The sequence below is a fragment of the Marmota flaviventris genome, chromosome 5, assembly GCF_047511675.1.
Source record: "Marmota flaviventris isolate mMarFla1 chromosome 5, mMarFla1.hap1, whole genome shotgun sequence".
NCBI lineage: Eukaryota > Metazoa > Chordata > Mammalia > Rodentia > Sciuridae > Marmota > Marmota flaviventris.
In genome coordinates, this window is record NC_092502.1 from 160,638,571 (window position 1) to 160,709,802 (window position 71,232).

The 71,232-nt window shown below is 49.9% G+C and overlaps 1 protein-coding gene across 1 annotated transcript; it reads right to left on the reverse strand.

Annotated features, from left to right (window-relative positions):
• Positions 1-5,617: 5,617 nt before the first annotated feature.
• Ube2ql1 (ubiquitin conjugating enzyme E2 QL1) lies at positions 5,618-46,278 on the reverse strand. The gene is made up of 2 exons (XM_027943922.2): positions 44,974-46,278; positions 5,618-10,641 (listed from the first exon to the last, which is right to left on the reverse strand). The coding sequence occupies exons 1-2, from the start codon at positions 45,766-45,768 to the stop codon at positions 10,510-10,512; spliced, it is 927 nt and encodes a 308-aa protein (XP_027799723.2). The 5' UTR covers positions 45,769-46,278; the 3' UTR covers positions 5,618-10,509.
• Positions 46,279-71,232: the final 24,954 nt, after the last annotated feature.

A 71,232-nucleotide genomic window follows, 5' to 3' on the forward strand; every position in this document is an offset into this window, starting at 1 on the left:
GAAAGACATCAGGTGAAATCCCATTACCTTTTCCATGTGCTATTGGCCTGCCCCACTCAAGGGGAGAGGGTTCTACCAGAGCATGTCTCACTGGGGTCACCTTCAGGTCACCTGTGGTGTCTGTCTTCCTGGCTCTGGGCAAGCTTTCACTTTCTCTCTAGGCCCCTCCCTCCTTGCCCCGAGCCTAAGAGCATTGCACCACTGGGGTCTTCACTCCCAACAGAAGAAAGTGTCAATGTCACTAGAACCCTGGCACCCAGAGTTTCAAGGATTTAAAGGGTGAAGTTCAAAGAAATGACTTTCAGGTTACCAGTTAATCTGCCTAGCTCCAGGGAGGAGTCCTGTGGAACCTGTGCTCGGCTGGGTTCTGTCACTGTGCTATGGGAGGCAGGGGGGACTTTGGCCCTCTGACTTTTCTCCTCTCCTCCCAGGTGTAGACACCTGTGTCCCCTGCATGTGACACTACTAGTGATCTCATGTGAGAGGTAAAGGGGACAATGGGGGTCCAGTGCCTAACCTAGAGCCTGAGGGTGGCTCTGACGCTCCCCTCCCTCCAGCAGCCACCGTCTCCCATGGCCCAGCCTCTCTTCCTGAGCCTGTCACAGGGACAGGGCCATTTCAGAATGCCATGTGCCAGAGAACATCCAGTAAAAAGACCCAGTGTTTACCTGTGGCCTTCTGTCCCAGAACCCAGGGACTTAGGAGAAGAGGGACACCCTGCTCTGTGCTTCTAAGGTATATTTGAAGTAGGGCAGAAGTGTCCTAAGAGGGTGAAATTTTAAACCCTGTTCTACCAGTAGACAATAACGATAGACGAAAAGTCTTATTAAAAGAACAAGAATGAAAAAAATGTAAGAACCAAATTGATACAGAAGCATAGTATCTAGCAATTTCTATTTTACATTTTTTATTGTTTTTGCCCAAACAGCGATTTTGGCATGACATGAAGCCAAAAGTACACATTTCCATATGCCTGAGATTTTTGAGTTAGCATTACTAGTATCTTTTGAGGTATTAGGTGATTAAGAATGTGACAAATGGGACTGGACACTAAATTCTGGTCTGGACCACCTGGACCCCGAGGGGACACTAAGGCAGAGGCAACTGGAGCTCTTGGTGTGAGCCTTGCCCTGGTACATAGAGGAGCCCGAGGACTGGTGAGCTGGGGCGGTTTCCCACGAGGCCAGAGCGCTCCCGGGTGCCTCTGGACTCGGTGCTCTGGAAGCAGGAGGATCTGCCTGTCTGTCCTTTCCCTGGACCTCACAGCCTAAGAACATAAGGCCCCATGGAAAGATCAATCCTGCTGGAGGTGAGAAGGGGAAAATAGAGGTTGTTTCCACATAAAGCCAGAGGTCAGGCTGAACCAGCCACTCCACCTATATATCCATCGACCATCCACCCTCTCCATCCACCCACTCATTCATCCACCCACCCATCCACCCACCTGCACATCCACTTCATCCATCATTCATCCATCTCCTGCATCCCATGTGGTTTCTGACTTCTTCCACCCAAGCAAGATAAGCAAAATGGTCTTCATTACTATACCAGCTCTATGGCAGAAGACTCTAAAGGCAAGTCCAAACAGACAAAAAAATAAGAAATGATTAACCAAATGAACCAGAAACTCCCAATAAACTGAATCAAAAGAATTATCCCATTTGATCCTTACCCTCAAAGAGTCATGTCACAACAATCGGGCCCCCAAGAGAATCCAAATTTCCCCTTGACCATCATTTCTACTCCTTCCTAGTCGGGGTGGGAACTCCTTTGGAGGTTAATGCTTCCTTTGGACCAAAACAGGAAGTCCATCATCTGAAGAGGTCCTGGTTTGAGTGGCACTTTGAAAGTGGTTCAGTGTGTTTCAGATGCAATTCTCCAGCCATCAACAAAGACCTTTGCTTATTGTTGTGAGCCTGATAGTAAATACTTTTCTGATGTTGTGGTCTCTGATGGACTGAATGTCTGTGTCCCCTTAACATTCAAACATTGCAACCCTGCCTGGCTCTCAGCCCCAGTGATTGTAATGGGAGGCAGGAGCTTTGGGAGGGAATCAGGATTATTCTGAGAGGGAGCCTTTGTGATGGGATTAGTGCCATTTTGGGAGACCCCGGAGTGTTCTGCTTCCATCAGATGAGAATGAGGAAGGGGGTCTCCTCCAGATAGAGAATCTGCAGACTCCTTCATCTTGACCGTGACTTTCTCAGTTTCCAGAACTATTAGAAATAGATGTCAATTGTTTAAGCCACCAATCCTTTATTCTTTGTTATAGCAGCCCAAACAGACAGAGTCTGACAAACTAAGTTATATTTTAAGCAAATTTGTGTCCTCCACAGTCAGACTAAATAATTATATGAGAGAACACGGCTTGAAGTGAGCATGTTCTGCTCACTGGGAGAAGTTATTTCTTCCTTTTATTCTTTTCCCATGAGGTACTTTTTAGCATGGTGGTTTAAAATAACAGAAAATTGCCTGTAGAGTTCTCAGGAACAGAGTGTAACACGGTTGTCTTTAGGGAGGCCCTTGGTGCTCTTGGGGTATGGAGTGTCACAGTGATGTCCACCCATTTCCTGGGACTTCCCAACTTTATCTCTGCTTCTCAAAATTTCCTTTCTCTTGTAAGGACCTGGCATTGATTTAGGGTCCAGACTAAATCCAGGGTGATCTTAGCATTCTGATATCTTTAGTTACATCTGCAAAGACTAATTTTTCAAATAAGTCACATTCACAGACTCTGTGTTTTAGGACATGAATATATCCTCTTGGGCCACTATTCAATACACACACATACACACACATTCCATATTACATGTGCATCATTTATATGTATAATTACATGCATATATACATGATTTTCCTTCACATTCCAAGATCATGCCTACTTCTTCGCTGCATCTCACGTGTGTTTATGTAGATACATTTTGAATTTCCAAAGCAGTGTAACCAGGGGGAACAGGGTTCTCATTTCTGCTCCCAGTATCACAATATATTAGCTAAAGACCCTGGATCTGAATGTAACTTTCTATGCCTTAAAATGTCCTGAGAAGTGAGGCCTCTAGGTTTTGCTATGTCCCTGTCACAGAGAATCCTTAGTGGAAGCCATGGGGATGGGTTAGGTTGCAACCCTCCATGTACTGGGATAGAAGTGTGTTTGAACAGTCTCTGAGCTGAGGCCTGAGCCTGGGACAGACCCAACCAAATCCAATGATGGAGTTCTTCCCAGTGATCTCTGTGGCTCTTTCCAGTTACTTTATTTAATAAATAATGACATGAAGTTGAGAAGTCAGAGCCTTGCTTTATTTCTGACGCTTTAAGCTATTATTTACCAAATGCAGCTTCTATTCCCAGCATTTGAACAGGAGACATCTGATCCCTGGAGGCTGTGAAATCCAGGGCTCCGTACAAGTGACACAGGACTCAAGAGCCCTCACAGGTGTGAGCGAATGTCCTAGAGACCCTCAGCCACAGAGAGGAAGAGAAGGGAAGTTGGAGCTATTCTGGACATTCATGTTTTATGGAAAAACAACACCATCGATTGCAGAAGCCAGAATAAAGCAAGAAGAAAACCGTGGAACAATGAGAATAAGATCACACAAACCAGCAGTGTGTGTGTGTGTGTGTGTGTGTGTGTGTAGAACTTGATGAAAGTATGAAGAACTTTCAATAGCAAATAGTAAATTTCCTGCTATTGAAAAAAGGCAAATTTTGGAGAGTTGCTGCTCAGAATATCCCTCCAAATTAGAGATTTAGATGTTGTTTTAGGATCGACTTAATGTAATGTTTTAGTGACAAGGAAAAGTAATTGACCATGTTTAAGTAAAATCAGATTAGAAAAATCCATTGAATCTAATGTTCACTTCCCGTCTATAGGCTGCAAGCTGCGGTCTGCTAAATCCATCTTGCAGTGTTGCCCACAGAGATGAAAACAGAAGATGGCTCCAAAGGCCTTGGAGCAATTAAAGACTTAGCAAGTGTAGGCAGAGAAGCAAAAAGATTTCCTGGAGGGAAGCTCATTCAAGCTGCTTAGAATCCTGTCACTGGATTTCACCTTTGATATTATTTATTAGACAATAAATTCTTATAAAAGTGCTCTGAGATAAGTTAAAAAGTTGGACTTTCAAACTTACCACATCCTGACCCTGGGGCCTCTGTCCTGGCCAACCACGTCACAGCTGCACCCAATTCCTCCACTGGAAAGCTGAGCAAACACAACTTATCTGAATTCCATTTGGCAAACAGTGTGTGTACATCTACCTCAATATGGCTGTCATTTGCCCCAGCTTAAGTAAAACTAGCTTGCTTCCAGGGACACCTAGCATGTGTTGTGGTGAGGAAACAGAGCACTTTAAGGCACACACCTCAGGGCAGGTGAGGCAGAGCCCGGAGCAAGCTATGCGTCCGGTTCCACCTGCAGCTGTCCTGCTCCCTCGGACACGCCTTCAGGGTCAGTGTCAGTGTCCGGGGTCCATCCTCTTGAGTTTTCCACTTTTGGCCTTATGACACAGTGACCAGGCCACGACCTGTCAGCTCTTAGGCTCCGGGAGAGTGTGAGCGAGCACACCCTGCCTCCTTCACCCCTGGAGCTCAGAGGTGAGGTCCTGCAGCTGGTGCAACTCCCGTGCTTTTGCCAAAGGAAAGGGTGCAATTCTCCTGGGGTGAAGGGAGCAGCCTGAAAGGAGACCCAACAGTCACTCCAGCCGTCACCTGCCTGCACCAAGTCTATCTCCCGACCCCTTCCAAGGTTGTCCACTGAGGCCCAGTTGCACAGGGGGATTGCTTATTGTTGTGACCCTGATAGTAACTACTTTTCTGATGTTGTGGTCTTTGATGAACTGAATGTCTGTGTCCCCTTAACATTCAAACACTGCAACCCTGCCTGGCCCTCAGCCCCAGTGATTGTAGTGGGAAGCAGGAGCTTTAAAACACTTTAAAATTTAAGTCTGGGAAACAGAAATGGGGTGTGTGGACTAAGCCCCTTACCCTTCTCCGCCAAGAGGAGGAGAGTGAATCAAGGCTGTTAGATTCCAAGACTGATGCCCGTTCAATACCGAAATACTGTATTCAGATTTTAAAGGAAAAGTGTGCTCTCCATCCAGAGATTGTCCGGAGTATTGACCAGGTAACTCCTCCAGTAAGCAGTTTAAGATAAAACTGAACCCAGCTTGCACGCCAGTGTGGTAAATGAGCTCAAGTGCCTTTTACATAAATTATGCCGAAGAGTTTTGAAAATTGTTACTTTCTGGAATTGCTCCTCCGTACATTTTCCCAAGAAGTATCTGTAATTCGGGAGTATTTTAGGCTAGAGTTTTGGGCTAAGCACAGTATTTCAGTTATGTTGAGAAACTTTACTGGGAATCTCTGGCAGACACTTTTACAAACCTTTACAGTGCAGGTGGCAGCAGAAGAGACCTCATCACACGGTTCAGTTGCGTTTCATTGATTTTTACGGAGGATCCTGGCTACAAACTTCAAAGTTTTCACTTGGCAAACCACAAGTCAATCAAAGCAGGAACCATCAGAGGGCCCCACATGGCGGAAAGCCACCCACCACGGACTACAGAGACCCAGAGGAGCCCTGACAGCCCCCGGCAGAGACCAGGCGAGCACACGACAAGCGTTCCACAGAAAGACATTTATTGGGTTTCAAGCCTTGCTTTCCAAATCGTTTTTCCAATTGGGGCAGTGCCTCTAGATGGTTTGACTCATGCACTCACCATTCTTCTGGAACCAAACTAAGATCGATGCTAGACATTTCCTTCTTATTTTATGGCACATGCATTTTGATTTCCCTCCTTCTGAGGATTACAGGATAGGATAACTCTAGAAAGAGGACACTCGGCAGTCTCACTGTGAATTGCGCCGATGGCCTGAAAGTGGACATGATATTCAGTTAGCATCCTACCATTGTCAAAGTGTCAACAACATTCATGACATAGAATCACATTCGCGGAGAAGGCAAGCGAGAATGAGACCCAGCCCATCGGCTTATGGCAGTTTCTATCTCAGCTCCATTAATGTCATGACCAGTGATGGCCCAAGATCTAGAGGTACAGAATGCCTGTGTGTCGACAAGTGGCACAGTTCAACTCTGCGAGAGAAACAGGGTGAGTCGGCAGCGGGAAACCACACCGCGCTCTGTACGGCCCCCGGGCCCAGGAGGATGGCCTTGCCCCAGACCCTTCCAGCCACTGCTGCTTGTCTAGCTCCGCTACAACCTCGAGATAGAATCCTGCTTCTATTTGCACCTACGCTCTCTTCAAGTGCTCTGTTTTGATGACGATTATTCGGCCAGCACAGTTTGCTCCCGTTTCTTCTGGAACCAAGCTAAGATCACGTATTGCCTTCCCAAATGTCAACACTCACTGTTGTTTGTCCTTTCCAGTTCACTGGCCATGTTCTCCGGGCCAGATGGGCCCTGGGGATGAGAGACGCTCAACACGTGTGAACTGGAGGCTGCAAAAACTGGAAAAATAAGGCCTACAACTGAGAAGCAGAGCCATGGGCCATTTTAATGTCTTCAACTTGGCGGGGGTCATGCAGGCTGAGCTCAGAGTGCCCCCCTGCAGTTCCCAGGGCCGTTGCAGTCAGGTCCCTGCCTGTGCACCTACTGGCTTTCGGTACAGAATGGATCACCTCAGTGTTCCCCAGACAGTCTGGAATGCCTGTGGCTGTGCTGACCCGAAGGTGGGAGGAAGGTGTGTGCTTGAGTGTGGGCCACAGGAACGGCCTAATGACCTCAGGAGGTGCATCATGAAGGATCAGCCACAGCAAGATGGTGACCTCGCCACTCGCCCCTTCACTATAGAGTGCATGAAGTTTGGCCAAGGGGCCTCCCAGATGCAGTGGCTCTACCTTCCCTGTGGTCAAGACACGGTCTTCTTTCCCCAGAAAGAAAGTTCCATTCAAACCTGCTGTTCAGGGGTCTTGATAAAATGACGACATGCAGTCCCCGCACAGGGAGCCAGTGACCGCCATCTCCGCCCTTCAGGGCTCTAGGGAAACCCCAGCCTGTCCCATTTCTGCAGCCGCCCTCTCCTTCCCTTTGCCCAGCTGTGGCTCACCCCTGACTCCTCCACCACATCTTCCTGCTGAGGAGTCAGGAAGTCTCGGGCCTGTGGTTTCTGCAGGGCAGCTGTGCACGTGTCTCCCTGGCTGCCGTTTCCTGTGTGTCTTGAGACGTGCCTTAACTCCTCTGATTGCCCATCTCTAGGAGGGAAGCGGACTGGGTGGGGAGCCAGTGGCTGAGTGAGAATGTAGAGGTCTGGGGATGAAAAGCAAGAATGTAATTACATGATAATTGCATTTTAACCTCTATAATTATTCACTCTGAGCAGGTCTCCAAGTGTGTTCTAATTAAAGCCTGTTATTGTGATATAAATTTCCTGGTACCGCGAAACTAGGGTGTTAAATTCATACAGCAGTCTTTGGTTTCACGAGCACTTTGCCCCCGTCATTTGAGTGGGTCTAGTGGAGTTTATAGCAGAGAAAGCCAGGTGCAGGTGGGTGATGTGACCCGCCAGAACCTGGGGCAGACTTGGGCTTCAGCCTCTCAATCCCAGGTGTTTTCCCCTGGTCTGTAGGTTTATCTCTCAAAAAATAAAGTTGAATTTTGATAGATGGGATGAACTTGGGAGCTGAAACGGAGGCCTGAAGCCTGGTGTATGTGAGTAATGGATGAGGGAGACTGTGTCCCCTCATGCAGCACTGGGTCATGTAAGGGGTGGGTAACAGGCCCGCTGATAAGTTCCTCAGAGCCTCCCCTCGGCCTTGGAAGGCCTTGGAGAACACGCCCAGGAACCAGGCGGTCACTGTCATGGCCTGGCCCGCGGGGAAGGCTGTGGGAGGGGCAGGGGTTTGGGAGCTGGGGAAGCATCGGAGTTGGTATTTTTCTCTTCCTTTGGATGTGCAGCCTCTGGCTTGATTTGCGTTCCAGCTGATTAATGGAGAATGTGAGATGCGAACATCTCCTTCCAGTGATCACCTTGCCGTCTGTCTGAAGAGGGATCCATTTTTTTGGCTTTGTGGGAACATAACCCCAGGACACAGGGCATAAGTCTCCTCTCCCACTGGGTCCACAGGGGGCATCTCCTGCAGAGGGGAAGAGTGAGGCTCCTGGCCAAGATATGATAGGACCAGAGTGCGGTGGACACAGGGTCCCCTAGTGTCCTGCCATGATGCAGGATGCCAGATAGGGACTCACAGCAATAGGCATGTTTTACGTTGTCACTGCTTTGAAATTTTGGAATTCTTTCTATTTAAATGAAAAATTGCTTTTCTTTCACTGAAGAATTGATTTCTTCTGTAGATTTCCAGCAAACATAATGGAAAGGCTGAGCAAAATAACCCAAATTCCAGGTGCACTGAACGGCTGAGATTGAGCTGCACGTCTCCCTGCCTCGCTGTGGGCAGTAATGGAGCCCACGGAGGTGGTGGCATGTCCCCTGGCAGCACTTTTCTGTCCTGCTTACCTGGACACAATGGCAAATACATTTTCCAATCAGCTGATTAAAAAATAAATTGATCCAGCCTTGGATAAATATTTTTTTCAAAAAAAAAAAAGGAAGTTGCTTTCAATTTCACATTACCTGGAAATTGCTAAACTCAAGTGCTTTCCTGAGCTGAGAAGAGGTCTCTGCCCTAGGTCTTCAATGCCCATGGAGTAATTCCATCCCAACCAACAGTCCCAGGGGCCAAAGACCATCAGCCCCTCACTGGTTCCAGCTTGGAGAATTCCACGTTGGGGATCAGAGAGGTCAGGCTGCAAGGCACTGTCATCGAGTTTCCTGACCACGGCCGCTCTCAGGGAACCTGAGCTCGAGGTCAGGCCTTCTCAAGTGGGTCATTGGAGCCTGGCAGCTGCATTTGTGTATTTGGGGCAAATAAGGAAGGGTAAGGAAATAAGAACAACAATAAAGGATAGATTTGGTTGATCCCCAGTCACTCTGCGAGGAGCAGACCTTGTTGTTTGAGGCGAAGCCTCTCTGGTCTCCAAAACCCTGGAACAAAGAAAACAGCAACCGGAGAGTCAAAACTGCCTGAAGAGTTGTTCGCAACCGTCCAGAAGTGGGCTCTTCCTTCACCGCGGGAGGTTTGGGTTTGACCCAGACGTCCCTGGTGCTTTCAGTTTAGATTCTCCTCATCTCCCTGGCTGCCCCATGGGACTGTTTCCACCTGTTAGATTTTTGCAAAGACTGTGGGTTCCTAAGACTGCATTTCCTGGCTGTGAGCTGTTGCTCCTGAAGTACAAGTTTTGGTGTTTGCAGTCTTTGGAATATTAACATTTTATAAAGCAGATGAAATATTTTAAATGGAAGCCTAGCTCACAATGATTGGATTCTTGAGTCAGTGTGTCAGGTATGCATGATTTTATTTAAAATGTGTCCAATCAGATTTTCCACTTGGAATGAACATTTTTACCTCTTTCCGCAAGTTATTATAAACAGTTATTTCCTCATTTCATGGAGTTTCTTAGAAAGTTCTAAGTAACTTAACAGAAGAGAAAAATGGAACGGCGGGAGATTAAATAACAGGAGGTTTACACCACACGAGGTGCCCGCGTCTCAACCGTGAGGGACACACATGTGACTACTTGGGGAGGAAACAGACCCGGCCATGCAAGTCAGGTGCGATCCCGTGGTCTCCTTTGGCAGCTCCGTCTCCCCGTCACTAGCACGCAGTCCAACGAGTCAGATGATTGCATGAGTGGGAGACTGTCCTGGCTCTGGTGGCAGGAGCACGAACACGCTGCTGCCGCCGGTGGCAGTGTCTCCTCGTCTCTACCAACACCGCTGTCTCTGTCACTGCTCTGAGCCCCAGGGGGTGCACCTGGCATGCGTTTGCAGCATCCCTGTCTCTCATGGAATGGCACTGGTTTATCTGGAACAGCAGCACACCACACAATCAGCATTGAGAGCACAAGGGAACCCAGTGGGCGGTCTTAATCACCAGAACCCGGCAATGTTAAATTGTTTTCATGAGCCGAAGGTCAGGGCATGGATGAGGTCTAAATGATGTCACAGCAGACCAGAGGCCACAGAAAGAAAGACACGTCTTCAGGTTGTGTTGACCTGCCGGGAAGAGAGACACAGACACAGGGCACAGCAAACAGGGGCCGGCCGGCCGCAGTGCGAGGTGCTCCTAGGAAACAGGAATGCGCCCTTTACATGGGGCTGGAGCTGGCGAGCACTGAGGCTCCCGCCTGCTCGCTGGAGCTGCTGTCATGGGAAGAAGCTAAGGGCCAGGTGCCGGGAGGGCGGGGACGGGCAGGCTGGGGAACGTCACCATCTCGACAGGTGTTCTAAAGCGCTTAGAGATGATCATTCATTTATCATGGAAACCTAACCCGAGTGGCATCCGCTCCCTTCTCTCTGTGAATGCACTTGTTCATAAATGACTTCAAGCCTCCTTGGCATTCAGGGTGCAGTTCTGGCTGGAGTAGAAAAGGATGGAGGGTGTGCAGTGTGGGGAGGAGAGGTCAGGGAGTCGGTGCGTGTGGACACGGGCGGGCGGTCAGCCGTCAGACACGGGCGGGGTGACCCAGCCGTATTTTTCGTGAGTCTTCACCAAGCTCTTAAAGGTGGCTTCGGCCTCCTTGCGACTGAAGGACTTTTTTGACTTGCCGGCTTTCCTGCAGATCCGTCCCTGCGTGAGATGAGAAGAGAGAGCAGGTTAGAACTTCAGCTGTCCTTCTGTCTGCCATCAGCTCTGCCTAAAACGCGGGAGGTCGCGGGACTTTCTGAATCAAGGTGACCTCGTGGCCATCAGCACGGGTGGGGCCTCTCGGCCGGGCAGACACAGAGCCAGGGCTGGCAAACCTGTCTTCACAGCCCACAGCCTTGGCCTCCTGAGTGTGCTCGCTCCATGAGGCAGGAAGCCGGCCTCTGCCCTCATCTCCAAGATGGCTGGCAGGACCAGCTGTGTGGGGCGAGCGTCCACTGGGAACCCAACAGTCCCCCTCTAAGGCGAATGAGCGGAAGGCTATGAATTCTGACTTCTGATTCCTCTTTGATAGCGGTGGGGGTAGTCAACTCCTGTCACTCATGCTGTGTGTATTACACAGCTGGGAGGTAGGTGAGGGGCAGGGGACAGGTCACCTCCCTGGCAGTGACCAGTGAGTGCTGGTCTGAGGACGAGAAGCTGGCTCTGCAGTGGGTGAGGGTCTGGACCCTCCCAAGGTGGCACAGAAGGCTCTAGACTGTAAGAGAGGGAGCTGGGACAGAGTCTTGGAGAGTCCCCAGGGCACAGAGCACAGCGAAGGCAAGAACACACAGAAGACAACCAGCAGCCGGGGCAGTGCCTAGACGGACCTGCTGGGGCCCCTCGTATTCCAGCCTCAGTTATTCCTGAAACAGCCTCTTGATGGAGAATCACCTGAATCGCCCCCTCGGCCTCGTGGGTTCCTCTGTCCCCCTGAGCCTGGAGTAGGCTTAGGCTTTCCTGGGGATCCGCTCCTTTCCCCTGGGGATCCATGCAAGCGTTTCACACATGGGGCAGAAACCTCTCCAAAGATCTGGCTGCATTTCAACAACTAACAAGTGCCTTCTGATGATTACTGACTACCTCCTGCTGTTTATGGAGCTTTACTAAAGGCAGAGCTCTCTGAACGGGCCCACTGTGTTCCCCGTTGTAATGCTGTTTGCAGCAGCACAGCTGGCTCGCTGTGGTGCCTTGAGCAGAACCAGGCCTCAGCACCCCCACCTCCTACACCATACTGCAGCCTGCCGCCCTGGACGGCCACCGTGGGCCGAACCGCCCGGGTCCCTGTGGCCGGAGGCAGGAGTGTCTCCCAACCTTAGCTCTCTGACAGTCCACAGTGGGAGAAGCTGGGCTAACCTCCGAATCCTCTGGCAAATGGTGCCCACACCTGAGGCCCGGGGGACAGAAGGCCGTCGTGCACGTCTGACTTAGGGCTGGGGCTCATTTCGTCAGTGGGCACACAGCGCGATCCCTGGCTGGGGGGCGGAAGTCCAGGTGAGCTGCGCTGCCCTGGTTGGGCAGCCCTCTCACTCTGTCCATCTGCCACCGGGAAGGGACACCTTTGGAAAGGGCGGCTGAGTTCCCATCAGCTGCACTGCAGGAAGGAGCAGGGAGAGGAGCGGACAGGCAGTCACTGGCTACTGACTGTCCCCCCAGTACGACTCCTGGTTTTGATTTCCTCACTCTGTCCCTTGCTGTCTGCTGCATCGTAAGTGACAGAGGGGACTGCTGAGAGCTACCACGTTCATAACCGTCACCTCCACATGCTGAGATGGGCCCCAGCTTGTTTCATTTAACACACGAGGCACATCTTTCTAGGGACATTGGTGACAATTCACGTGTCCCACGAGAGCTGGTAGCAAGGGCTGGAGTTTTGGGGTGAAGTGCGTGTTTTCAGCGCCTCTTTCTTCTCTCCAACGCTGAGGTGTGTGGTGTGACTTGGGGGTTGTGAGCAGAAGGCCCCTGGACAAGCTGGTCTGTGTGGCCAGAGGCAGGAGTGTTCCCTAAAAAGCAGAGTGACATCGGGGTTCTCTGTCACGTTTGGCAGCAACGTCCACCTTGCCTGTCCTTTGTGAAAGTCCCAGCTCTTACAAGAAGCAGCAGAGAAACCCCCAAAGGAACAGGCCAGCTCGGTCGCCTTTTCTTCTCGGGGAATCATGAACAGAAAGCCCAGGGCTCGGTCAGTTCCACACGGGAGACAGCCGCTGTCCTGGGCCAGAGGGTTGGGCGCCTCCCTCCTCTAAGCCGTTCCTGGGGAACCCCCAGCTCCAAGTGCTCCCCACACTCCCAGTTCACAGACCCCTCTTCACCGACATCCATCTGACCTCTCTGGAGGGGCCATTCCAACATGGCACACCATGTCCCCACTCTGTAGGGTGGCTGAGCTGTTCCTGTTGAGATGTTCCTCATGCCGCTGCTGGCATTCGGGGACTCTCCTTGCTTTACACTGGCCTCCTGAAACTTGGTCTTTTGGGGATTAAAGTGTGGTCAGTACCCGCTGCAGCATCACCGTGCCCAGGAGAGAGCGGACTTGCAGACCCAGCACGCTGTAGTCTCCTCTCCCACCTTGGGTCTCTTTGAGCTGAGGTCAGGGACCAGCCCGGGACACTTCCCTGCGGGAGCTCCCGCCCTCCCTCTGCCCACCCGCTGTGCTCAATGCTGACAGGAAATTCCTGCCCGGCAGCGGCTGGCCACCACCCAGAGTGGGAAGGGTGCTCTCCAAGCCCTCTCAGGAGCCCTCTCAGCGTGGGACTGTGCCACCGCAGCCTCAGACGTCCTGTCCCGTGCAGAGGCCTCCCGGCTGCATCTGTGCGAGGGACCGTCGGGGACGCTGTACCCTGAGCTCTCGTTTTCTCCCTTTTGGGGTCAGCCGCTTTATTCAGTACGCAGACATTTCCTTCAGCTAATGAGTCTCCGTCCCGGGCTGGTCCACCCATTCCATGCTGGGTGCTGCGAGGCAAAACCAGGCGGCCTTGGGGGCCACGCGGGGACAGGTGGATGGATGTACCATAGCCGCTAGGGCTGACCTCTGGGCTGGGAGACTTTGTGGTGGGTGGTCCTGGGCAGGGCGCCGGGGACCCATGCCTGGTCTCGCTGGCCAGATGCCAGGGCACCCCTGAGCCGTGACAGTGAACTTGTCTTAACCGTGTCACGTGCTCCCACAGGAGGGACCCCCTGGCACGCGGGGCAAAGATGCCGACGAGCCCAGTCCTCAGCCCTCTAGCAGGTGACTGCTGCCCCCCTCAGAAGGGGGCTGGTGGCTGGCACTGCAGGGCTTTCCAGAGAAAGGGTTCTGGTCCTCACGGAACTCAGAGCCCCAGGGTACGAGGGGTTCTAGCTTAGGGCAAAGAGGAGAGGAGGGAGGAGGGCAGCAAGAGGGTCCTGGGGGTCTGTCTGTCAAGGAAGATTTCTGTTTGATGGCACTTAAGCTGAGCCTTGAAATCAACTTCAGTACAGGCTCAAATCGCCTGCTACATTCTGGGGACAATGAGCACATGCCCAGTGGGTTTGGGAATGGAATGTTTAGGCTGTGCGTGGGTGCTAGTTGGGGGAGGAGTGGCAGAATTCAACAGGCCTGGCTTCAAATCTCTTTCTGACTGTGTGACCTCAGGTAACTTACTTAACCTCTCTGAATCTCAATTTCCTCATCTGTAAATTAAGTATATTAATAGTATTATACAACACTGGAGTTTTATAAGGATTTAACATGTTAAAACATGTAAGATGCTTGGCCTGGTGCCAGGATTAGGGTTAAAAACAATAAATGAGGCTTTTTATTTTTTAAACTATCATGGAGGTTGCATCTTTTCATTAAATCTACTTTTATTCTGCCTTCTTGAAAAAGCAAAACATTTCTGTCTTTTAATGTGGATATTGTGATTCTATATATTTGGTCCCCAAAATGTCTTCAGGCAAATCCAACCTAGTGTGTTTACATGTTTAATCTCAGCCTTTTAAATCATGTCCATTCCCAGTGGTCCATATTCATGTATCCAAATCTATATTCTCACTTGATTAGATTTTTCTTTTATTTTCCTTGCAAACATACCCTCTTGGTATTTCTGTGTTTCACCTGTCTGTGAATTACAGGGGTAGGCTCCCTAGAAATAGTCGAAACTTCCAGACTCCTGTGTAAAGCTTTGAGGTCCCCGGGTGTGGTTCCTGAGCTGGATGGCGGAGCTGCGGCTGGTGGTGAAGCCTTGGTAGTTCAGTCCCGCGATGGGCCGTGCTCGTTACAGACTCGCCGTCCCGCGGGACCTGGGGAGCAACCTGGAGCTCCTGGGCTTGAAGACGGCAGCGCACAGTGGTGCTGCAAGGAAGTGCCTTTGGAAGACACTGGGATCCCTTTAAGGGTGTCCGTAAAAGCCCGTGTGTGGACATAGAGGTGACATTCAGACAGCAAGGACGGAAGAAAGTGTGTCTGCAGTGCACTGACCAGGGACCAGAGCCCAGCAGGGGCCTGGAGGCCGCCTCTTGCTGAGTAGAGGGAGCCCTGGGTGCATGTGCCAGGTGGAGGGCGGCAGCCTCCACCTTCAGGCTGGGGGGCTTGGTGCCTGTCATCGGGACTCTGCCCAGCAGCAGCCCACCCTGAGGAAAGGAGCAGGGTCTCGAGGATGGGGCCCATGGGCTGCCTGGAGCAGCACGGCTTCTGTCCACAGTCCAACTCCCAGAGGTCGCAGAGCCCATCTCCTCCGCCGGGTGTCGCTGACCCAGGCTGAGCACATTCGGGTGGGTAAGTTGCCATGGGCAGCTTTGCACACGGCCCAGGGCAGCAGAATTCCAGCCCAGCCTCAGGGCTTGCTGGGAATCTGAGCTTCCATTAGGTGACTTACAACAGGCTACGGCAGAGCTGGGGTTCCCACCTGGGTCCTGGGGCCAAAGCCCGGGTCACCCACAAGACCTCGTCAGAACCAAAAGAGAGAGTCACAGCTGGGTCTGTGGAGCCTGGGGGGACGCACCGGCCTGTGGGCCACCTCCGGGAAGGCCAGCCTTCCTGCTCTCACCCCTCCCCACGGGTTCCTCGGCTGGTGCCTGGCGGAAGCCCCCACCCAGCACAACTCTTGTTTCTTTCATTATTTAGGCGTCCATGTCCCCCACCAACACAATCCTCCAAAAGTTTCAGATTTCAAGGCGTTTCTCAATTTCAGATTTTTGAGTTTGAAATATTCAACCTGTAAAATCTATGCAAGTATTCCAACGTTCAAAAATTTCTGTAATTTGCGGCACTTCTGGTCCCAGGCGTCTTGGATCTCAACCTGCATCTTTTTGGAGGACACAGCTCTACCCAGGACAGGAGGGAGGCTCCCTAGAGAGCTCTGCTCCCCGTCCTGAGGGGTTCAGACCTATCCTGTGGGTGAAAGGGTTTCGGGTCAGGTTTCTTTGGGGATGAGTCATTTGGGAGGTGTTATGGCCAGACGGGTTTGGTGGCTTGTCCAGTTAGGTTATTGTCATGGTCCAGAGAAGGTGGCTGAGGGCCTGGGAGAGGTGGGTGAAGAGAGTCCAACAGAGGCCAAGTAGAACCACGACCCAGCTGTTTCAGGACATCTTCAGGGCAAAGTTAGAAAATAATGTCCAGATGCAAAGCTGCTCCTCTAAAGAGGAAAAGTCCCTTGGGAGAACATTCTAGAACTTTTCATTAAGATCTTAACCACCGATTCTACATTATAATCTCTAAAATATTTTCCTAATTAGTAGCCAACCCATGTATTGTTTCTTAAATTTGTAAAATCTCAGGATGACAAAACCAGCATCGAAGTTTGGGTCAGCAAACCAGTTTTGTCTAAATTTTGATAATGCTTATTAAAAAAAAAAAAAAAAAGTAAAGCCACTTCCCTCAATACTATGACAACAAGTCCTCAAGCCCTGGCAGCACTGAAGGCACGGTTCCCAGATGCTCACAAAACATGAGCGTCTCCCCCTACGCCTGAAAGAAAGTTCTAGCAATTGTCAAATCTGCTTTGAAACAGATGGCATTTCTTGGAGGAAGCCAGCAGAAAAAGGAACTTTTTTCTAAAAATATAAATGACAGCAAATGATTATTTAAAAATTTTGTTTTTGGAGGTTCCATCAATTCTCACAATTTTGCTTAAGCGGCTGGACCCCAGGGGGTTTCTTTAGAATGCACCTCAGTGGGTGGAGTGACAGCAAGGGACCACTGAAGGCCAATGTGGTGCGCAGCATGCCAGGCAGGGTTCTCAGGATGGGATGAGCCCTCCCCCGCAGCTCACCAGGGCAACCCTGGTCCGTCACCAGCCCTAGATGACAGCAGAGGAAACGGGGACACGGATGAGGATTAGATGGCTGAAGTCACATTGCTAGCAATGGCTGAAAGCGGGGTCAGCGCCGGAGTGCCTGGCTTTGGAGGCCATCTGAGCCCAAGGTCAGGCCAGCCCTCAGAAGCAGGAGAAGGGTCGCTGATGGAAGAGAAAGTGACCAGACAGTGACGCTCCACACCCTGCAGCTGCCAGGCTTCTGCCCTGCGCGCAGCACTTTCCCCCACCAGGGAATTCCTTCCGTTCCTCTGTCCCCTCTTTCCAACTTGTGACTCCCACGTGCACCCTGTGATTTACCACAGCTTGCGTACACCTTGAGTCTGTCAGGGCATTGACTCTGCCTTTGTCTCACAGCCTCTGGGCCCCGCCATGGAGCCTGGACCCCCACACGCCCGGACTGATTCTCAGGGCCTGGCAGGCGCACCCTCCCGGGAAGGCTCTGTCCGCTCGGGTCCCCAGGCTGAGATAATGGGCAATCTGTGTCTTTCATTTTCCAAGGCACAGAATGCAAAAGGAAGATGCCCAGCCAAGGACACTGTGTTCCGTTTTCCAGGCTAAAACATCTATTTAGTACAAAACTGCCCCTCCTCCTGTGCTTTCTCCTTCAGAGACAATTCTACCTGATCATGGAGGGTTCTAGAAATGTTCCCTGAGCACACCCCCACTGTCACGGGCGACTTGTGGGAGGACGCAGACAGACACCTCTACATTTCCTTGAACGCTGTGCTCCTGCACACGTTAGTGCCATTAGCCTGCAAGCCCACTCTCCCGGTGTCACCCTGACCCAAGGTGGCGCTGCCCAATCCCACACTCTGTTTGCAAGGAAAGAGGCATTTTCCTGGCTAGCCTGACCTCTTGGCTCAGAATCTGGGCCAACTCTCTCTGTACGCTTGGTCTTCCTCCGGGCACCAGGCTTTTCTTTCCTATTGGATCAGATTTTGAAAGGGAAGAAACCCAGGCTTCCCCACGGAGCCTCCCCACGGAGCCTCCCCACGGAGCCTCCCCCACGGCGCTCACCCGCTTTTGCCCCTGCCTTGTTCTTGGTGCTCCCTTCTCACTGTGCCCTCCTGTTCCAGAGAGTGCGACTCTGCTCCGTCCAAACTGTGGCCACCTGTGGCTGCAAGCCCATGACACCAGGGCTGCCTCCTACTGTCCATGTCACCTTGACTTAGGGATGGGACCCGGGGTCCACTCCGTGCTTTCCTGGAGCTGCATGTCAAAAGGTAGCAGGGTGCGCCAAGGCAGGCGGCTTTGTGGGAGAAGCCAGGCCTTGCTCCTGACCAGGGGGACATGCGTCCGAGAGACAGGGAAGCACAGCCCTGCAGAAGGTGGTCAGGGAGACGAGATGCTCTGAAAGTGAGCCCCTCTCCACGTTCCAGACAGACAGCATCTTGGCTGACAGGGACCACTCTTCCCCATGTATGGGACACACTCCACCTGCAGCCCTGAGCTCCTCTGCCGTGTGCTGTTGATTGGATGGCTGTCCATCATCAGGCAATCAGACACCTCCTTATTTCACGACTCCCATTGTTCAGTTCCCTTAATGCAGGTAACAGTTATGACAATGTCTTTGAAGGGAAACACCCCCCACAATGAAGGAGCCAAGAAAGCACCAGGTAACATGACAGGAGAGGGTGCTGGGTAATTAATCTGTCAGACGGAGGGCAGCCACACCGTGCTCTCTACCCTTGCTAGCTGGAGTTCCTGAGTTTGACAAGAAAACCCCGAATGTGGTTCTTCTAGAGAAATCGCATGGAGAGAGATGCAAGCCTTTCGCAGACAACCAGGGTGACATATGCATGGACCACTCACTCTGGACACGGTTCCCGGCTGCAAGGAGCAGGTCTGCCTATGCACTTGGGGTGACATTTCACGGCTTCATTTCCCAAGCGATGGGACTTGTAATGACAGAGAAAAGTTCACGTGGCATCTTGCAGCACAGGAATTGACACGTGCAAAAAGAACTTCTGCAGCATTAAACAAATAAAGCTGATGAGATTCTGGAATCGGTGGAGGTTTGGGGAAATGTTTTGGGGAGAAATTGAAGAGTGAAAATGTTATGAATTGGGCACAAACTACATAAAATACATATTATTTTTCATAACAGTCTGTTTTGCTGTCAAAACACGGCAACAAGACTCTGTGTGGATTATTTACTTCACCTACTTTACTACTCTACTGTTTTTTTCAAGAGGAGCAGAGCCTTAAAGATGTGAAATTTCACTTCTTCCCACGACTTGCTCAACAGCGGCCCCCTGGCTCTAACGGGAGGGCTTCTGGGGACAGAGCAGGGTGACTTGAGTTTGGTTTTCTCTCTCCAGACATCTGGTACCAATGGAACTCCTGCTGTGGGGAGTGAAGGAAGCCTCCTAGAATAGCCCGGGATAGCTGCTGTTTCCAGAGTCATGAGACTGTCAGAGGTCCGCTCCGTCTTTGATCCGTCACACCATGTTTGGAACACTGGGCATTCCCAGCTTCAGCCTCTGCCACTCACATGAAGACCAGTTTTACTCACCCTGACAGACACTTGCACCAGGCAGCCACTGCCCTCTCCAGTGGACACAGCTAAAGTCCAGCTCACACACTTTCTGCCCCAAATACTTCTATCTCCCCTACTGTGAACAAAGCCAAACCAGCTTCCAGCCAACCATTTCTCCAAAGCCTGTGATGCCATCAGGAGCCTGCTGGGGGGCTCCAGGTGATGCCATCAAGAGCCTGCTAGGGGGCTCCAGGTGATGCCATCAGGAGCCTGCTGGGGGGCTCCAGGTGATGCCATCAGGAGCCTGCTGGGGGGGGGAGGGCTCCAGGTGATGCCATCAGGAGCCTGCTGGGGGGCTCCAGGTGATGCCATCAAGAGCCTGCTAGGGGGCTCCAGGTGATGCCATCAGGAGCCTGCTGGGGGGGGGAGGGCTCCAGGTGATGCCATCAGGAGCCTGCTGGGGGGCTCCAGGTGATGCCATCAGGAGCCTGCTGGGGGATGCTCCAGGGTCTTGGGTTTGGAGGGGTAGGGTTAGCAGGGACTCCACCCACAGCTGTCCTGGTGGGGGACACCGGGTGGATTTCAGTCTCCCCTCAGCCCACAGAGCAGCAGCAAGTCTGCAGGGGCTGACTTCAGCGTGAAGGACTGAGCCTCAAGCCACTTGCTGAGAACCTGCTGTGACGGAAAACACTGTAGGTCCAAGATGGTGGCCCCGACTTCATCACACAGAGAGGAGGCCATGGCTAGGGCTAGGCTTGGTCTGTGAGGCCCTGTGGGCTGGGTGGGCAGGGAGAGTGGAAAGGAGCAGGTGAACGGGGGTGGTAGGCAGGTAGAGGTAGACAGGTGGAGGTGGGCAGGTGGAGGTGGACAGGTGGAGGTGGACAGGGGGAGGTGGGCAGGTGGAGATAGGTAGAGGTAGACAGGTGGAAGTGGGAAGGTGGAGGTGGACAGGGGGAGGTGGGCAGGTGAAGGTGACAGGGGGTGGTAGGCAGGTAGAGGTAGACAGGTGGAAGTGGGCAGGTGGAGGTGGACAGGGGGAGGTGGGCAGGTGGAGATAGGTAGAGGTAGACAGGTGGAGGTGGGCAGGTGGAGGTGGACAGGGGGAGGTGGACAGGGGGAGGTGGGCAGGTGGAGGTGGACAGGGGGAGGTGGGCAGGTGGAGGTGGACAGGGGGAGGTGGACAGGGGGTGGTAGGCAGGTAAAGGTAGACAGGTGGAAGTGGGCAGGTGAAGGTGACAGGGGGTGGTAGGCAGGTAGAGGTAGACAGGTGGAAGTGGACAGGGGGAGGTGGGCAGGTGGAGATAGGTAGAGGTAGACAGGTGGAGGTGGGCAGGTGGAGGTGGACAGGGGGAGGTGGACAGGGGGAGGTGGGCAGGTGGAGATAGGTAGAGGTAGACAGGTGGAGGTGGGCAGGTGGAGGTGGGCAGGTGGAGGTGGGCAGGTGGAGGTGGAGAGGGGGAGGTGGGCAGGTGGAGATAGGTAGAGGTAGACAGGTGGAGGTGGGCAGGTGGAGGTGGACAGGGGGAGGTGGGCAGGTGGAGGTGGACAGGGGGAGGTGGGCAGGTGGAGGAAAGCAGGTGGAGGTGGACAGGGGGAGGTGGGTAAGGGGAGGTGGACAGGTGCTCATCTGTCTGAGGTAGCACTGTGGCCATCACTTCCCTCCTCTGGCGGGGAGGACTGTAAGTGGCTCAGTTTGGAGGGTCCACCCTCCTGCTCCTGGTCTCTCTAGAGTGGCCTAGCCCCCAAGGACATGGGGACCCTCATGTGACCAAGGGCCTTCAGCATCAATGTTGGCCACTGGTCCCAGGGTCCAGGTAGAGGCCACCCCAGGATGGCTGAGGTGGAGGTGGGAATTCTTGAGTCCCTGGAGTTGGGGTTGCTGGTTTAAGCAGAAGGGACACTTCCACCTCTCTACACCGAGGGGGCCGCTCCTGCCCTTGCAAGCGGCAGACCCTGTGATGGCAGTAGTTCCCAGTGCCGACACTGATGGTGCACCTCTATGCCTCCCAACTACCTTTTCCTGCTGGAGAAACGGATCACTGAGCAGTGGGCAGTGCTGATGGACAGGCTGATGGCATCTGGTGCAGCGACGGGGACCCAGTGCTGCCACAGGCACCTGCTGCTCTCCAGCACTTTCACCGACGTTACCCCGTAAGTCTGGGAGTTTTGTCTGCTGGGGAACGCTGCACGTGGCCCCTGCACCCCTGGACCATTGTCCATCAACAGTTCCTAAGGAGCACCTCCCCCTCACAGCTCCTGTCTGAGGCAGCAGGGACACAGCAACCCCGGGAGCTGAGTGAGGGCACACCCCGAATTCAGTCCAGGGCAGGATGTTTTTCACCCTGTGGGAAAATTAAACCTTTAAATGCTGAAAAACTTTTAATAACCCAATACCCACTAAACACCAGAATGGTGCTCAGTGCATTTGCCCTGAGAACACCCTTCTGATTGTTTCGTACAGTGGCTGCTAATGAGGTGCTAATGAGGTGCCAGGGCTGTGGGTGCAGAAGGAAGCATCAACTCAGCGTAAAAATAATGACTCCCTCAGCACACGGTTGGCTCCACGCCACCAGCAGGAAGAGGAGTCTGGAGCCAGGACCCCTGAGACTCCAGGTATTCATCCTGAAACCAGGCCGGCGCTCATCTTCTCGATTTCCAGAACCCTGGAGTGCTCTGAGCCGTTTGGGGGGTGTGACACTTGGCAATCCTTCCCCACTTTACAGCACAAGTGCATTTCCTAAATCCTACTTCTCCAGGGATTACAGTGAAATCAGCAGCCCTAGCAGGGGCCCAGCTCTGGAAAGCAGGGCCATCTCTGGGCTGGGAGTGTCCTTGGCTCCTAGTGGCCCTCCAGCTCTCTCCACACCTGCTGCCCAGCCCCCAGCAGGCCAGATTCTGTTTCTGCCACAGCACCAGCCAGGGCCTTCCTTCCATGACTGGGAGACCTTCTTCCTGCCCTGGCCACCTCTGGCTGCCACTCCCTTCACCCCTTCCCCACGCTCCGGCTCTGCTCACACTGGTTTCTGGTTAAATCAGAGCTCTGAGCGCACGAGATCCACGCTGCATGGAACTATGAGCGTGTGACCCATTTCAAGGCTTCGAGACGCCACCTCACCCTTGAAAACAGGCTGCTGCTCTGCACAACTTGGTTCCCGTGTACCTGGGCCCAGGTCTTCTATGTTTGCAAGGAAACTGGGCAGAGACGCAGCAGGAATGAGCTTGGTCAGTGTTGCCAAAACAAGTTGGGGACCTTTGTGGAAAACGTCATGCTCTATTACCATAAAATAGTTTCAAGATTGTAATCAAGCAAGGAAGCTGATTCTAAATTCACATTTCTAGACTCTGGTTGAAACGCTTAGAAAAGTAAGGGACTGATTTTGCTTGACCTAATAAAATTAGAAAGAGATTTCCTATAAGCAACTGGGATGGCTATTATTACTTTTAGGTCATTACTTTGGGAGATGTTCTGATTTTAATTCTTTAATGTGTACGAAGGCGTACTGCCACATAGTCTCTGCGTTTTGAGTTAAGGAAGAATTATAACAAGTAGAGAAAAGAATCCAATCATTGATTTTTACAAGCATCCCTGGAAACCTTCCGGCACTGTGTATGTCATAGGCCCATACATGTGGAAGAGTGTCAGCCCCATTCTGAGGACTTTCCATGTCCAAGGAGGCGTGACAAGGAGACAGAAGCAGAGGCTGAGGTCACACAAGGTCATGCAGCTGATGCCTGTGGGAGCCGGGACCTGAATTAACAGTGCTGGGCTCCAGGGTCCCCCCTGTCGCGGTTATGATAACTGCTTCTTATCATGTGTTACAAGGAGATCTCAAGACTATGTCACTCCTTACTTGGGTGGGCAGGGATTCATTGTGAACGTCACACAACCACACCCCCAGCAACCACTGGGTGCTCCAGCAGAGGATGATAAATCTTGAAGAATCATCACCCTTTGATCTGAAGGCCCTTATGCCCCAGCTAGAATTCTGTTATAATTCTAGTCCTCAACCAGGATGCGGGCCCACTGGTAATTATGCAGATGATCAAGTAGATAATTCGGGGCAAATAACTTTCATGGTAGTAGAGGTAGTAAGTGGCCAAATTCCTCCACAACCTAAGCCTGGTGCTCGAATCAGAGTAGTCACAGGATATAGCAGCACTTGGTTGGGATTTTTTAACAGCTGTCCGCCAGGACTACCCAACCTTATCGGACCACAGAGTACCTGGCTCGCACCACACCACGCGGAACTTGTGGTAGTCATTAACAACCTGAGAACACGAGCTCATGCGCCATAGGTAACAGGAAGTCACAGATAATGGCAGTGACAGCCTCAGACTGTACGTAAAATATCACGTGCATGGGCCAAGGTCACATCAACCCTACAGTCTCAAAACTCCAGTTAGCATTCCACTTCCGATTACAGTGACCCAACTAATGTTTTTAACAAGGTAAACGTGTTGAAACAACTGGAGTTTAGAAGTAAAATCTTTCAATTTGGCTCCAAGTACTGACGCAACATGTTTTTACGATTGCAGCTAACAATTTTGTGGCAGCCTCATTGTGGACACAGAATGTCCACTTATGAGATGTCAAAAGGTGTTGAACAACTCATCAAAACCGCCTTTGTGAAAGAAGAGAGAAGTAATCCCAGGTGTCTTCTGTCCATGGATGTAAGAAATTAACATCCTTGATTTTGTTATTTTGATATTTACATTGGTTTGCAGTAAGATTAAAAGACGTCAAAAATCTAGCTTATTCTGTCTTCATATTTAAAACTGCAAAACAGTCAGTTTTGCTCTGGCTTTGTTTGCCTGCCTCTGGCATTACTGAGTGTTTTTCTGAGGCACTGAGATGCACCATTACGTTAACTTTGTTATTTTCAGATGAGAGAATTACCCACACAGAGAATCACAAAGACTCAGCTATTTTGGGGACCTTGACTTGATAGAGAGCATTTGTGTTCCACAACCTGCCATGTGTTTCTTACATTTCTGCCGCTCTTGCAATCAGACTGTGTCTACATGGCCAGTTCTGGCCAGTGACTGCAAGCAGAAGCATCGTGAGTGAAGGCAGGTATCGCCCACTGAGCTTCCCGCTCTGAGCCCTGCAGCTGGGAACTTGGAGGCCCTGTGCTCCAGAGGGGGGCTCCACAAGGCAGAAGGACATACCCCAAGTCAGACTCTGCACTGAAATGCCCAGTCTCTGCGCTGAGCCTGTGATCTAGGACCCATGGAAATTTGAGTTTCTGCTCTCAATAAAATTCCCAACATTACAGTTGAAATCTTTCCATGATCGACAAAAAGCTAAGACAATTTTGAAAAAGCAGAACCGAGAGGAGGGTCCGGGTCTGTGTGGTGTTTGGCCATGGGGCATATGCTAAGACCGGAGGAGGCTTGGACAGGAGCAGCAGAGGTGGCGAGCAGATGAGAGTCATGACGTGGATCAGGAAGGGTGAATAAGGCACTCACAGCAGCGGGAGGGGCTGAGCGGCCCAGTGGGCAGGTCAGGATGGCTGCACACAGGGTGGAGGGGTGAGCTGCTCTTAACCAACAGCGCACAGAGAAGTGCCCCTGAGGAGGGACCTGTGATGCCACAGGCACAGTTCTGAAGCCAGCGGCAGAACACAGAGGGCCCATCTGCTGACAGTGGGGAGGAACGGCCACACACGGCCTTTCCCATGACAAGACAGACGATGCAACCACTTCCACTCCTTAGGGAGTTTTTTTTTTTCCTAAAAGACAAGAGAGAAAATATTGGAAGAAGATATTGGCAGCATCTAAAACCCACACGAGGAAGTGAGATGTGGAAAACAGAAAGAATTCCTGAAAACCGAGAAGGAAAGGCTGGGAAACCAGGAAACTCAACATTGAAATGAGAGCAAGTCCAAATGGCTGCCAAGGGCCCAGAGGGACATCCAAATGGACACACATAGGACACCACTGAGCACCTCCAAGGGCAGCGCCTGGGGAGGAGGATCTGGCCGCCTGTTGGCAAGGAGGTGTGGGACTGGCCACTCTGGAGGGTCTCTGGCCACACCTAGAGGAAATCAGCAGAGCCCACGGGCCCAGGAGCTCCCAGCTGCACGTCTGCCCCCAGAAGCCGGCAAGTGAGCTCTGCAGAAAACCTGTTGTGATGACCAAAGGACGGAGGGGGCTGGGCTCCTCCCCAGGGCAGTGGAGGGGCAAACTGAGCCTTCACACAGCGGAATCACATGCAGGCATGAGGAGCCGCCAGCCAGGTGGCCGCTTGCAGGACGAGATGTGCAGGAGACATCTAAGAGGGAGGCCCAGGACACAGCGTGGTCGCTGCTCCCTGAACGTGCACACGCAGGACAGCACTTCACCTTCCAAGGGGCCCCAGTGCACTGGACAAGGTCTGTCCCAAACTCTGAGGTCCCTGGGCAAGGAGGGCCCTGTGTGAATGCAGGGCTTCCCCTCTCTGTACCCAAGTAAAAAGTAAGTTACAAGAAAAGGGAGGTTAAAATTAATACACAGGCAAAAACTTATAACGCATAATGAAAATGTGATCCTTTTCCTGTCAATAATAATACGTTAGAAAGGATGATGCAAACAAGGTCTCACTCACAGATCAAGAAACACTCTGTGATCCTGTGTGGAGACCCTCCAAGGTGTCCTCAAGGACACTTGATTTGTTGTTCACACCCTGTTTGTCCCCTTTCCTGAGGGGTCAGGACCTGTGATTTGCTTCTGTGGAGCAGAAGGTGGCTGGAATGCTGGGAGGTTCTGTCTGAGATGAAGCCAGAGAAAGACTACAGCCCTATCCTGGGTGCTCTTGTCACCTCACTATTCCCTCTGGAAAGCCACCACCATGTCTCCACCTCGCAGCTGCGAGATGGGAGATGTGTGTTGCTTTGAGCCACTGGGTTTTGGGGTAGTTTGTTACTGGGTAATAGGTAACTAATGCAGAGGCCTGGGAATCCATTTAACAGAAAGAGTTTCTAAGTTAATAAGAAATAACAACCTAATTTAAAATGGAAAGAGGGTGAAATATAAAATTTCAGTGGCCACCCCCAAAAAAATTCAAAGAAAAAACTCCCAACTATATGAAAGATGATAAGCCTTAATAAAATAAAATATATGTGGGCTGGGGATGTGGCTCAAGTGGTAGCACACTCGCCTGGCATGCGTGGGGCGTTGGGTTCAATCCTTAGCACCACATAAAAATAAAGATGTTGTCTCCACTGAAAACTAAAAAATAAATATTAAAAAATTCTCTCTCTCTCTAAAAAGAAAAAAACAAAATATATGTAAGTTTAAAAAAATGAGATGCTTTGCCAGTGAGATTAGGAAGTCCCATGATCTTGGGGTAGATGGCCGGATGTTCTGGTCTCATGCTGTCAACAAGATAACCAGGAGAACCTTTCCTATGGAGAGTTTGATGACTCTGTCCCATCAGTGTGTGCAGTGTCCCCACCCTTTGGTGCAGTGCCCTGCTTCTTGAAGTATGAAGGCACAAGAGCTAACCTGATGTTCAGAGTGGTCTACTGGACTGCTGCCCGCAGGAGGAACCAAGGCTCCTAACTGTCCACAGGCTCGTGATCCATGGCACACCACACCAGGGGGCTCCAAGTCTGAGTTACCAGAAAGATGGCCAGTGTACTTGTACCAAAATAGGTGCCCCCTCCAGCCACCATGAAGAGCATGTCCCTGCTACTGGAAACCCTCGTAGGCCTGCTGGGTTGTGTGTGGACCTGTCTCGCCTGCGTGCAGAGAAAGGCCATTACCCCCTGGAATCTGGACTTTCAGTCTCTACCTTGAGCCTCTGGTACTGCATAAACTTTATACAGTGAGTGGGTCATATTTTCTCTTATCAGAAAACCTCTTCGGGGCTGGAGACGTTAGACAACATGCACACGATCTTGTGCATTATCACACAATCTGCTTTTCTCAGTCCTTCCTGAACCATGAAAGCAATGATATTCATGGCAAGAATTGTAAAATAATCATAGTAATGATAGCTGTGGTCTAACTGTACAACTGGCTTGTGGAGGCCTGGACAGTAGTGACCACCTGCAGGGAAAGACAAGTCTTTTGAGGACCCATCTTTCAGAGGTCCAAGACGCGGTGCCATGTCCTGTCTTCTGAACAACTGCACAGTCTCTGTTGTCCTGCGCTCAGCCTGGGCCACACTCCAGGGCTGCAGCTCGGCCCTGGGCCCGGCTCCTTGGCGCTGAGCTCTTGGACTATCTTGTGTGGACAGAGACAGGGATGCTGAGACATGTCATAAGGTGTCTCCTGCGTTCACTCATTGCCGGAGGGTGTGGTGTCAGTAGTGTCCGTGAACCTGAGCTGAATGGGAGCAATCTATTCTCTGTTAGATCACTATCATCATGAAGGCAGATCAAAGTCACAGCAAGAGAGTAACATTTATGTTACTTTTAATTGGGTTTGGGCTTTAAGTGCATTTATAGGGGAAAAAAGCCCTACAGGTTACTTTAATTATGATATTATAGCAGTCAGGGGTGTCACCCGAAATTAAAATGTAAATATCTAAATGTATGTAAAAATTATGTAAATACTTCAAACCTATTTTCAATTTACAAAAGATCTATCTGATGAGGACCTCGTCTCAGGGCACGTTGATAGATGCTGATATTCGTGGAGTTCACGGAGAATCTCTCCACTCTGGTAACATCTGGAACTGCTCAGCCTCAGAGGCGGAGCGTGGATATGAGGGCTCGTCCCTCCGCCAGCTGTGCGCGTGGACCCAGGAGACTTGGCCACAGCTTGAGCTTCCCAGCCTCGGCCACGTGGTGGATGAAACCCAGCCTGCCTTGCTCCTGGTCTTGCAGAGCTCAAGTTCCAAGAAGGCGAGAGGCACCCGGCTTGTCACCTGAAGAAGGTGCAAGGCTCCGGTGTGAGTGGCTCGGCCAGCCACGCTGAGGACTCCTACCCTGTTCTGGGATCTTCGTGCCATATGGGTTGGTGGTGATATTTGGGGTCATTTTAGTGATTTTGCCCACTTTTGAAGTTAAGGAAAAATGCACACAAAGTGCAAATGGTTGAGCAAAGTTCTCCTCGACGATCCCCTGGCTGCTCTGGTACCTCCCACACCCCTGTTAAATGCTTGTTTCCAACCAGTTTGATAAATAAAATTACCGATTGTTCTCTGATGTGACTATAAATTAAATGAGTAGAATTACCATAAAAAGTGGAATTGAGGGCTTTCAGAAAGCATCTTACATCTAATTTGGCAAGGACATCTGAAATGATAAAAATAACTTGATTAAAATCAGCTCGTCAACTCGGGTGGATTAGCATAAAAACCAATTGCATCAAATACATTCACCATAGAAATTCAACCTCAGCTGTCCACAGAGCAGCCGTTAGGAAGCCCTGACTTGTTTAAAGTAATGATCCAGCCATCATCCTCGGCTTCCTTTTGATCCACTGGCATGTCTACACTGCCTGCTCGATCCATCCCTTCCACTCTGGCTTTGCCAGACCACCCCTTTCTACAAATGCACAAAGCAGGGGTGACCCTGACTCTGTCCAGAGGGCCTCCAGGCAGAAGAGGACCAGCTTTCCTGAGGAACAAGCGAGGAGAGGAAAAGCACCCAACCCAGGAGAAGACGGAATGGGTGGCTAGACCAGCAGGGGACGGACATTCTTAGGACAGGAGTGGCTGGAAAGAAAATCGAGAGAACTCTTCAAACCGTGGACAAATTCGGAGGAACAACAGGAGAAGAGCGTGGGAGGAGGAGGTTCATAGGGACCAAGAAAATGCAAAGTGGAACAAAAAATAATAATCATGCAGGAATTAGGAGGGAATCAGGAGAGAGTAGAGGAAGACGGACAGGCTCCTGCTCACTGACTCATAAAAGCAGAGAGAGAAACCACACAGAGAGAGCGAGAGGGAATCCTAGGCTGGGAGGAAACACAGCATGAGGAGGTTAAGGCAATCAGGGCAACTGGAAAGAGTGGACAGGACAGCGGGAAAGACAGAAACAGCAGGCTCTCTCTGAGGGAGAGGCCACTGGGAGGAAGGCCCAGTCACTGACGCTGGGGTCTGGAGGTGGCTGGTCCTTAGGTGAGGGGCAGGGAAGGACCAGGGCAGGGGCAGGCAAGAGGAGACTGAGGATGCCAAAGCCGTGTGATCCAACAGCCACAGCCCAGGCTGAAAAGGCGCTGGTGTGGCCTGAAGGTGTCCTCGACATCCCCCAGCTCCTCAGGACGTGACTGCACTTGGAAACGGCAGAAGTGATTAAGTTAAGATGAGGTTCTTGGGGGGCCCTGACCCCATCCAACTGGTGTCCTAGAAGAAGAGGAGATCAGGACACAGATGTGCACAAAGGGAAGAGCCTGCGAGACCCTGTGACTGTGAGGCCGGGAGAGAGGCCCAGGAGGGGCCCCCCAACCCACCTGGCCTCACTCCAGCCTCCAGAGTGAACCTTTTCAGCTCTTCAGCCACCTGGTGTGGTCCCGTTTCAGCAGCCCTCCAATAACAACACCGGCTAACGGAGGCTCCAACAATACAGGCCACAGCTGAATGGAAGAAGGGAATGGGGTTGAGAAGACAGAAACTGGGAGAGGAGAGGATGAGTTCCCACATAGCCTAAGCCATCTCCAATCAGGAAAGACTACAAAGAAGTGAAACAAAAGGTGTTTACAGAATTTTTTAAACAACACCCCACTCTAAACTTCTCAATGAAATAAATGCCAAGAACGAGTGTAGGTGGACCAGCAGTCCGAGGGCGCTCAGCCGCCCCTTGGCTTCCCGCCTGGGCTCCAGGCCCTGCCTCTGCCCAACCACCCCCTGCTGTGTTTTCTGGCCAGCAATATCACGATGCTTCAAGGGTACATTGCTACAAACACAACCCATAAAGCCAATTCTCATTTGCTAAAACACCATGACCAATGCATTCGATGTTCAGAGAAAAACAGAAAATCCCGATGGCATGGGATGCACAGGGTGCCAGGAGTGAGAGGATTCTGTGCTCAGTGTCAACCAGAAAACGCCCTTTGACTGAGCATTGCTTTGTTGCTAAAAATGTCCACTCTCCCGGCACTGCAATTACAAAGTACTCAACACCCTCAATCTTCCTTTGATGATTCATGATCTTGCTGCGCCTGAAGGGCACCGACTCAATTTCATCCTACAGCTTTTGATGAGTGCCCACTAGGAGGAAGGTCTGGGCTTGTTCTGAGGTCCTGTACTCTGGCAGGCCAGAAGCCACATGGCTTGCCTTCCCTGGGAGCATCCAGCCCGGCAGGTGGGCGCCCAGCTGCTCCAGGAAGCACAAGTCTCCAGAAGGCCCAAAGCACTCAGGAACCCAGACAGAGGGAAGGGCTGATGCTTCATGGAAAATCTGACATCCAGAGGGGCCTGCAGATGGGTGGGATGCAACAGGAAGACCTGGCCTGGGGCTGCTCAAAGGGGGCTTGAGACCTGCTTGTGTGCCCAGAGTCCTGAGTTAAACGCTTCCCAGGACAGGCCACTGGGTCCTCAGGGGGACTGGAGGTAGACTCTTGTTCTGGTATCTGGAAGAGGAGACTGAAGGTGAAGAGCCATTCACTCCTTCCTCATTGTGAGCTGCACCTCCCCAGTTCCAGTCAGAGCCTCAGGCAGGGGAGGGCAAGGACGGGGTGGGGACATAACACAGCAGGCCTCACCAGAGCCTGCACAGGGCCCTGCCCTTACACGGCACAGAGCAACACTAGCACCAAGGAGGGAAGCCACGGTGGAGAACTGTTGCATCCTGAGATAAGTGACTTGGTGACAATCATTTTTTTTTTCTTGTCCCCCAGCTTTCTCTTATGAGATTAAAGTATTCTTTTGAAGAATCTTCTCAATGCCTGCCACTTCACTTGGCTCTGAAATTTCAACGTGAGTACCTCTCAACCAAGAGTCTAAAAAACTAAGATGGCAGTGGCATTGAGGAAGTGTGATGGGGCTCTGAGCCCCATGTGAGGACGGTTGCTGCCTGTGTCTCAGGGACAGGAGGGATGCCCTTCAGAGTCCAAATGCCTGCCACCGCAGGTGGTGAAAAACACCCAGACGCTGTGCCCTACATCAGAATGAAACTGCGTTGAAACATCATCCAGGCATTTAAGGTCCTATGGGCGGTCCCCAAAAGGTGCTGTGTGGGGTACGCACAGTGAAGCCCAGTGCAGGGGGGCCTTCCTGGCCACACCTTCCAGACTCCCGGCCTGCTGGCAGGACGTCCCTAGCTCTGAGCTCTAGGAGGGAGCAGGGCAGAGCAGTCCTCTTGGCCGCTGCCTGACCTCTGCACGCCATTCAAGCCTCCTCTAACTGGGAAACGCAGCCCAAGTGGCCAAGAGCCCTCTGCGATGCCGGGGAAACCAGCCACTTCTAATAAAGCCCTTCGGAAACTTAAACAGACCAACAAAGGAAGAAAACAGAGCTCGTGTGCTGAGCGGTTCCACTGGAACCGACTGGGAGCTATTTCTCATTTCTTTTCTATTTCTGAGATAGCATCTCGCCACCTGGAATTTGGAATTTTTGTCTCACATCTGATCTTCGGGCTTTCATAGCTCGATGGTCTGTACTGCAGAACTTAACCTACCGGGAAGAGAATTGACTTTGAATAACAGTAAAGTGCTAAATGTTGTCACAGCTCCATAAACATCACTGAAATCTTGGTTTACAAATGACCTGTTCACGACGCCTACTTTTCTCAATTCTGCTTAATTATGCAATTCTAGATATTCATTAAAAAAAAAAAAAACCTTAAATTCCTCTGAAACGAAACATATGAAATCACAGCACAAATGCTATTAACCTGACTGGGCTTTGATATCTTAGAAAACGAGGAATTTCATGCAGATTGGGCTGGGAGGGCCACATGCCAGGAACCCCCACCTTCCCAGTCCACACCAGTGGGACAAATGGCAGTGTCACATGCCACGCTGTCCTTCCCCATGCTGAGATCACTCTACCTGCCTTTGCATCTGTTCAAGTGGCCCTCATGCTCCCCTTCACTGCTGTTTCCCAAACTCATACCCTTTCCACAGATTTTCCTGAAAATCGCTGTATTATATACTTAGAATATGGCATGCTTTTATGGTTTGCAAAAGGTCACTTTTCAAAGGATTTACTCGCCCAATCCTGGAGTAAAACATTCTAGAATGTTCTGAAATAGTTTCTTTTTAGAAAACTATAACTATTGGGACACAGTAATTTAAAAGTTTGGCAGGAAACAGTGAAATAAGAGACTGAAAGGAGGTGAAGAAAATTAAGATTGGCACAACATTACTAATGATCAGTGTAGAAAGTATCACATGCAAAGGAAAGGGAAGGGCCAACAGTGAAGAAATGAATGGCTTAAATACACGTGGCTGAAGGGAAGATCACCGATGCAACATGCTCCCTGCTTTTATCAGGCCCCAAACGGGACTGGACTTAGAAGACCAGTTAACTTCACTGCATTTTTTTTTTTTTAACAGACCAAACAAAACCACGAACTAGCCTTTCACAGCCGGTTTCAGAGTTAGAGATGCTGACTTGCTTCCTTGCTATGGAAACCTTACCATGTCCCTCGACTTGCTGGGCAACTTAATTTCATGGTGAAGAGGGAAAGTTTCCATCAAACTCTGTAGGGATGGTCCCACAGCAATTCTGAGTGGGCTTGCTCTGCCCTAGTTCAGGCTAAATCACTTCTTTGAGTCCTCTGACAAACACATCTGTCCACCCCAGTAAGGTGGACTGACTTCCCTCTAACTAGAGGGCTCTCAAACTTGGGAACTTGGCAACTTGGACTTGGTGATGCGCCAACATGAGACAACACAGAAGGAGGAAGGTACACCTTGGAACCCTCACTATGAAGACAGGAGGTGAGTCAGGCCCTGGGGGCTGCTGGGGAAGGAAGAGCCTTGTTCTGTCAAACACCCTCGGGAGCCCAGGACAACAGGGCCCTTGCTTGTTCCTCATGACTGCCAGCCCCTCTCAGCCTCCCACTCTTGGACTTGCAGAAGCCCTACATGCTTGTAGTCTCTAAAGTTGAATGCACATTGAAGGTTGGGGGGTTCTATCTCACCCTCTGCAGCCCACCTCAGTTACAGGCTGCCACTGGCTGCCACATCCTTGATCTTTCTTGATGGAGACCTGTGTCACTGGGGCCATCATTTGACCACATCCACCCATACTTCCTCCCACAGTCAGGGTTGGGTCCTGGGTTGCAGTGTCTTTTGTGCTTGGGTGCTGATCAAGACCCGGTTCTGAGGTCCCTGAGCATCTTCGGGCCACAGAGATGGTGCAGGGCCATCTGACAGTCCTGACAAGGTAAATATAGGCACTCTTGTTTATGCTTGTTGAACCCATGGGCTCCCAGCAGGACCACTAACTACGTCAACTCTGAGTGACAGCTACAATAGGGTGAGCTGGGTTCACTCCTTCCGACAGAGCTGTCAGGGCTGAACACGGGGAAGGCCCTGCGACTGATCTGCAAGACATCTGGTGCAGCTGGGAAGCCTCCCAGGGCCCTGAGACCTCCAACTGGTCTCAGAACTGGAGACCTTGTGGGAGCCTCACTGTAAGAACTAAGGACCTTCCAGATTTTTCTTAGAATAGGGCCACTAAAATGGTTTCAATCAAGAGATTATATAACAATTAAATGCTGTGTTTATGCAGGAGTGAAAAAGAGAAATTTGAGAATACAGTCTGAGCCACTGGGTAGAACTGTTTCCATTGGCTGACTATGATGCTAAAAAACATTACAAACACGAAGAGGTAGTTATGGCAACACAGCCCAAGCCCCCAAACTGATGTAGATATCGCCATGGACTCTGTTTCCATGTAAAAGATAATATTCCTTCTTAGAATAATATTCAGGGAAGACTGAGGACCACTGGGAACAGGAGAGCGCTTTGTGCCTATAATGTTCACAGAGGCAGAAGTTTCGATATTGCTGAAATGTGGGACTATGATCACAAGCACAATAAAAATAGTGGATGAATCCCAGAGTATCAATGAAGTGTGTGCCAGCCTCTCTCCCTGTAAGGATGTTGATTCTACCCATGTGAGTCTTAGGATTTGGAAAGAACCCTAGAGATGGCTACTCAGTCTCCCCCTAGGGCAGGAAGTCCTCCCAGATCCTGGGCCACTCCCCTGCCCCAGCTGACTAAGAAATTAAGAGAATGTCAATCAGCCATTGGCACTGCATTGCTGGTGAACTTCTGATGGCCAGAATATCACCTGTAACACCCACAGGTGTTTCTGATGAGCTCTTTCAACAATTCTTGCAGGTCAGTTAGGTTTATCTTGAATTCCACTCAGGAAAGGCCTTTCCCCAAGAGCATTGGAAAGGCAATGTGTAATGGACCACAGTGAAGATCTCTTTCAATTACACTGAAATAATTTATGTTCATTCTGCATGAATGGTGATAATTGCTGGAGTCCACAACTTGGTACAAAATTTTAAATTAGATTTACCAACCAGTTTTTCACTTTAAAAACAAAATGGTAGCAGAGTTTTCAAGTGGACATCGCATTTTGTAGTGTCTTTTGTGCTTGGGTGCTGATCAAGACAGAATTTCAACAATGGTTAGTGAGATTATGAGAACATACGGCATGCATCTAGAGATCCTAGATCCAATGTTATAAACGATAATATTCTCCCATGTAATTTTCTAACTTAACATCAGCAAAAGTTGAGTTAAATGTAAAGATACTAGTAACAGAATGGTATTCTTAATAGAACAAAGCCAAAAAGGTGAATAAGTGGGACACGAACATCACCATGACCTTACCAAAAATCAGTTCCTGGTGCTTCAGAGTGGGGAGCCAGCAAAGGTAAGGACAGTCCATCTAAGGCAGCCGTCTAAGAGGAGAAAAGGGAGCTTCCCCTGTGTTTCTTAGAAGCATTTATAAAATTGTGTTAAACATAAAAAAGTTGAGCCAACTAGACATCAATATGACTATGAAATACTAACAACATGGATCATTTCACACACTCTTCTTTTTTATGTATTTCAATAAATATTCTACTTCTTTAAAAGAGGGACATCTGTGGGTCACCTCCTCTCTCTGAGGAACTTGCCAACATCATTTCCTTTGAATATTATGATTCCCAGGAGCTACTGGGCTCATGATTTTCCTATTTATCTTGAATTTTCCTATTTATCTTGAAGGAGGTGCCTTCTGCTCAGAAAGTAGCTGTCTGCCCAACAGTGAATGTGCTCGGGGCCAGGAGTGGGATTAAGTGCTGCCTTTGCCTCCAGATCCACTAGAGTTTTATTCAAACCCCACCTGAGAGCAACATGGCAGAACCAGGACATCTATTGGTTCTGGCCATGAGCTAAAGAATAAGCTGTATAGTCTTTCCAAGACACCTGGAGAACCAGGCACCACCTGGAATCACCTCGAGCCTGTGCATTCCTAAGGATGTATAAACTTGGGTGGGAAAAATGTCAGGATTTTCACTTGCAGGAGTCATTCAGCACTTCTAAAATTCTGGTTGACTGTGGTAGACCCTAGCGGTATTACAATGCCTTGACAGTTGTTAATAGAAACCCCAGGTTTCAAAGTCACATTATAGTTGCTATTGATATTTAGATGCAGCAGGAAGGGACTCCTGGGATTTCCTATTTCTCTATTCCTCAAGAATAACCAAGAAGAGACCTCCATTTCTTTTATTATTAAAAAGGCAGATGCCAGAATCACCTTTTAAGCAGAATTACTAATAAAATCATCATCTTGATTCAATTCGTAGAGTTCAAGCTCGCTCTTTATTAGACTAGTTTTCATTTTGATTATGATAATGTCTTTTAAGCTTTACATGACTTTATGGGTTGGCCCTTAGAGAAACTGTCTTGTATGAGTCTTCTCTGGTTAGGATGCTTCACACTGTGAAAGAGATCAGAGGGAGTCCATCAGCAGGGCTCCGAAGGGCTGGGCCCCTACGGCACAGCTCCCAGTATTCTCCAGAGATTTAGGGGCTCTTTCCCTGGCTGTCTTGCCTTCTTTCCCCAGCCAACATGCATAGGGGGAGGGGCAAGGGGGAGGGCAGCCCTCCCGCCCCCACCAGGACTGAGTTCTCAGACACAAGCAAACATGAGACCCAGGGAAGGCTTGATAAGGATGACCCACAGCCCCTTTGCAAAAGATAAGGTTAAAGAAACTGTGATTCACAGGGTATTTTGATGACTCTTAACCAGTCACATTTTAAAGGTTCATAATATATTCAACTAGTTACAATTAATGTAAGCTTGTCACAGATTCAGATTTTGGTAAGTTTCTTCATGTTATTTCTGTTTTTCCTTCATGGGGAAGCAGAGTCGTGCATATATGTCCTTAACCACCAAGGACCCCAGCACAAATGAATCTCTGCAGCAACTGATATTTATTCCATATGATTATAAGCAGTGCTTAGCTGACACCTTTTAAGAAGCAAACTGGGCACCCACTCTGATACTCACATATCACCCTAACACATAAGTATCAGTAAGGCTGAAATAATTGTTTTTAACAATAGTGTGCACAAAATATCCAAGTTCCTAAAGTATCAATAGCTGCTTTTTAGTATCACAGCTATAATAGATTCTGGATTTTAGAACAGTCTGATTCAATATAGGAAAATATCTTTACAATATTTTTCTAGAAATTTCCCCTTCAATTCCCAAGTGAAATGAATAGTTTCAACTTTACCTGTAATGATTCATTATGTGACAGCATTTCCTTATCTCCCTCATCAAAAAACTCAATAAAAATTATTGGGAATTCTTGCCAAATATTGTGATGGAGAATTGGTTTTTATTTTACAAAAATTATTTTTAAAGCAGCAATTTCTTCAATCTGAGTGCTTTCACCAATGTAATGATTATGTTCAAGAAAGCACTTTCTCAAGTTATTTTCAGAATCTTTAAAATGCCTTTTTCTTTTGCATATATAAGAAATAAAACAGCACTAATTATCTTTCTCCTACAGTTTGAAAGAATTAAAGCATTATTCTATTTCACACAACAGAATCAACAAGCTTAGGGGGAAGTTGGGCATATATTTGCCCAAACTGATAATTCAGGACCGTGTATCAGATTTGATGGATGCATCATCAACCCCCCAGGTCCTCCATGAATTATTCCTGAGAAGCACATCAAGCAACAGTACTCGGATGTCCACCTGCACCCGTGGGGACCAACCAAGCTACACCCGGCTCTTGGTTGGCTCTGGCTCCAGACTGCCCGGGGGCAGCTCAGCTCTGCTCCTTCTACTCCTGTGCGTCTTGCATGTGATTAAACCTCCACAAATCTCAGTTTCCTCCTCTGCAAAATGGAGTAACAGCAGCAGCCACCCTGTAGGCCGTTGCCAGGCTTTAGTGAAATGATCTGCATACAGCAGCTGGCAAGCAGCTGGCCCACAGAAAGCACCTGTGCATGTTCTCGATTCTTGTGTTGCTCTTCAGGAAATGGCAAAGTGAAGGGCATGGGTGTCTGCTCCGATAAAGGAATCTTGCAACAAGCATATCTATTTGGCACACACAATGTGTTGGACATTGTGTGCAGATAAGAGGCAACAAGAGTGTAAACATGTAGACACAATCTAGCAAAATAGGCTCAGAAATGAACAGTTCTCAGCCCAGAGGGGTTCAGAGGAGGAAGTCAGCACTTTGGAGAAGCAGGAAGGGGCCCTTTGCAGAGGAACTGGGGAGACTTGGCAGGGTTTAGAAGGGCCGTCAGGGGCTCGCCCAGTGGACAGGACTAAAGGACCTTCCAGACAAAGGGGATGGTGAGGGAGAAACCCTGGTGGGTGCCATGGAACATGGAAGAGTGTGCCATGGTGGGCACTGCTGGGGCACATGGGCTGTAGTGTGCAAAGGTCATAATCAAGAGTCTCAGAAAATCAGGTCTGCATTTTAGAGGAACCATGTGGGAGATGGCAGCAGGTAAGATGAAGGGACAGGAAGATGGTGGGGGCTCTGCAGGAATTCAGGCAGAGCATCCCTCTGGGTAGGGCAGCTCAGCAGCGGTCTCCCACTTCTGCAGCCGCACTTCCGCCCTGACTGGTTCCACTTTGTTCCTTCCCTTGCTTTTACAATCAGGTGTCGTTGGTTCCCTGCTCAGCTAATTTCCTCCCAGCCTCCCAGGATTAGTGGGCCAGGGAGCAGACCAGAACAGGACCAGGGACAATACACAGAGAGGGCATGACAAGAGTGTCATCGCTACAGTGCCCAACTCATGGTACACCCTCAGCAAACGGGTGCTAAATGACCGAATGAAAGACGCCGCAACCGTGAGGAAATAAATGAACAACTGGACCTTATGTCAGCTTGCCACCTCACTAGGCAGGGGCACCCCGTCGCTACTGGGAGGACTTCGGGCAGTAGAACAACTTCTTGGTGGGGTTGGGAAATGCCTGATCTTTCCACTTACTGCCAATGAAACGATGCTCAGAACAGGCCAACAATGTCAACGTCAACCCGACCACCCTCAAGTAGAGGGTTCTGAGAATTGAAGAAACTTATGACCTCAGGGCCCCACCTGGCCCAAATCCCCAGTGCACATCCAGGCCACTGCCAACTGTCAGGTCCATGGATATTCAACAAACGGGAGCTTCTCCAAATAGGAACCAAGATGTGACTGTGAAGACAAAGATGAAGGGGGCTGCATTACTCCTCAGAGAGCAGGCTCTCAGTGCCAGCTGCCCCTAGGCACTCTCCCCTTTCTGCCCAGGCAGTCCTGGTCCACAGCAGGCCTCGGCGCATGTGCTCTGCTAACCAACGGCCCTTCCTCAGTCTGCACACCCCAGGCCCCGCCCTCCACAGCTGGGTCTGCTGGAGGACTCAGGGAGCACATTTGCTTGCTCAGGGCTTACCCTCCCTCTGCTCTATGTGTTAGTAGTGGCTTCAGACGGTTCAGCTTTAGGATGGTCTTCTCTACAGTGCTGGGCTTTGACAGGCTGAGTCAGAGCTGCCCGGGGGCAATGAGTGCCCTGAGAATCACTGGCAGAAAGGACAGGATCAACCTATGCCATCACTTACCCCTCTATCTTAGGGCCGCAACATCAATGCTTCATGGACATCTGGAATGTGGCTTGAAGAACCCACTGCGAGTGGCTGGTCGGTTTACATTTAATTATCATTATTTTTAACACAAAACCCACTTAAACTGGTTCCTTGTCTGTCGCCAACATGGCACTAGGGAGTCTGCTTTACTTCTGCACCTGGATCCAGGCAAGTAGACATCAGGGGATGAGAAAGGAGACATGGGGCCTCGGGGTCAGGCCATCAACTTATTGTCCCACGCGAGCTTCAACTTACTGTCCCAAGAGGGCACCTGCCCACAAACAGAAACAACAAACCTATGCTGTCCCTTCAAAAGAAAAACCACCCTTTCCCACACTTAAACCAGAAAAGCAAGCAAATACACATTTGCACCCTCTTCTTGCAGGTTCCAATTCTCAAATGTCACCACTCAGGGTAAAGGAGGCGGATCCTATTATTAACTGTCCTAAGAGCCAGGGGCGGGAGCTCTCTGGGGGAGCTCTCCAAGTTGGTGTGGGGCTATTTTTAGGATGCAGAGTCCTGTCTGTGTCCTCCTTGTGCCCTACTTGATAGAAGAACAAGTAGCTATTTTTTTCTCCGAATAGTCAGGCATATCAATACCTCAGGCTGCACAGCCATGGTCGGTGGTAATCATCTGTCCCCTCATGCTGCACAGGACAAAATGACAGTGACTCACAAGAACACACACCCGAGTCTCCTTGGGTGGATCAGATGGCGACGTCCCCTCTGTCCCTGTGGCACTGTTTACACCCTAGCTGTCCCCAGTTCCCTCTAAACACCTGAGTTTCTCTGCTCCCACCTGCAGGTGAGCTGAGCCTCCTGTGCCCCCCCACCTGCGTGAGGCTTCACTGAGGACTTGGTTTTCAAACCGGCAACAACTCTAGAGGAACAGGATGTGGTCTTGGCTAATGCTCTGCTGGTGCTGTTGATTCCTTCCTCCCAACTCATATGCTCGGTGCTCAGTCCTCAGGAGCCAGAGTGGGACTTTACTTGAAGATGGGGGTCTTTAAATCAACTTAAATCAAGGTCATGAGGGTGGTCCTAACCTCACAGGACTGGGGTCCTGCTAAGAAGAGGAGATGAGGACAAAGACAATCAGGTGAGCAGGCAGGGAAGCCACCCCGCTCACACCTGGATCTTGGATTTCCAGCCTCCAGAGCTGTGAGAGAAGGAATGTCTGTCACTTAAGCCACTCAGTCTCTAGTCCTTTAGTACAGCAGCTCCAGCCAACTAACACAGTGCCTTTAGAACTTCTGTGTCAGTTGTAGCAGGTTAGAAGCCTACAAATTTCAGGAGCTCAGAGGGCTGATTGTCTTCTGCTCTTGACCAGAAGATGTGGTGATTTCATAGTCCCGGGTCAAGTGCTGCTTCCAGGTCTTGAACGTGGAGGGCCTTCTGGTAAGGGGCTTTCCTTGTGTCTGTGTGTGCGTGCTCACGTGCACGGTTCTCTGTGACACTGCGGTGTAGACTGAAAGTGCTAAAGCCGACCTTGGTGCGCACAACATCCCTGAACAAGGCTGAGCTGTCGGCCCTTTGCTCATCATCACACACAGACAGATGGTGTTATCTGTCACTTTTCTTTATTAATAGAACTCCAGGAACCAGTGCTGTTAAGTCAACATGACTGCCCTGCAATCCTCACTGATTTTTAATTCAAACTCTAAGACGCCGGGATGTTTTACTCCGGTCATTCTGTGCATCTTCTGCTGATGGCTGGCCTGTGTCTCTTCTCTGTGGATACAGTGATTGTCATTCAGGTCACAATGAACAAAAGACTGCCTGGAAACAGCAAGGTGCCTGGGAGCCTGGGCGTGACTGTGCCCTCTGGGTAGCTTTTGCTCCTGCTGGAGGGCTTCAGAGGCTGGCCGGGCACAGGAACTTCAAGCCCTAGGAAGTCAGCCTGACTCTGTGGCGCTGCAATTTCCTTTCTGTACAATGACCATCCACAGAAGGGCACCCAGGGAGGCTGAGCACGCTGCACGCTCAGCTGGCCCCGAGCTTGGCACAAGCCAGTGGGAAATGCTATCTGCGTGCTGACACCATTGTAATCAGCACTGTGTCCTGGCTGGAAGGGTTAGTTCTGAGGGACCAGGAGGAGTGAGGAAGTGTCACTCAGCTGCCATCTGGTTCCCTGCCGCTAGCAATGTCTAATTAATTAAAAGGGGGACACTCAGGAGGTGTGCAGGTGAGAAAGCACAACAGTGAGTCAGTGTACAATCAAGTGGCTTTTTTTGGTCCCTGCTGCTCACACAGCTGCAAGGGCAGGGTGGCCGGCCACTCATGCTGCCATCTGTGTCCCACCCCCGGAGAAGAAGCCAGGACCCCACCAGGCTGTGCTCGCTTGTCCAGGTTCACAGTTCGCTCTTGGTACTTTGGGACTTGGAACTTCTGTAGGGTCCACTGTCTGCTGAGTTTCCTTTAGCTTTAAGACATAAATCTTACACTTTTCAATGTCAAAAATCCCACATGAAAACTATGAATTATAATCTTTTGTCTCAGTAAATGATAAAAGATACAAATGATGGTCCAAGAGGATACTTGTAACATTTTCCCAGCTCATTTTAAAGGCCTAGGGATTATTCATTTCAACTAAACAGAATAAAACGCCTCTGTTTAGTAAAGAAGGTTTAGTCACAGATGAGGGGATTGCGTCACTACTTCTACAGAGAAATTATCATAAGAAATCTATACGATCCTTTAATTTAAAACAGCCAAAATTCATACCACAACAGGAAAGAGATGTTGATCATGTGGGGCAAAGATTCAGTCAGGTAAAAATCTTCATGAAATGACTGAATTTCTCATATTATGTGATAAATCTAAACTTTTGTATACAAAGCTGCTAAGCAGATATTTTTGCAGTATTACACATGAAATCTTAAAATTGTTTTGAGGTTTCTCTAAAGATATAAAAGCAGGGTGTATTTAATTCAGAGTTGAGATAAGGTAAGTGTTTTCCTATAGGAAAGAGGAAAACATGCCTTTTCTAACTTTGCAGCTTAAGAGAATGGGTCCTAAAAAAGAAATCCCAACTAACAGAGGAACATAACTTCCATATTACAACTCTTTCTTTTAAAGTAATTATTGGTTTGATAGCATCCCAGTGCTTTCAACACCTGAGCAGGTATTTTGATTGCTTTCCCAAAGCACATTACCTTTAACTATGGAAATAATTTGGCAATTGCTTTATGCACAGTGAACAACCTACAAGTAGTGAATTTGCACAGGGACTCAAAGGCACCTGACACTGAGGTTACCTGAGACACTATCATGTCCTTCTGTGCATGAAACCCTAAAACATAAATGATGGTCCAAGTTCTTCAATCCTTTCTTTGCATTTTGGCAATTTCATGAGTACCACACCTTACTCTCTTTTGGAGAACTGTATGTTGGTTGAAACCAGCATGGAAAATGCAAAGAAATTGCACTGATATTTTTAAAAATGCTGAGCTTTAAACATCATTCCAAATGTCAATATTTAAATGTAATACATATGCTAGGTGGGAGAAGCTGAGTCCAGTTAAGATTTTATCAAATACATAAAAATGTTGATAATTGTTTTCAATACTGAAGCCTCTGATTTGCAAACTGAATGCTTGGCTCTCAATTTTGATTACAAAGAAAGTGAATGTACACACCAAGACTCGTCTATTTTAAGAGAAGCTTAAGGTTGCCAATAAGACAATTTATATTCATAGCATCAATGTAGAAATAGAAAAAAAAAAACATTTAATCTACTAAGATATTTCTCTTTTTAAAAACAACTGCTTTATTTTTTGTTTAAATCTTTTTTCCCTGTTCTAGAATGAAGGCTGCAGTCTAAGATCCCCCCAAGTCTAAAATGTTAGGATTCGACTCTGTGATTCTATAGGGCAAAATTACAATTCTCTGCCTCTGACTTCAAAGACATATTTCCTATAAAGAATGAAAGACAATAACAGACAGGTCCAAAGAATTCTGATTATGTACAGTGAAATGAACAACAAGGCATTTATGTAGAATATTTTTCTACACTTGTATATAAATCGTGCTTGCTAAATAAACTGAGATCCAATGGCTTGTTTTCAATCACATGCACCTTGCAGTGGACCCAACATTCCACTATATGATGAGGAAGATGCTTTGACATTAAAGAATCAAGCCTTGCTCAGTTAAAGCTGTCTTTCTAGAGCTGTTATAGCCATCCTATCCCTAATTCAAGAAATAGGTAAAACCTGGGCCCTAGAAAAGATAAGAATTAAGTGACCTTCTCTGCTGGAGTTAGGATCCTATTTGTTTGGAATCCCAGGGGTTCCACCTCTAGTGAAATTGGCAGAACAAGCATCTTTTGATTAGTGTGAAACCCCCTGCAGTGAAGGGGTCCAGGCAGCAATGGAAAGAACTGATCCCTCTGATAAGGAGACTGTATAAAGACCACAGGAGGTCATTCAGGGTCTTTTTTAAGAAAACAAGGATTCTCCATAAATACAAAAGACACCTAGGGAAATATTATTTTATCCAATAATGTTTAATATCATTTCAGGAGGACACCTCAGAATTTGAACACGTTCAAGAACATATAGTTGGGAAGATAAAACCAGAGGGCCCCTGCCTGCAGCCAGGCAGGACCACATCAGAAAATCCATTCTCTGCTTTCTTGCACTCTGGGGCTTCTTTCCCACAAAGCAGTCCCCTGGTGCAATAGGGGAGAAGACTCAGGTGACCTGCTTAGCCTTCCTCTCTGAGTTTAGTTAAATTCTTTAGCCTTGTCAACACCCAACCTCCACCCTGGGGACAAGGAAAAAACGGTTTAAAAGAGACCGAGACTTGGAGGGCTACCCCAGAGGTTCTGGAAAGGAGCAGGTACCAGCCAGGAAGGGAGCCTGGCTAGGGACTGCAGACATTGCCTTGATGGGGTCTGGCCGTGTCACTTAAGGAAGGGCTCAAACCACACTTCTGCCTCTCTACTCTCTAGAGAGATTTCTCAAGAATACATCTTTACAGGGGATGCTAAGAAGGAGAGAGCGGTGGAGAGGGGTCACTTGCAGGCAGCTGGCTCTCAGAAAGGCCAGAGGAGGAAACCTCTGTGTTGGGGGGGGGGGCAGGGAGGAGGCAATATGCTGGGACAGATGCCTAGGTCGCGCTACACAAGAAGTTCCCACCTTCATAGATTACAGGGGCATAAGATGGGTTGAGTAGACAGGATGGAGAGGGAGAGAAATGGGGGAGGGCAAGGAGAACGGGGGCGACTCTAGAGGGTGGAGAAGGGGAAGGGAGGGCAGTATGCAGATGGGGGAGAACAGGAGAGGTTAAGGGCAAGAAGGAATAGAAGAGAAAGGGGAGAGGACGTGGGAGAGAGGGAGGGAGGGAGAGAGGGAGAGAGGGGGAGAGAGAGAGAGAGAGAGAGAGAGAGAGAGAGAGAGAGAGAGAGAAAATGAATGAGAATGAGAATGAAAGGGCAAGCTAGAGAGACCAGAGACACTAACAGGGCCAGGCAGGGGACAGAAGCGACAGGATGGAGACGCAGGGAAAGGAAGAATCTATCAGGGGAAAGAGGCAGAGGCGCTCAGGAGCATCCCTCCCTGGGGGAGATGTATTCAGAAAAACTCCCTGGGAGGTTTATTCAGAAAGCCAGACCGGCACAAGTAGCCCTGGGCCAGGAGCAAGGTAGCCAGAGGCCCCATCCCTGGTCTCCCATCCCGGGCGGGGTGCACCGGGCCCTAGGGGTCGGATCGCCGCAACGCCGCCCCATGTCCCCAGGCCCCCCGCCCCTCTCCGCGGGCCTTACCTGGCCCTTGACCAGGCTGGCGGCGAACTGGCGCATGACGGCCTCCACTGTGTAGGCGCTGGACCAGCCGCGCGGCGTGAGCAGCTCCATGCAGATGGCGCCGCCGTCCAGCACGTAGCCGTTCTCCAGGCGCGGGCTGAGCACCCGCATGAAGGGTGGCGAGAAGGGGAAGTTGTCGGGGAAGGTGAGGTTGAGCAGGATGAACTCAGTGTTGGTCTCCTTCATGTCCTGCCACAGCACCGAGTCCTTGTCCACCTGGTGCAGCTTCACGTTCCAGTCGAAGAGGCTCTCGTCCACCAGCTCCACGGAGATGAAGCGGTCGCTGAGGCGCGCGATGTCCTGCAGCTCCTTCATGAGCCGCCGGCTGCGCACCTGCGTGCAGTGCTGCTGGCGACCGGCGGGCACCAGGCTGCCGCCCGCCGCCGCCGCCGCCGCTACCGCGGGGCCCGGCCCCGCCCTGGCGCCCGCTGCCCGCTCCCGGGGGCCCCCGGCGCCCGCTGCCCCCGCCGCCCCCGCTGCCGGCTGCGGCGGCTTGTCGCGCGGGGCCAGCTCCGCTGCGCGCTTGCCCTTGCCCTTGCCGGGCCCCGGGCTCGAGTCGCCCGCGCCCCCGGGGTGCTGCTGCTGCTGCTGCTGCTGCTGCTGCTTGTGGCCGCCGCTCTTGGCGCCGCCTTTGCCGCGCAGCGACGCGCTCTGCTGGCCGCCGCCGCCGCCGCGGTGGTTGTGGTGGTGCTTGGGGTCCTCCGTGTCCCGGTTGTGCAGGCGGATGAGCCCGATTTTACGGAGCAGCGTGGCCATTTTAGGCTCGGCGCCGGCTGGGGGCTTCCCTGGACTCCTGCCCCCGGAGCCCGCGAGCCGGGACGCGGGGGTCGCGGGGCGGCGGCTACCGGCGACCACTCAGTGGGGTGCGGCGCGGGTCACCCCAGGCGCCGGCGGCCTTGGTGCAGCGGAGCGGGCGGCACGGGGGCTCGCAGGCTGCTGTGTCGCCGCTGTCATATGACGGGGCCCGCTCGGGCTCTGGCTCTGGCCGCCTAGGGAGGTGTGGAGGAGGCGCGGCGCCGCTAGCCGTCCCTGGGCCGGTCGCTGGACGCAGCCCTCGGATTCCCAGTGTCCACGGTCCTTTGTGCGCGGCCGCAGCGCGGCTGGCCCCGAGTCCAGCGCCGCGCCGGGGCGCGCAGAGTCGCCCGCAGCGCCCCGGAGGCAGCGGGATGGCCGTGGGCTCCGACCGTGAGCGTCTGCCCGGCTGTGCCGCTCTGGCGGCTACCGCGGGGCCCGGGCCACTGCCGCTCGTGTCGCCGCCGCCGCCGCCGCTGCGGCTGCTGACATTGCAGAGGCGGCTGCTCCGTCTGAGGCGAGCGCGGCGCGGAGGGGGCGGCACTGCCGGCCGCGGGGGGGGGGGCGCGGGGCGGAGCCGCGGGCTTGCCTGCGCCGTGCCACCCCCGCCGCCCGGCTCCCGCGGCGACAAGCGCTCGGCCGCTGGGGGGAGACAGCGGTGCGCGCCCGGCCCGCCGGACTCCGGCTCGGGGAGAGCGGTGCGGTGGGCTCGCAGCCCGAAGCCCGCAGGGGCCGCGAGGGAGGGGCTCGCGGGGAGGGGACTGTCTGCGCACGCTCAAGGGGTCTCCGAGGCCACGGGTCGGTCTGTGCCAAATCCGGGATCGCTGTGGACCCCAGCCCGAGCCGCAGGCCCCATTTAACCTCCTTACAGCAGCCCAGAGGGGAAGGGCCGAAAGCAACCTGCTTATTGATTCCTTTAGATGGAGACCAGTGTTCCCGCATAGCAGGTTTGGGCGGTCGGGGCCAGAAACCCGCGGCGGGACACTTTTCATAAGGATTCTTCAAAGAATCAGGGTTACCGGGGGCGCGATGCCAGCCGCAAACCTCCTGAAGAACAGACCCTGGAGTCACGACTCCGGTAAAGGTGGACGTTTCGCCAACTCACTCCCCCTCCTTGGCCCGCTCCACTCCTCCTGCCTGAGGTTGAGTGTTCCGTGGCAGGTCTCCGGAGGAAGGGACCGTCAAGCAGTGTGCCCAGTGGCTCGTTTTCAGCTGCGGAGAAGCACATCAGACCCCCGGAGGCGCGAGCAGCCGGGTCTGCGCCCCGGAGTGCAGTACTCGCGGCTGACCTTATGACCGCTGGAGGAGCGGGAGTTCTGCCTTCGACCTGAGCCTCTGGGTCCTCCCTTTCCTCTCTTTCATTAACCCGCTGAAAATCTTATTTTTAATCTGGTGAAATAAAACAAGTGAGTTCAGACCCCCAGAAGCTGGAAGGTCCTGAGAATTCTGGCACATTCAAGGTTGTGCGTGGCCCTTTCACTGTGCAAGGGTGAAATCTAGGACACACAGGAAACATTATCATGAACCTAAAACTGAAATGTCTTAAATTCTAGCCCCCACCCCTTAGGAGGTTTGGCTTTTAATTTCGGGAGACTCTTAAGTTTCATCTGGAAAGTGTGTTGACTTTTTGTATTTGATATCTTTTTCCATTTTCATTTTTTCCAAGTCATTAGAAAAATTCACTGTAAAAAACACTGCTTTGGGCCTAGAGAATGTGGGGTCCTGTCTCTTGGGGATGTCTAACAGGAGAGAGTTGAACTTGTGGTGAAGGAGAGGGAGTGACTAGGAGACAGGTGCATCCCTTGTTGTTCAGATGGTGTGACTGAAGGCAGTGTGGTAACACAGCTGACCTGAGGGGCAGTGGACTCTCACCTGAAGCAGACCCAGGGTCTGTGTGTCCTGATCTCAGGGGGTTTTCTTTTTGTTTTGTGACCTTATCCTATGCAATGTGTATGTGTAATTTAAGGTAGGGCAAGAGGGAAGATGACAGTGTCTACTTGCAAAGTCCTATGAGTTCATTGGACATAAGGAAAGGGCATAAGACAAGGTTGAAAGCTGATATCGAAGGAGAAGCAGTCACTCCATGTTTTATTATTTAACTTCCATGGAAGCCCTCTCAGGTTTTATCAGATTCATCTTATTGGTGAAGAAACTGAATTTCAAAGAGGCCTTGCAGCTGGCCCAGCTCAGCCATGTGCTCAGAAGGAAGGCTCAGATGGACCTGCACATGGGGACCCTCTGCCTCCAGGCCCTGTACTTGCTGTTGATCAACTGCCCTACCAGCTGCTGGGCCTCAGATCCAGCGAGGTTTAGGGGTTAGGGTTAGGGTTAGGACTTGTAAGAGGTGGGGCCTAGTGGGAGGTCAGTACTGGCCCTCCCTGCTCTTTGGCTTTCTGTCTTCCCATGCAGTCTCTTCTTCCTTCCACCAGGAGCTACCTGCCATGATATGCCACATCTGAGGAGCTCTCAGAAAAGCGGGTGCCATGCTATCTGTACTTTCAGCCTCCCAAACTGTGAGCCAAACAAACCACATTTCTTTACAAATTACCCAGCTTCAGATATTTCATTGTAGCAATAGAAAACAGGCTAATAACAGTGATTGTATAACTTCTTTCTGGTTGTAAATATTGTTTGAAAGTGAAAGGAGCATGATTAATTCTGATGCTGAGATAAGAGGTGCAATCAGGACAGGTTGACCCAGGGGGATGGTGGCATCTCACAGGTTATCTTTCTGTCTAAAACATAGACTCCTGGATCAACTCTTTAAAGGGCTAAAGCCAAATGTTAAAAATGAGAAACAACCAACGTTTAAACAATAGTCAAAGTGTCAAGAAAATTATACCTAGTCCACTTAAAAGTATATTATACAGCAACAATATTATAGTTATGAAGATTACATGGAACATAGAAATATTTATGATCTACTTGATTTTAAATGAGAAAGCAGAGTGCAAGATCGTACCCCGATGTTGCTACCATTATATAAAACTATGGTAAAAGTAAGGAAAAGTCTAGAAGGAAAATATTTTGATTGGTAACTCTTGTTACATTAAAATAGTGGGTTATTCTCAGCTGGTTCCCTCCTCTGTCCTCTCCAGCACATGAATCCAAATGTCACTTCACCTGCAGGAGAGTCAGGGTGGGCAGAAGACCTATATGGTCCATAAGTTCTCCTTTTCCTTTCTCAGAAGATCACAGAAAGTTCTGTCTCACCAGAGGAATGAACAGATATGTACCTGGACCCACAGTGTGACAGATTATCTTTTGTTGTTACAATTATTCCTTTTTACTTGATTTTCAAACATTTGTAAAAGGAATGTGTTGCAGTTGCGATTAAAAAAAGTTACATTAAAGATTAAGTTAACAACTTTGGGGTAGTTGAATACAGTGCATTTAGTTAAAAAAAAAAATAATCTCTAAGGACAACTACGGGTTTCAACTAGGGGTTGGGGGAAAAATGGTTAGGGAATCTGCAGCCAGAGCCTACACCAATCAAACAAGAAAAGAAGGAAGGGAGGTAGGAAGGGAAGAAGGGAGGTGTTTACAATAGGTGGTCACTTGAGCCTTGAGTTGCACCTGCCAAAGGCTTCTCCCAAGAGCATTTAATCAGTGTTCCCAGGTACTAGCTCTCTCCAGCTGCAGTTTTGATAAAAAGGCAGAACTAGTGTTTTTCCACGTACTTTGCCTCAAAGGAACATCTCCCCATTATTTTGGTTCATCCTGTTTCCAATGAGCACCAATCTCATAAGGTCACCATTCCACCATTCCACCTCAAAATATCTGTCCCAGAGCTGGGAAGGGTGGTACACACCAATAATCTCAGTAACTCTGAAAGTAGAGGCAAGAGGGTTGCCAATTTGAGGCCAGCCTAGGCAACTTAGTGCGAACCCCAGTCAAAGTTGAACCTGTCTCAAAAAAAAAAAAAAAAAGGTTAGGCATATATATATAGATCAATGGTAAAGTGCCCCTGGGTTCAATCCCCAGTACCAAAAATAAAACAAGTAAATAAATAAATTTGCCCAATTTGTATAAGAAAATATCTGACCAAAATTCATGCACATAGTTTGTTTTCTTGAAGTAGATTGTTAAGGTCACTGTCGATGTTGAAAAACATTGTCTGTGTGGATCTGTGTCATTACAAGGTCACAGGACACATTAAACCACTCATTTCTCCATCAGCAAAGCCTATGACTGGAAGGCACATTCCATATCTGAAGTGCCATCCACACAGATCTGTTTATCTTCATGACAATAGTATTAAGTAAGTCCTGTGTCTTTCCCTTCCTTATAATTCTGTAAACCAAAGCACAGAGAAATTAAGCAGGCCCAAGATAATGTGGCAAATGCATGGCTACCATGCTTTGGGACAGTTTGCAATCCAAGGGTGGATGACTGATACAACTCTTATGGTCCTGGCCTCCAGGAAAGCAGGAACTCACTTTCCCAGATGGCCTTGCAGCCAGGCGTCCGCATGTGACCTGTCTCAGCCTATCAGAACTTCAAGGTGGAAGAGGAAAGCCTGAAGGGGGCTAGTTCTGGGTGAGGGGGTGGAGGAGCCCTGCCCAGCTTCCCCAGGCAGCTTTGAAGCTCAGGTTCATGGTTCCATCTGGAGGTTGGACCCAGGCTGGAGCGGGCTTCTTCATTGGGATGCTTCAGTGTTGTAATCTAGATGACGTTCCAGGCTGTGTAGCAGCCTTCGAATCAAATTTCTGACCTCCTAGAGATTCTTTGTGTGACATGGGTACATCCCTTTGGTGCAAAAATGACTTTGTTTCTTTTAACCCAGGACGTCTGGCCAAGTTAGACTGCCCTTGTTGGGAATAGTGCCCGGCACACTGTCCTTGCTCCTTTCATTTGCTGTCCTTTACCCCCACCCCAACTCACGTGTCCTCACGCTTCACCTTGCTTCTCAAAGTCTTTGCTTCAGTGACCACCTGTTTGCTCTTTTCCATCCCAACCTAACTCAGCAGGGAAAGTGGGTTTTCTCTCCTCACTGGCTTGGATCAGTTAGCCAAAGCTGGCAGCAGCGCGGTGTGGGGAAGGATTGGTGCTGGACTTAGAGGGAAGTATGCAGGGTAAAGACTTCAGCTTGCACCTGTTTTTTTTCAAGTGAGTTTAAGCCAGGCAAGTGCTATTCGGCCACAGATGACATTCTGTAGGCTACTTTGTATCTAAGTGTGACCTGAGGTCTGAGTAAAACTTAGAATATAATTTCCAGGCTATTTAAGTACAGTTATTTCCAGAATCTGGAAAAGGCATTGGTTGGGTCACCATGGAGGCTCTGTGTTAACCACCCTGTCCTATTACATAGGAGAGAAATAATTTTCTTATTTGATCCTCTGGATTACTTTTTCTTAAAGCAAACTAACCAGGGCTCTAACTAATATGAGCCATGTTATCCTAAAACATAAATATTACTAGGAAACCGTATAAGATTTAAAATCTCATATGACAGCTTAATCAAATGACTTTCTTCCAGGCTCATTGCAGTTAAGTCAAGGTCAACCTGCTGCTAGGGATGCTAGTTCCCCATCACTTGGCCTGATGTCATGGCAGAGGTCCTTAACGATGATCTCATCCTCCTCTAAGTGGGATTTTAATAGCTTGATTTTAGAGAATGAACCCATAAAATGGACTTCAGATCATTCATGCATGAGCTTTTTATTAGGCTTTTCCTCGGCCACTGTCTCTCCCCTCTTCCCCTTCCAACAGGGACACAGGTTGCTGATAGAGTACATTAATGCCACCCCACCATTCCTTGGGTGTGTGAGCTGTCTCCCTTTTAGATCAGACATGGCGTTCAGCCCCTCATGGATGCAAGAATTCTTCGCAAGATGTCTTCCTGGGATACACTTAGCACAGGGGCTGAAGCAAGGGAGGATTGCTGTTTTAGTCAACTTTTCTGTCACTTTGACCAAAAGACCTGACAAGAACAATTTCAGAGGAGGAAAAGTTTATTTGGGGCTCACAGTTTCAGAGGTCTCCATCCATGGCCAACTCCGTTACTCTGCTCCTGAGGTGAGGCAGAACATCATGGTAGAAGGGCATGGTGGAGGAAATCAGCTCAGGACCTGACTACCAGGAAGCACAGAGGTCTCCACTCACCAGGGACAAATATATACTGCAAAGGCACACTCCCAGTGACCCACTCCTTCAGTCACACCCTACCCTCCTATGGTTACTACCCCGTTAGTCCCTATTAGTGGATTAGTGCACTAATTAGGTTAAGGCTCTCATAACCCAATCTTTTCATCTCTGAACGTTCTTGTATTGTCTCACATGAACTTTCCAGAGACACCTCATATCTAAACCGTAATAGCTGGTCTTCTTAATTATGAAAATGGTCTCATTTTAATTCTCAGGGTCTTACTTATTTCCAACCCATGCTAATTCACATGGGAGAAGTTTGATATGGCTGTGAATTCAAGGCACTTTATAATTCTGCAACCTCAAGAATCAAATTTTAAAAATATATATTTTTAGTTATAAATGGACACAATACCTTTATTTCATTTGCTTACTTTTTATGTGGTGTTGAGGAACTCAGGGCCTCACACATGCTACGCTAGCACTCTACCACTGAGCCCCAGCCCCAGCCCTAGGAATCACATTTTGGGGGTGTTTTCCAGCAGATCTGAGAGTTACAATATTTTAGGGTTGCTACAGGACATTCCCCTGGTCTGACTGCCCCCTCCCTCCTGTCATATGTAATAGCTGCAGCTCTGCGTCTCTTCTTTAAAAACAATTTCCCAAGTTGCTGTCAGCAGTGGCACCCCCCTACTTTGTCATCATTGGTTCCTCAATGGTCAGTGCAGAAGGTGCTCTCCAAAGCTTTCCTTCCAATGGGTTTGTCACCCCAGGCCACCACAGGTGTGCTAATGACGGCATGGTGAAGCTACAGCTTTATGGCTTTATGCTAATAACCATTTTCCAATTGGCCACTGGCACTAACACCGTGACCCAGCTTAAGGTCAAAGTTGATTGGTCGTCTTGGTCTTTGAACCCCCTCCTGTTACTGGGCTGTGGATGAGTCAGGGTCCAATCAGGAACACAGGGCAAGTGTTTCAACAGAAGAGATTTAATCCAGGCAATTAGTCACAAAAATGCGAAAGCCCTCCAGGACCCAAAGAAGAAATGGAGTGGTGAAGAAAACAAGAAGGAGGTTTCTTGTCCTGAGGTTTCAGCTGCTGACCTTTCACCTGGAGCTGCCCTTTAGGGACTGGGGAGGCGCTGTCACCTTGGGCTGCACAGATGCCCGGAGGCTTCACCTGCACCGCCACTGTGGCAACGGCCAGGAACCGGCAGGGACCTCGCCACCCCTCTCCTCATTCATGGCTCCAGTGTCTGCTGGTCAGAACTGAGCCCGTGGATGGGGTGTGGACTCCCTGGAGGACCACATAAACCATTTCTGTGACAATCTCTGAATGATTCCTCTTGGGCTATCCTTAGCTTTTGGAGGAGAGAAGAAGGGACCTGAGCTGGCTTTGGTAATTACGGAATAGAGATTTTTCTCTGGCAGTTGAAGGAATTCTTGAGTGGTGAAATGAGCCACGCATTCCTTCCTGAAGAAGAGACTGCTTGGTCCTAAAGAGACTTCCAGAGATGATAATCTCATCTTCCCTGTCCTTTTCATCTTTGCTTGAGGCAAAGACAGCTTCTTTCTGGTTGTGTGGAAGTGTGAAATGACAGCTGATACTGTGCCAAGGTAGCATCTCTATTCAACGCTACCTTCAATATTAGGTCTAAATATAGGTTCCAGTGTAGAACTCTGAGGAGGGGAGGTGGATTCTGCTTTCTGGCACTGTTAAGGGGTGGTGAGTGCAATATCATCATTAGTCAAAACCAAGAACATGTATCATATTTCTATTATGCATTTTCAAAGCATTAGAATGTAATAAAATCATTTGAATCTTTTTGTTTATCTTACCATCAGGGTATGATGGTAAATGTTTTGTTGCTCCCATGTCAGCTTTGAAAAATTTATTTAGGAATAAATTCTCCAATTTTGGTACTCGAAAATAATATCTAATTTTAAATCGGTTTTAAATAGATCTTAACTGCACAATTCAGTTGGCCTTGAAAAAAATGAATGTGTGCATCTTTGTAATTTTTACCCCAATCGAAGCACAGAATATTTCCATCATTCTAGAAAGTTCTTCTATGTTTCTTTCCCCTCAAGATTACCCCCTCCTTCCACCAGAGGTACCCTGTTTTGAATTCTATTACCATAAATTAGTCTGCTGGTTTTTTTTAAAGAGAGAGAATTTTTTAATATTTATTTTTCAGTTTTTCGGTGGACACAACATCTTTATTTTTATTTTTATGTGGTGCTGAGGATCGAACCCAGCGCCCATGCATGCCAGGTGAGCGTTACCGCTTGAGCCACATCCCCAGCCCAAGGCTTGCTGGTTTTCTGTGCATCATATGAGTGAAATAATACAGCCTGTACTGTCTATATCTTGCTTCTATCTGTCAATATATCATCTCTGTGAGATCAGCCCTTGTGCCCTGTGTGTCAGGAGTTTTACTTCCTGTTCGTTGGTGGTGTTCTCTGTGTGTATGCCACATCTGCTTACCCATCTTCCTGTTGAAGGACACTTAGGCTGCTTCTGGTTTTGTGTGTTTTACACACAGCTTCTAGGAATGCTCATGTCCAAGCTTTTTTGACACATATTTTTACTTCTTTTGGATAAATGCCAAAGAGTGGCATGGCTATGTCAAAGACTAGGTAGGAAGTCATTTTATAAGAAACTGCCATGTTGCTTTCCAGGGTAACTGTGGCATTTTTCGTTTCCACCGGCATAACAGCTGCCAAGCATGAAAGAAGAGCATCCATGGGCTGGCGTTTGGAGGAATCCCTGAAGGACTGTGCAGATAGGGGCAGACAGAGGATGCAGCCTCAGAGGTCTGCAGCAGGAGATTTCTGCCACTGAGGCTGGGACTATCCAGGGTGAGTGGAAATAGCGAACAGGACAGGGCAGGCCTGAGGTCACTCCCAGGTGCTCCTAGCTGTGCTGGCAGGGGGCAAATCTGAAGATGTACCCGCTCTTAGAAGCGTGAGTGTGGCTGGGCAGCCCAGGAAGAACCGGAAGCTGCTGAGCACATGTCAAGTTCCCTCCTTCCAGAAGTATGCCCCACCTCCCTAGTCCTGGAAGATGAGGAACTCAGAACCAGCCTCTAGCAACCGTGAGTAGGGAATCCCAAACACGCAGACATTCATTCACAGAAAAAAAAAAAAAAAAAGACCACGAGACAGCAGAGAAAAAGAAACCTCAACCAAAGGCCTGACACCAAAGGAAACAGTTAAAAGCAAGAAGGATTGAGAAAGAGGGGATTTGAATAGACACCAGGAATATCTTCAAGAGAGATGTGAGTAAAATGCACTGTTATCTTTCAGTGCACAGCATTTCTGCATGCAGTCTCATTAGATGATTGGATACATGCCTAAACGAATTAATCCAAGAATAAATATGTAAATAGAGAAGTCTGTCCCCACTGGCCTTGCTCTGTCGAGAAGTGTACTTCTGCAGCTTTCCTTGGGCACAGTCAGGCCTCAAGAGGTAGGACCTGGGTCTCACTGGTTCACCATGTTGCTTTTAAAAAAAATACACACACACACACACATACACACACATCCATACATATATTTAGTTGCAGATGAACATAATACCTTTATTTTATTTATTGATTTTTATGTGGTGCTGAGGATCAAACCCAGTGCCTCACATGTGCTAGGCGAGTGCTCTGTCACTGAGCCATAGTGTTGCCTTTGTTGGTTTGTTACATACGGCCCATGCTGTCCTGCATGTTTGCTTTTTAGCAATTCTCCATATGACTCTCTACACATCTCAGCTTGGACAGCTTGCTTCTACAAAGCCCCCCACTGTTTTGAGGGGTTGTGTCCCCACAGAGAGTAGGCAATGCATAGGACAGGAGCTGCCCCAGGGTGTATGCAGTGGGACGGCTTCTGTTTGTCAGCAGAGACCACAGCAGTGCTGCGGCTCCCCTTGGCTCATGTTTCCCAGAAGCCTGCTGCAGAGCTTGGGGGAGAGTGCTATCCAGTGTGTGATACAACCCCTTTGATGGATACATCAGTGTGCAAGAGCCAGGCATGGAATCTTTTCAAACATGGCAAGGGTGGGGAGAAGAGTAAACCAAATTCTATTTAGATTGCTAACTAGGAAAAAAAGATGAAAAAAGCTAATGTGCCAACTTAATGGCAATTTCAATGGAAGGGAGAGGTCATGTTTAGGGTGTGCAGCTGTTCCCATCACCATTTTAGAGGCCAATAGTTTGCCAAGCTCACGAATATTTGCATACTGAACAAAATCTGGACATACAAGGGTGCAAGAGGCTGATGTGTTTAGAGACCCCCACATACTTATTTTAGGAATAAATTACATTTTGGATTGCCCGAGTCTGAGTTGCCTCTGAAATCACATTTGTGTTTCATTTTTGCCCTTTATCTTGTTAAAATGTGAATTTCATTTATAAACATTTCAGCAAGAAATGTGTTTTGGACGCATAGGACAGGGAATGGGCTGTAACACAGATGTGCATAATCACAAGAAAAATCCATAGGCCTTTGTTAGAAGTCAATGGCTTCTTTCTGAAAATGTCCACAGTGTCTCCTTTCCACATTTGCAAAGGGGACATGGACATAGTGACGCTCCTCTCTTCTTTGCCTCAAACTTGCATCACCCATTGTTGGAACCAGCTCATGAGATGATAGGCAAAGCCGGGTGGCCTGTTTGGTGTCTCTGCGTATCTGAGCAGATACTGTGTTTTAGCCTGTGATCCTGGTCAGCCCATCCAATTGAATTTCCTCCCAGGGATGTGACACTTGCTTATCTGAATCTCTATTCAGGTCTTCCCAGCACCTTTTGTTTAGCCTCTGGAAGCATTAACCCTTCCTGTCAGGAGGAGGGGGGGGTGGTGGGTGAACGAAAGGGCCACAAGTCCTACCCCTCCTGTGTGCAAGGCACTCTGACGTGTTCTTTGTCATCTCCTAATCCAGCCGGTTCTGTTATTTTATTTTTCAGAAGATGCTAAATTGATTTCACTCCCTCCTAATATGCTTTGATCTGCAGTGTTAAAATCCTACCCTATGTTATCTCCCACTAATAAGAGTCACCTCTTCCCACACATGCATAAAATATTTGTTTTTATGAAGCATTTTATAGGTAGGAGAATATTATTCAGGGCTAAAGCTGAAACACTCTACACGAAACCATCTTTTAAAGAAGGGGAATTATCCTGGTAGGACCTTGGGAGTAATTGCACTGAGTTATTCCTAACATGTGCAGAATTCTCTTTTACCCTGGGATGTGGGCTAGTCTGCACAGGGTGTGTTCACACACAGGAAAATCCCAAAAAACTTCATTTTGCTCTCTGCATTCACAAGTAGCTAGGAGCAAAAGCTTAGAAGACTTCCCTCTGAGTCTCGTCACTTTGCAATCTCATCTTCTCTGAGAAAATACTCATTTTTTTTAACTTTCTTTCTTTTGTGTGTGTGTGTGTTTCTTTTTAGTTTAGGCCAGCAATATTTTTCTGAAAAGATATTTTATTCAGAATTAGTCTTTACAGAGTAAAAAAAATAGCTAATTTAAAAAGATAGATATTACTTTCTCAAAACAGATGAGACGTGAGTTGTATACACACATGCACACGCACATGCATGCATGCACATATTTAAAAGCAATTACCATCTGCCTGATAGAGAAGAATAACTCTGTTGGAATTGAGGGTTATTGTGTAGCTTTATAATTAGGATGCCTCTGCACAGAATAATATCCTTATCAGAATTCATGAAGAATGCCTTCTAATATTTTCCAACCCATTATATAAACAGCGTTTTGGTTTTCAACTGGAGGAATTTAGAATATAGAAGGCTTCTTGTAAGGCAGAATATTCAAGAAGATATTTATATTTTCTAAAGGGTTTTGAGACGTGGAAGAGCTGCTCAAGATGAGACATGGGCCCTCTTTGATCACTGTCATCCATTTCAGTCACATCGAGTGTACATGCTGAACTGCCTGTTTATTCCAGCACCGGACCCAGTCCTGAGTGAATCAGAGGCAGGCAGATCAGCCCTTACTTCCACACCTTGCAGAACGATGGGAACTGGGGGTCAATTCCCCTTGTCCTGCAAGCTCTTCCAAGCACTCAGTTCTACTTGTCCTCTTCCCTGCTCATGTTGAAAATGATCTGCTCCTGGTCTCCAGAGTCACTTTTCCCTGGATAGCCTTATCTCACCTTCCCCAGTCCCCTGTAATGACCTAGAAGGACTGTTTATTTGGATTATTCAACTGCTAAGAGAAAAATGAAGACCAGCCCAGTTTAACTTGAATAAGAATGAAAGGTTCTAGGTTCTGCATCATTCTGGACCAGATTCTACTTCTAACCAGAGAAAAGAAAGTAATATCCAGAAGCAACCTGATTGGCTGCCTTGGGAGTTTTCTTTATATGGACAGGGTCTGATGAGTCAACAACCTGTGATTGGCTGTAGCTCAACTGCTGTGATTGGCTGAGATGCAGTTGCTTGGTGACGAAAGTAGACTCTTAGCTTATATTTTGTTTACCCAGGCTGCAAGGGGTACAGTTCACTATATATAGTCTGCTTTGGGTCAGATTTATTACACAAGAATGGAAGCTGGTTTAGGCCAAATTTGTTTCAGTTCAACACAGCCATGTTGAAATGAGCATGAATTGGGGGTCAGGAAAATGTTGTATCCACCCCTTTCTCCCCAAGACACACAATTTTTTTCCCTTTATGGGATGAATTATATACCATTGAAAATTTCTGGGTTGAAGTCCTGAGCCCGAATACCTGAGAAGTGACAGTGTTTGGAGACAGGGCCTTTAAAGGCTCCACTATACAAGGTCACCTAGGTGAGTCCTACTGCAAGCCTCCTGGCTCCTAAAAGTCATAGAAACTGGGATACAGAGGTGCCCATGTGAGGACACAGGGAGACAATGTCATCTACACGCCAAGGAGAGAAGCCTGGGAAGGAACCAGCCCCACCGACACCTTGGTCTTGGACTTCCAGCCTCAGCACTGCAGGAGAACAAGCGGCTGTGCCTAAGCCACGTGCTGTGTGGCCCTTGCTAAGACAGCTGGAGCCAACCACCCGACCCCCCGTGGGGAGGCTGTTAACCCAGTGGCACTTTGTGTCCTTGGCACGGATTCCCCGCTGGCCCTAGACGGCTGTAGCTTGGATTTTAAGTTTCTTCCCCGTAGGGTTCAGCTGAAGATGCAAATGCAGCAGGCCCTGCTTTGGGGCGGCCTGTGTTCCCCAGGCTCGACTTTTAGGTCTGTTAGAGAACAAGATCTCTTAGTCCTAAAAATACTCAGATGCATCAGAGGGAGGTCCCCAGACCACACATGGTGGCCTTTTAAACCTTGATACCTGGCATTCCATCCTGGCCACCTGAGGTGCTCGCTCTCAACCCATCAGACAGACAGACAGACAGATGACAGACTCCAGCGCAGCCCCAGAAGGCTAACTTGCCCTTTGCTTTGCTGGTTCTGCTGGTGGCATCCCCTGGGCAGGAGGGGAGGCAGACCTTTCTCCATCCCTCTATTTAACAGCGATCATTCAACAGCTGGTCTTGCTTACTTTTTACCCCAAGTAGGTTATGAACTGCCTGGGGTCCCGCCTCCTCTGCATCCCTCACTGTCCAGTAGTGTCCCTGGCACTCGTAAGTACTCAATGAGGACTACAGGACTGTGCTGATGGAGCCTGTGCTGGTGAAGCGAAGGGAGGGATCCTGGCCTCTCCTCCTTCCCAGAGACCACAGAACAGCATCCAGAGGGATAAAAACACCTTCCCACCTGGGCCTCCCTGACTCCTCAGGAGGGGTGGAGAGTCAGGCTTTCAGGTCTCTGAAAGAGGGAGGAAGGAGACAGCCAGCCAGGGAGGGCATGGCCCAGCCACCAAGCCAGCTGCCCAGGGACCTGTGCAATCAGTTCTGGGGCCCCAGTGGTTGCTCCCTATCTTCCATCTAGAAGAGCTGCAGAAACCTAGCTAGTCCACCGCTGGCTTTGAGAGACGGTCCCAAGAGCTGTTCCAGAGAATGGCTCCCAAGGCCACGACCCATTTGGCTCCTGAAGTCAGGTCCACACAGCTTTCCCGAGCCTTGGTCTCTGGGCCTGGCTCCATCCCGCGGGCTCCGGCACCTCACGGCCTCCAGCCTGGGAAGCTCTCCAAGGCAATGCCAGGCAAGGATGAGCTAGCTCTGGCTTGGAACCCAAATGGGCTATTTTTAAAAGTTCTACACAAAAGCTGTGCTGCGACATAGAACAAGATTGCGTGTGAGGAGGAAATGAGATCCATCTTGTGACGTTCGTGCAATGCCACCGTGTGAGGTCAGGAAGACTTAAGGCAGGCCAGCTTTTTAAAGGTCCACGATTTGCTGGGTTTTATAAAAGGTGAAACGTATAGATTTGGGAATAGCATTGACTAGGAATGCATAAATGAAGGAAATTTTGAAAATAAGCCTGAAAATATTCTACTGTTTTCAGGAGACTTCCCTGAAGTTCTGGGTCAGACCTGTTTATTTATTAAGGAGTTGACTGCTAGTGTCCTATCACCTGACCTCGGCTCATCTGGGATCAGTTTAATTATTTTTTTCCTCTCCCCTCTCAAATAAGAACATCTAAATGTAAAAATTGTCAAATCTGGAAATTGTCTTTGACCAGAGCATCAAAAATCTTACATCCCTTGGACAAGCAATTGTTGCTGTGTGATCAAAGATGAGGCCTGGTCTCACTGTACCTTCTAGAGGGATATGAATGTCCCTTCTGATATCAGTGTTGCAATGTGCCCAGCCCACTGTCCCATGAGAATGGCACTGACTATGTCCCTGGTGAGCTGATGCTTGTCCATGGCTCTATGATTCCCAGGCGTGCCAGCATCTGTGAGGGCAGTTTTCTCACCACAGTGAGGCCACCCCCCGCCCTCCTTGGCCTTGGCCTTGGACTTACATCTCTCGGGCTCCAGGGAAGGGTTTTTGTTTAAGTCCAGATTTTGGTGAACCATTTGTTGGGTTACTTTGGGGCAAGTTATTTAGCTTCTGTGAAATTTACACGTCTTCAGCAATAAAATAAGAGTGATTCATAATCAGAATGGTTGCAACATTTTCAAAATAGATGCCATGTTAATCATCTAGTAAATATTTGTGGTCACCCCCAAGTGATTTACAAGACATCAGCAATGGGCCTCTTCCATTTTATTTTCCTTTCAAATGTCTAAATCCTCAAAGATCTGATCCAGGGTTTTCCAGCTTTGGTGCTGTTAACATTTTGAGCAGAATAATTCTTGGTTTTAGAGACTGTCCTGTGCATCACAGGGCCTTTAGTGACATCCCTGTCTCTACCACTTGATAGATGCCAGTAGCACCCATGACAATTAACATCTACAGACAATGCTCAGCCTCCCCAGTGGTGGGTTGGCCCTGGGCAAGAGCCTTGCATTTACTGCAGGGACCAGCTTCTGGTTGCTATGGTTTGGATCTTAAACATCCCCCAAAGGCCGTGTGTGAAAGATCTGGTCAGCAGCCTGTGCACCATCAGAAGGTGGCAGAACCTTTGGGCAGTGGGGGCTAGTGGAAGGTAGGCAGGCCACCGGAGCCTGTCCCTGACTGGGATGTGCAACCTCGACCTCTTCCGCCCTTTCCCTTTGCTTCCCAGCTGCAATGGGGGAGCAGGTGTGCTGTACCACATGCTCCCTGCCCTGACGTTCTGCTCTGCCACCAGCTCCAAGACAATGCAGCCATCCTGCGTGGACTGAAAGCTCAGAACTATAAACACAGTGAGCACTTCCTCCTTCTAAGGTGTTCAGCGCAGGTGTTCCATCACAGTGATGGGAAGCTGTCCGACATGTTAGTGGTGAACTTCAGGCTCTGGTGGCCGGGGGTTCTCTAGGTGCTGCACTGAGGCTCCTTCACTTATTTCTCTGTGACCTGTCTTTGACAAGAGAGGAAAAGGCAATGGAACACTAAAGATGCCCTTCCCAGAGTGACCTTGGAGTGCTGCTTAGAAACGTACGTAAAAGGTTGTGGTTTGGGCTTGGTGCAGTGGTGCACACCTGTAATCCCAGTGGCTCCGCTGAGCCAGGAGGTTCAAAGCTAGCCTCAGCAACGGGCGAGGTGCTAAGAAATTAGCAAGACCCTGTCTCTAAATAAAATATAAAAGAGGGCTGGGGATGTGACTAAGTGGTTATGGGCCCTGGGATCAGTTAGTAATACCCCATAAATAAATAAATAAATAAATAAATAAATAAATAAATAAATAAATAAATAAATAAGATTGTGGTTTGGGGGAAGTGACACCTCTAAAGAAGATCACTGGTACTGAGAATCTGCTGCACCCTTCATTCCTCTGACCTTTTTTTTTTTTTTTTTAAAAAAAAAAACTCTCTGCCTTTAGAGAAATGTTGGAATTATTTTATAAACTAACTGCAGCAAACATGACACCCTTTTCAGTACTCCTATACTACAAGTGTCATTAGCTCCTGGTACATGTGCATGTGTCAGTAGCTCCTCTCATCCATCCACCTTTCCATCCATCCATCTGTTCATCTGTCAGAGGTCCTTAGAGATGATCTAGGTCCAAGGACAAAGACTAACTGTGTCTTAATCAGGTGCAGGGAGACTCAGGTTCTCCAGTATGATCTGCTGGTAACTGTTAGACACATGCTCACACATGGACACCTGTGTATATGCATGCTTCAGTGTAGATGGCATAATGCGTGTCATGTGTGATGTCGTCTATGTGTCATCTGTACATACATGTGTTATTACAGTGATATAATTAGAATCAGGCACTCTGGGTGTGTTCCCCAGTAAGCCAGCATTTGTCCCTGCACCTGCGTACATCAGGGAGAAGGAAGACAGGTCCTGTTCTCAGATCATTTAAATCCAGGGAGCAGGGCATGTGCATTGACAGCGCAGGTAATCAGAAAGAACATTGACCAACACTTGTTTGCTGATGAAGGAAAAAGATGGCTTGGTAACCAGGAGACTGTCACCACCCTTATGAAAATGTCCTTCCCTGTGTGTCCCTGTGTCCTTTGAGAAGTGAATTCTCACTTCCATGAGCCATCTTTGCTAGGTCCCCTTCCATGAGAACCAGGGACTCCTGTGTTGGTCAACATTACCTGATTCATTCCTTCTTTCCTTCATTACCCACTTGTTTTCAAAATCATTTCTTAATCTCTTGCTTGTCGGAAAGATTTTTCTTCTCTACTGTGTAAATGTTTGAGTCCAGTTGGTGAAATTTAATGAGATTTTGTTTGTTTGAAGCTTGAAAAAGAAGACATCATTTAACCCAGGCCTTTCCTGCACAAAGAATGAGAAAGGTTAATAAGCTTTGGCACTGCCAGCTTTGATCCACAGCCCGCTCAGCGTCGCTGCCACGCTCGCGTCTGTCACAGAAAGCCCTTCCACGCTGGTTTTCATCTGCCCGCTTTTACAACTCGTGGCTCATGTCTGCAACTCTGTATTTAAGCCAATTCCAGAGTCAAATCATTTTTGTTTTATTTGAGTCAAATGAGGCCTGCTGTTCATCAGTTTTGCAGGTGTGAAAAATACATTGTTCACTTTTCATGTAGCATTCGCCTTTCATGTCAGATGTGAATTCTAGAGAGTCAAAATGTTGACAGGAGAGCAACCTTCATACTGCTGTACTCAGAACAAGCAGGTCCCTTATAAACGCTTCCTTTTAATCCAAGGAAGGCACATGAAGGTCACACTCATTCATTCACTCATCGACATCCGTCAGATGTGACAGATTTTCTAGGCTTTCATAATGAAAGGGAGGAAGAAAGGAAGAAAGAAAGAGAGAAAGAAAGAAAGCAAAGGAAAATGGAATAGATGGCATCGTCAGGGCTTCTGGGCCTTCTGTTCTGGCTTAGCCCTCTCACCCTGGGCACTCCCAGGCTTACCTGCATGGGGTTTGGGCTTGTCTTGCAGATACTTGGCCCTCTTGGGGGAGGCTCAGACATGGGATCGCTGGCCTAGCTGGAGAGGAAGGGCAGAAACAGGTCTCTCCATGTGATGTTCTGAGCCCAGGCAGTCTGGGTGCTGGGCACAGGAGGAGGAAGCCTTGGTCCTGCCGAGTCAGCTCAGAGAGGGTGGCTCTCTGCAGAGGCTGCACAGTAGGCGGGCAGGAGAGCCGCCATGACCAAGCGAGAGGGAGGCCTTGCCAGTTCTGGTGAGCGGGAGGCCTTGCCAGTGCATTCCAGCACGTCCTTGCATTGGGCAGATCTCACTCACTGCAGCCAGGGGACACTGTCCTAATGGCCAGCATGGCTGACTCGAGGGGCCTGTGTGGGCCCAGAACCCTCCTCAGGGCTGTCCCCTGGCTCTGGAGGCCCAAAGGCAGCTGGTTGGGCACAGGGTTGGGCTCTGGGAGGGGGACAGCTTGGCATGATAGTCCTGTATGGCCAGAGCTCTGGCCAGGTCACCTGGGGTCACTTCCTGGTCTGCATCTCTGTTGGTGAGTCAAAAACACATCGTCCTGGACAGGGACAGAGGGTCTCTTCCAGGACTGATGTGCCCACCGAGGACAGTGCAGGAACTGACATCTTTGTCTGAGGAATCCTGGATGGAGACAAGGGATTCCACCAGGAAAACAGGAGGAGAAGACGACATCCTGGGTGGCTGTGGGACAAGCAGAATTATTGAGAGCTCCCTCCGCTGGCGTTTTTCCCCAAGACTGAATCATCTGGGCCTCGGCGGCCCTCAGTAAGGCACGTGGGCAGGCCTGCTCCCGCTGCAGCAACCCTCCCGGCTCCCCCAGAGGCCCAAGTGCTCTGGAGGTGCTCCAGGGGACTGTGACGCCTGCCAGTGGACAGACACAGCTCGTCTCCAGGGTGTCGGGTCTCGGGTGGCTTTCTTTGAGACCTGCTTTGACTCTCAGAGTGAGTCCACCTCCACTTTGAGGCCCCCTCACCCCTACCCTGGGGACAGCTCCTGTTGAAGGAAGGAGCCCCGTGCTGTGGGTGCCACAGTGACTCACGGGGACAGCGGGTGCCACCTGCCACCACTCAGGAATGGCTTGTCCTCAGTCCTGGCTCCAGGACAAAGGAGGTGGTAAACAGGGAGTGGCGGAGGATGGTGCATCCCCCTCACAGCTGAGGGAGTAACCCATTTTCGAAGGAGCGTTTCCCTGAGCTGAATGCAGCTCTTCACCACCCAACGGTTCCTTGGGCTGGTTTTCACTGAGCGGTTGGTGCCTCCAGCCAGCGCCCGCTGAGTAAGTGGCCAAGGAGACGAGGGGAGCCGTGCTGGCTTCCTGGCTGCCATGACCGAGAGCCATGAACCACGCAGAACAACACACGTGCGTCCTTGTGAGTTCTGAAGGCCAGAAGTTCAAGGTCAAGCTGGTGGCAGAGCCATGCGGCTCCCTTCGAGACTCTAGGTAGAGTCCTCTCAGCCTTGGCCTGGGCTTCATGGCTCCATGAATCCTCAGTGTCCCTAGGCCGCAGCTGCAGCACCCAGGTCTTCCGTCACCACGCCACCCACCTTCCTCCTACATGTCTGACTTCACATGGTGTCCCCCTCATCTCTTAAGGACACTAGTCATTGGGATCTCGTCTTAACCTGAGCCTTTCTCCACATAAGGTCAGGTTCACAGGTCTCAGGGTTAGGACAGCAACAAGTCCTTGGGGTCAGAATTCCGCCATGACACAGGACAGCAGTGCTCCTACGGAAGCGGCAAGCAAGCAGGGACCGAGGCAGGGGAAGCAACACAGGGCGCAGGAGGCCCCACTCTTCCAAGATGCTGGCAACGCGAGGCCACGGTCCTCGGCTGTTGTCCCATGAAGCCTGTCCCAATTCCCATTCCAGTGGTTTCTTCCTGTGAATGTGGTTTTGTGTCACTGACAGAATTTAAATGGGCAGAATTCAATCAGTTGATTTGTGGGGCAAGGAGCTCAGTCTGCTTCCAAGTCCAGGGTTGGCAGGACCAGCAAGGGGAGCTGGGTGGAGGTGAGCAGGAACAACCAGAGAGGAAGCCGTGACTCCATCTGGAGTTTGACCTGGGCGCGTGCTTCCCTGTCAGGGCCCAGCACCCTGCGGCCTCCTGGGCCCCCACCTCTGACCTCCATGTGATGAGGCCCACTGCCCTGGGCACCACCCTGGCTGAGATTCAGTGGGAATCAACTGCCTGGGGTTGTGCCTGTCTTCCTTCTGCTCCGCAGGCAAGGAATTCTGCATGAAGCAACAATGGAAAACAAATGATCGGAGACAGGATCTCTAATACCATAATAGCTCTGCTTAGAAGACGAACTACAAAGCCAAAGGCTTATGCTTGACTCCCAAGTTAAAAATATAAAATTGTGGAAACGAGTTTCCCAATGACACGTTTACAACCCACAAGGGGTTTCTGGCTTTCTCTGGAGGAGCTGTGGGCTCCTTGCAGGAGCTAAATTAAGGCTGGCTTACTTTAATTACAAGGGGAACGAAGAGCAGCAGGAAGGGGCAGGTTGGACTGGGAAGGATCTGAGCCTTACGACTGGTCAGGCCCACTCTCCACTGCTGACTCGGCCACCTCCAGCTGTGGGGACAAAGACAAGAGGGAGTGCCTGGGGTTTGTGGCAGGATCAGGTCTGAGATGTGCACAAAGGCCTTTGCCAGAAGCCTGGTGCTCATGTGCCCTCTGCAAATGCGTCTCCCTCCTTGTGTTGACCAAGGAACAAGCCAGAGGAAGAAGTGGGTCAAGAGTTGAGTTGTGTCCCCACCCCCACCAAAAAGGGAAGTTGAAGCCCTAACCTCCCCCACTTTAGAATGTGACCTTATTTGGAAATAGGGTCTTTACCGAGATAATAAAGCGAGGCCACTAGGCTGGGCCTAAATCACCATGACCTGTGTCCTTGTAAGAAGGGGAAATGTGGACCCAGAGACAGACAGGCATAGAGAAGATGATGAGACACAGGGAGAAGAAGGCTGTCCTCAGGGCCCCAGGAGGAGCATGGCCCACTGACACCTTGGCCTGAGTCTGGGCTCCAGGGCTGTGAGGACGCCCTTCTGTGGGGACCCCATCTGTCACTAGCACGCAAGGCCTGAGACTCCACTAAAGGGGGTGGCAGTGGCCCAGACTCAGGGCACACTGCAGGGTGGGGCTGAGTTCACTGCAGGGTCTTTACCAGGCTCAGCACCAGACTCGCCTTGGCTCCAGTAAGTGACGTGTACCCGGTACCAGTGAAAGCACAGAGGCTCAACGGGAAGGAGTCCCGTCTGGTGGCCGCCTGGCTGTGTCTTTTTCTATTCTTATTGGTGAGACCTATAAACAGACTGGAACATCTTGAAGTGTGTGTGGGATGCACTGGGGAGCAGCGTAGCCTCTGAAAATCCCCCTGAAGGGGGGCTTGAGTGTGTCGGTGACATCACATGCTGGAGCAGTGTGTGATTACAGGAGATATTATTAAATCGTAAAATGGGAAGCTGGGGAAACATGTAATTTGGGCAGCTCTGTCTCCCGCCTGGTGTAATTACATGCCTCTCCTTCGGCCGACCTTGTGTGCACGGGGCTGGTGTTGTCTGGGCTCCTGCCTGGGCTGCTAATGTGAGGCACATCAGGGAAAATGCCAAGGTGACCACTCAGAGGCAGAAGGAGCACTCATCCTATTTGGGACCCACTTCTTTATTTACCCTCTGATGAAATGCGCGGACTGCAGCCTTAACGGAAGCCTCCGGATGGCCCTGGATGCCTGTCTTCCCGCTTTCTTCTGTGGACTGTCTCCGATCCTCAGGCGTCTCAGCTGTGATGATTTCAGTATGTGAGGTAGCTGTGATCAGTTTGAATGAATGAACCTGGAGCTTGAAGACATCCCAACAGTTTAGAACCTGGATCTTGGAGGGTTCCAGCAGGCCTCTCCCCCTCGCCACTGTTGGTGTTGGGGCAGGTGATGACCCTTCCCTGGGAAAGGTCCTGTGCATTGCAGATGCTTGGCAGCACCCTTGCCCCTTGACCACTAAATGCCAGTGGCAACAGCCCCTCTCAGCATGACAACCAGGGTCCCCAGATATCACCGGTGGGCTTCAGAGGCAGGCTGAGTTGCTGAGTTGCCCCTCTTGTCGGCTCTCCCAAACACTTGGTGATGCGGCAGAAACGAAGCTGAAGGTGCTCCCTGTTTCCAAGGTGCAGTCAGTCCAGGGACGCGAGAGATGACCCCATCCTCCCGAAACCAGGCCTCCTCTCTCCAGCACCTCCCCACTTCATAAGTGGTGCTTAGGGAGGTTTCAGGGGGATCTCTGGTCAGGGTACCAAGTCTATCGGGAAAGTTGACCTCCATCATGTGTCCATTAGTTGATCATTAAAATAAGCCCACGTGGCCTTGGAAGTGAGCAATGTTGGAAACTCCTTGCAGATTATTAGTGCGAAGATGTCCAGGTGTGAGGGGCATGGGTCTGGGTAGGGGCCAGCCTAAGGCTCACCAGGCCTTCCCAGGCTGCAGCCTGGACTCCATGATTTGCTACATCATCCAACACCTGCTCTTCCTCTCACCCTACAAGATGCCATCAGAGATTATGGGGTGTGTGGGGGCTGTATAAATCCCTTATGCCCACCCACTGTCCCTCGTTTTACTTTCTTTTAAATGGGCGGTGGGGTCAAGGATAACTCAGCTCCATTTTTCAAAGCCAGGGCCTCTTCACGTTCTGTCTTCAGCCCCTTATCCCAGATGCCCTGGTCCATGGGCCTTTCATCCTGGACCTCCGCCTCCTTCACTTCCCTCCTGAGCACCTTCCTCTTCCAGCGGCCCTCCTCCTCTGCATGCTGTGTCACATAATGCTCTTCCTGCTTCCCCATAGGCACCTTCCTACCCCAAGCTCCCTGGACATATTTTTTATAAATAGTCCTCCTTTGGGGCTTGGTCTCCCTGAAGAATCTCCTTCCTGTGCAGTCTTTGAGAGGATCTGTGCCCTGCCCCCCCTACAGGTCCCCGCAGGCGGATGCCCATGGCCTCTGGCCCCGCTCCCCAGGACCCTCCTTCCTCCCTCAGGTTCACCTTCTTCAGAACAGGTCTGGCTTAGCAGCTCCTTCCTGCCATCCTCCCTCCCAGAGGAGACCTCAGCACCAAGTCCAAGCCAAAGGACTTCATTTGTGCTTTTCCAAAGTTAGTTTTAATCGCCAAAGCAAGATGTTTGTTAAGTATATTAATACACCACTAAATCTATAGAAGGCAAAGGCCCACTCCTTGTCCACTCTTCTGAGGCACGGGTCTTAACCCTTTGGACAATATTCTTCCTCTGCATGAGGATGAAGGAGAGTGCCTGCCTGTGTGTGGCCTGTGACCTGGCCTGTGGCCGTCTGTGGCCTGCACCCCCACAGCATGGACGGCATCACATGCCCTCCTTTGCTGAGGGGTCTGGATGGATTATCTCACTCGAGCTGCAATTTCAAACTTGGAGACAGGCCTGGAATGATGAAATGACTGTCCCCCAGGCTTTGTCCACACCCTTGAGTTAACCACAGGGTCAAAGCTCCTCTCTTTAAAATTAGAAATGGGCTGCTTCTAAGAAAGGGTAAAGAATGAGTGGAAAGGACAGGAGAAAACATCTTTAAAACCAGCAAACAAAACAAATGCATTTCCCAAGTGCTGTCAAGGGTTGTCCTGTTCAGAGTTGCAAGGTCTGTCTTGGATACTGAGGTTCGTCCAGCACCAGATTGCCCACCATGCCTGTCTCACTTAGGAAGAGGAGGCCCAGGGTGTGTCCTGTCCGCCTGAGGTCATGCTTGGTTACAATGGAAGTGGGCACCAGACTCAGGTCTCCTGTCCTGAGAGTGTTTTCTGAAGAAAAATGTGCTTCTCACCCAGGAAGGGCTAAAGAAGGGGAAGGGGCAGCTGCCCTCTTGCTGCAGAGGGTCCCAGGCTGCAGCAAGCCCCACAAAGCTTTCAGGGGAATTCTGGGTAGAGGCGCACACAGGTTGCTAGGAGTCAGGCTGCTGCAGGGCCCCAGCCCTGGTGGAGGGTATCATGCAGGGTCTGAGTGTTTCTGGCTCTAAAGCTTCTCTTTGCAGCATCTCCGGGAATCACTGAATACTGCTCCACCCTGGGTTTTTATGGGCAGGTGTGAAATTTAATGGGACGGGCTGTTCCTTGGGTGGGCTGAGAATGATATGACAGACTCACACACGCTGCCGAGGACCAATGGCACTGTGCTGGGTGGCTGACTAGGTGGTCGATTAGGCAGGAGATGTGCCTCTCAGAGGAGTGACAGCACAGCCCTCCTCCCCAAGCACCGGCCCATGGGACAAGGTGGTGCAGATGGCTGGCACGCCAAGGAGCTTTCGAGACCTGTGCCTACCCTTTCTACCATTGCTTTCCAGAACCTTCTGCAAGTCTCTCTTGGACTCTCTGCCCTTGGGCAAGGTACAGAGGGAGATGTGCATGACACCAGGGTTCCCCCAGCCTTAGCCAGGAGCGGGCATGGACCCAGGTTGTCCTGCTTCTGTTGGGTCTGTATCCCAGCTTACCTCACAATGGAGCCTCATCAAAAGAACTTGACATGTGCTTCCTCATGCCCTCCCAGGACTTGAGAGGGTAGAAAGCTGTGGTCTCCGTGAAGCCAGGGAGAGGGCTGCTCAGGAGAAGCAGGAAGCCTGGTGAACTGTATCAGAGAGGCAACCCAGCCTCTCTGATGGATTCACCCACGGGCCCTGTTTTGTGCTTGGTCATCTTCAGCAGAAGCCACCCCAAACACAACACACCCACACTGAACAGTGCCAAGGCCGTGTGCCGCCAGCCACCCCCCTGAAAGGGAAGCATTCCTCCGCTCTTGGTTTGAAACTTCCATGCGGAATGTTGCATTTCCCAGAGACCCTCTTGATTTCCTAAGTAGCTTCTTCTACCTTCTCACCCAGGAAGGGCCAGAGAAAAGTGGCAAGACAGGAACAAGGGTCCATGCTCTTCCGAGTAGGAATAGCATTCTGTTTCCTTGACCACGTACCAGCCCCTCGGGCAAGTCCTGGAGGTGCAAGAGGAAGCCACATGGCCCTGTTGTGTCCTCGCTGGACAGAGAGGACCCAACTCCCCAGGAATCTTAGGCAGCAGGTGCTGTTAGGTGACAGGGAGGGAAGGCCTTCCAAGATGGGAGAGCCTTGAACAGGAACTTCCACATTCCACATGCTTTGAGGGAAATGAGGGAGGGCTTCCTGGTTGGAGGAAGGCTGCGGAGAGAAGCTTTTAAATAGGAATTTGCAAGCTAGCTTTAGAAACTTAAATGGAGGCCTTGCTTTTCTCGAGGCCATTCACATCCACCAGGGCATTTTAATTATGGTGAAACTGGCTATGCTAAATGCAATTTGGGATTATTTATTTTAAAAATTTTCATAAAATTGCCCTAATTAGAGATGCCCCTGAATGCAAACAAGGAGCATTGAAGGAGAAAAGAGACATCTTTTCTGTTCTTCTGTGCAAAAAG

Excerpts from the sequence above, each read along its gene's own strand:
- Ube2ql1 (XM_027943922.2), bottom strand. The coding sequence starts at position 45,768 with ATGGCCACGCTGCTCCGTAAAATCGGGCTCATCCGCCTGCACAACCGG. Across the intron at positions 10,642-44,973 it reads CCAGCCTGGTCAAGGGCCAG|GGACGGATCTGCAGGAAAGC; the intron begins GTAAGGCCCGCG and ends CATCTCACGCAG.